Raw genomic sequence first — 68,433 nt, forward strand, 5'->3', positions numbered from 1 at the left:
GTGGAGGAGGATTTGAAGAAGTGTTTAGCGGAGGAAGACGCTAATGACAGAAAAAGGTGAAGTACATTGGGGCAACTGACCCCTTAGCAGTGGGGAAGAGGAAAAGGTGAAACTAACGGATTGAACATAGTCTGACACAAAGTTAGTTAGTCTGACACAAAGTTAGTTATATTAAATCGACGCACTCCCCATAACACCATTCGTTTTATTATTGACAAAAAAAAAAAAATCCTGCAGTAACGTTGAAGCCCAACAACGATAACAGAAGATAAAATACTGTTCCAGGTATTTCATACAGATAACAATAACGTGCAACATCAGATATACCGTGGGGCATACAATATGAGGTAAAGACACGCTTACAAAAGGCCCATTTATCACATCCAGCATCCCAAACATTTACAAATACAGGTGTAGAAGGATTAGGTCTCTAAAATCACAATATCACAATACTAATAAAGGAGCCGAGATAATAAACCCATGAAAAATAAGATAGCAATAATCAGTCATAAAACCAAAAATACTCATAAGCCATAGTACAAGTCACATGTCATACCTATTCCTGAGTCTCAATACCTAAGAATAACTGCAATAAGTAAAACCAACAATACTGATAACCATATACGCACAATACTAATGCTCGGTCAACCTGGAGATTTAATGATGAGTAAACTAAGAAAAATTTTAGATCTCCATGAAAACCTAACTAACACAAGACCTCAGAGATTTATTGGACACTTGTTGCAATAAGACTCTCCTTTTAAATACCCTATTAATAGTTCACAAGAAGACGTAGTGTATCTAAGAGTCCATTAATGTCGAAAAATGGTTTCTATAAAATCAGCCACAAATATGTGGACTTCACTCGTGACCATCTTCACCTAAGAAGACCACGTCAACTGCAATAGTTGACACACTGACTTGTTAAAAAACTGAAGAGAGCTCAGAAGTGCGTAAAATTTTGGAGAAAGATGCGAAGGACCACCAGAAAAAGTGCTCAAACATTACAGCATATTTTATCACAATATTAAAGTAGTTTCTGCTGACTGGCTGTAGTTGCCCCGAGTGTCGGCGTCAATTTCATTTTTCTTCAAGAGACGGTCACTGAATGAATTATGTTATAAATCTCAGCTGAAATAATAATTTCTTTATTCCCACAGTCGTTCGTATGATTGTTACCAAGGGTTAATTTCAATATTCTTCATTCAAACGACAAAAAATACTAATGTGTTGGAAAGTCGTATGAAACTAAAGTTTTCATTCAGTTTCAAATCTTTGCTAGTGTTGAGTATGCTTTTGTACACTTTGGCAACGGAGCTTCTCTTCTTCCACGATTAACTGTACCCCGTATATCTAAAAATATTATGTAAGATACACAACTGATAATGAGCGTTATTCAACTACCAGGTTATAGCAACAGGTTTGTTGTATCGCCATCACTCAAAAATTCTTTTATCTTATATTGTTACACGGTTTTAGTTATGTGAAGATTAATCAGCAACATTTTAAAAAGATACAAAATTATCATTCATATTTTAGCTTGACAGATTGATTGATTTAGTCTGTTTTTCTACTAATAAGAAAATTATAAGTTAAGAAAAGGCGTTTACTTTAAAGAAATTGGGGTATGTACTTCAGTCGTGTGACCTGATAATGCTTATCCGTCGCTATGGAGACACTATCTTGGAATCTTCCATTATCAGATTAACTGTTTTCCAACAGTAACACGTATTCAAAAATCTTCAGTATTCTAGGTAAAGTGTGTTAAACAACGAATACTAAACGCTCGGTTTCTCGATATAAAAACAAACATTTGTGAATAACAAATGTTGATAACTGTTTGAAGCCTATCAAAATATGTGACGTGAAGACAGTGGTGAGCAGAGGTGATTTTTAGAGAGCTACCCTTTCTTCGTGGCTACGTTATTTGTATCCATCACATGCAATGAAGCATGAGGACAACAGGATTGAGAGTTGCTCCTTCAACTCGTGCACTGGAATCTTTGGATGGCGAGGTTACCCCAAGTTTGTCCCAAACGATTCACTTGACTATTGACCATTCTGCTAATATAACAAATGGGGAACATCCAAATGCTACATTTGCAGTGATTTCTCAGAGTTTACCTCCAAGAGAAGGTCTTGCTAACGAATTAGCAAGGCTAACACACCGTTTCTCACTGTGTGATTTGGAAAGTATCAAGACGCCGGTAAACACCCCTCCGCCTAAACCACCCAGAACCTTCAAGCACGGGGATACTGTGCAGGCAGAGAAGGAAACAAAGAAGCGCTCTGTATCCCATCCTGGACCACCAATTACGCCAACGGCTTTATATGAGCTGAAAAAGCTCGACCGCAAGGCTTCCATCAGAAGTGATCCGGGTGAGGTAAGCCCACCAAGACCGATAAGCTGCCCGCCCAACCATCATACCGATCACTCCAAATCTTGTGTAACCAAACCACGCTCATCGACCTTATCTTCAACCCAGTCTTCACCTCCTGCCTTGGATAGAACCAGGTCAGTCTCAACAGCTATAGGCAAATCGCAAATGGCGTGGCAATCTCTGAGAAGACGTATTTTTTCAGAGGACGTCCCTCCTGTGCCATCCACGCCCCCGCAGCCTATACCCAATTCGAATAGCATTTTCTATCCTCCTCTGCCCTCGCCTCCAGACTCTGGGCCTTCTACGCACGCAAGTTCTCCATCAACACCTACAGCAGTTCGTCCAAAGGTCACTCAACCTTCTACTCAACTCAACTTCAACGCCAGGCAATCAGGGCAAACTAAGAGGCCGCAGTCGAATGCCACTCCACCAATACCAACACGCCCAAGACAGCCTACCACAAATCCTTCGCCCGTAGCTGGGGCATCTGGAATAACGACCTCACAAAATGGATCTCATGCAAGGGCAATATCTGCTCCCGAAACATCGAGAAACAGCTCTGTGTCTGATAGGGGACCAATAACTACTATTTCCGAGTTTGAAAATACTTGCAAGCAGGTGTTCCACTTTCAAAGAAATGCTCGAGATCTGATGGAACAGAACCAATACAACAAGGTAAGACCACTGTACTTTTTGTTATTTTTTTCAAAAAGTTTTAAATTTACATACAATACAATAAGTCCGCTACTGCAATAATTGGAAAGGTAGTTCGGGTACCGCAAACATACTAATAAAAAATTATTAATCATTTCATTAGTTAGACTGCCTTTGCGAAGAACGGAATATCTGCTACAGTGAACAATTATGGGAGTAATGGGATCTATCATCCTAGAAAAGTGATTCTTAAACCGGGGGGAGAGCCCCCTAGGGGGCCGCCAGAAGCTTCCAAGGGGGCGCAAGCAGAGTTGCCAGATGGTGTTTATTTTTTTAATGTGATGTTACTACAAAATCGCCAAAACGTTATCACCAAGCTTCCATATATTTTTTCTAAATATCTCAAAACATGCCAAAAATTCAAAATATTAGTCAATTTTAATTTCAAATCTTATTTATGAATTGTCTTTTATTGTTATGACAAGTTTAATAGCATACAAATAGACAACATATTGTTTATAGATTATAGCTGGCAAAAATTTCAGGGGTAGGGGGTAAAAAAAATATAGTTTAGTTTAACCAGACCACTGAGCTGATTAACAGCTCTCCTAGGGCTGGCCTGAAGGATTAGACTTATTTACGTGGCTAAGAACCAATTGGTTACTTAGCAAATGGGACTTACAGCTTATTGTGGAATCCGAACCACATTATAGCGAGAAATGAATTTCTATCACCAGAAATAAATTCCTCTAACTCTTCATCAGCCGGCCGGGGGAATTGAACTCCGGCCCATCGAGTGACAGTCCGAACTCAGCCGACTCGGCCAAAGAAGGGCTCAGGAGTAGGGGGGCGTGGGATCTATACATAATGCAGAGGGGGGCGCTAGGTAAAAAAGTTTAAGAACCACTGTCCTAGAGACAGGTGTCACTGAACTTGGAAATGCCGAAAATTGTCTTTGGTTTGTCCAAATCATCAGAACAGCTCAATGGCGAACGTGGATCCAGCAACAATTCTTCGTATCGTTTTGACAAAAGTTCATTGAAAAAGAAAAGTCTCAGAATGTCATCACTTTACACACAGGAAACCTTTACTAATATTGCTCCATATCATATTAACTGCAAGAACACCATGTAACGAGCATCTGTATATAAAATTATTTGTTACCATTTTCGTCTCACATATAAATTTAAGGTTTTTGTGACCTCACCCCTGACCTTTAAAGGTCAAACTGGGTTAACTATTTGAAAATTACTTAACAGTTACCTTACAATCTATCCTGCATACAGGAAGCATTACAATTACCAAAAATATGTCCTTAACTTTTGACCTTTAAAAATCAAACTTGATGAACTTATGATGATAATGCTACAATTTATCATTATAAAAAAGGCACCACAGTTATGTAACAGGTTTTGAAACATTACCTCCTGAAATCCGTGACCTTGTCTTTTGAACTTTAACATTCGACAAATTTTTCACAGAATTTAAATATCTCGAGAAGTTGCTTACATTGACTGAATGTGTTCACGGTTTCGTAAAAAAATCAGCTGTTTTCACGTCATCAACTAACGGGCATTTGGCTCCGACCTTTGACCAATCACTGTTTTTATGGTTTTACCAAGATCAGTTTATTAGATTCCCCATCATCCTGATAAAATATAGGCAAACAAATCAACAGAACTAAAACCAAACATTTCCTGGGCAATGGCAGTATATAAGAAAGCCTTTGCACATTTTACTGCGGGTGGTCGTCATCATCTCTGACAACACGAATACTTAATTTCAAAAGAAAATAATAATGTACTTTATAAACAGTACTTAACGTTTAGCGTCAGCGTTGGTCATGCGTACCACGAACCATTTTGTATTATTTTCAGTTGAGTCCGACCCTGAATGCAATGCTGTTAACATGCAAGGTCTAACAAATACAAATGTTATACCTATAAGGTTGGTTGTTTGGCGAATTGCGAGATCCAAAGTTAAGAAGCAATAGAAAAAAAAACAGCCTTCTCCATGCTGATCTCATCCAAAAGAAAAATGGCATGTTACTTGAACTTCATTTTTCGAGGCCTTCTTATCTGGCCTCAGCTGGTCGTCAGAGCAGATAGCAGTGTCTATCACGTAAACTCCAGCTGTTCATTTGCTTTCGATATCGAAGATAATCTATTGTCTGCCATACTCCCACAAATCATACAGAATTTTATTAATTTGCCTGCATCAAACTCCGATACTACAAAACATGTTTCAGTAACATTAATAACTACAAATGTGCCACTTTGACAATTGTTCCGGAAAGATTTCGTTACTTTATGTCCAACTCAAACTACAATGCACCTCATTTACTAATTTGCAAATCCAGAATGTCACTTGAGGAAATTTGAGCAATATCAATAACTAAAAACATGAGGCTCGGTCGTATATCATACTTGAAATATTAAAACTATGAATAAATATATCTTAAATATAAATTTAACCTTCCTCGAACAAGAGTTAAACACTGTGGCGATCAACCTCTAAAAATATAGCAAATACGATCGTTGGGGAATCCAACAAAATATGATAACAAATATTAACAAAGCACTTACCTTTCTGGTTGATATGAAGTAGTTTGCAATCTTCAGTAAATGTCTAAAACGTCGACCCATCGTTACAACTGTTGCCGGCAAAATGGTGAAACTGTTGCCGGCAAAATGGTGAAAGGCTCCTCAGAAAGTATCACACTAGCGTACAACACAGCACTGACGGAAAAAGGAGCAGCTTGATCATCCATGACAATGAAGCGCTGTGTTCGGCTGCTCTACTCAAACAGATTGTTTACATAGAAAGAACAAGGTTCCTAAAGGAAATGGGACTATTAGACATTGCTAGCTTTATATTGAAACAGGATAATAAAAGAAGGGAGATAACGTTTTGAAATGAAGTAATAATACGTATTAGCTAAGTAAAATTTACTGGTGTGAAGGTAGGCTATTTACAAGTAACACTGAATTTGATGCACATCATGACAAACTGAGGAGACATAAGGCACTTCCACTATGTTGTTACTTAAAATTGTTAGTTAATAACACATCATGTTTCCATTTGACAATCATACTGTACACGTAACTTCTTTGTATCTGAGACAGCATAGCCCACAGCTTCTCGTTTGCCAAATACGCGGATGTTAACGGCTACATTGCGCAGTTCACAGATATCTGTCATAATATTCATCGAAATTCATGAAGTCATCTCTACTATAGGCATATAATACATTATGTATATACGCACATACATACATATACACATATATGTATATTTTTATTGGTTTGAACTTTCTTATCTACGATAAAATGCCAGCAATGCGCGAAGTTCATTATACAGAGAATATTTGTTATACATACATAAATGAATATATGAACACTGCATTTTAAATAGAATGATATGTGTGTGTGTGTGTGTGTGTAAAGCCTATTTCCCTAAGAGCGTGACTCCTGAGAAAAAAAAAAAAACAGTACAATGGATACTGCCACATTCATACTGCTGGACTGCGGACAAATCCACGGTCAATGGAAACATCCACAACATTTCCACTGTATATTGAAAGCTCCCAGATCATCGAAAATTCCCCACGTAAACAATGAGCTATTCACCTCTATCTCTTAAGTAACTTTGACTTCCTGGATATTTATTAAGAAGGCCCTTGCCTTCCTCCATTCCTTCCACATAAACAAAGCATCTTAAAAGCACTAACCCATTCTTTCACTAATGTTAACGATTTTACCACTTTTGTATATCCCTGCATTTGTTTCCCTTCCAGTCTTATTACACCGGATATGCTAACTCGCAATTTATCTCAATAGTTTCGACCTTTTTCTTTTCAGTTGTAGCAATGTCCACATTTTACTTGAATGAAAGTGAGCTGGCTCCACAATCACACGGCTACCAGACGAAGTTGCACTATGCATGCTCTTTATAACCTTCCAGACTTCTTCCTCTTCTATATTTTCTTTTAATATATCCCCTGTTATCGTCATCCAAATGAAAACAACATTAAGTTAATAAGTCATTTTCAAAATCCTCATGAATAGGCCTATCTACCGAACTGAAGAGCATCTCAAAATACTTCCTAAAGACAACACACCCGTAAATGTTAATCACTGAACCATCTTCTTTACAAAGTTTTTGTTAGGTAAACTACTTTTTTTTTCGAGCAAAGATTTTGACCAACTTTGGTCAAGTCGCCTATTGTAACCGTAACTTTTGTTCTTCCACATAACTCGTTTTGAATTTCCAAGTTTCCTACTTAATATTATAATCCTGTTTTGAAGTATGTTTAACAGTCCATATTTCTTTTGAGATGATTACCTTGACAATTTCATAACAAAGAGCAGTCTGCTCTGAAATTTTATGCACTCTCACCACGTAAACATGATATAAACGTTTAATTGAAAGTATCCCGTCGAGTGCCAACAATTTGCTTTTCAGTATCCATATTTGAGTCAAAACGGGGTAAAATCGTAACCCAATGGAGTCTTTCCTCTTGGTAGGGACTGCTGAAGAAAACGTAATTTTCACTAATCACAGAAAACGTCACGTTCCTTGTCTATTGTTGCCACTATATGGCAGTGTGTTGAGGCATAACCTAGGCTAAGTAAGGAATTTGGCCAGTGTTCTTTGTATAATGTTGACGATTAAACATAAAAAAAAAATCAGTATCAAAACCAAAAATGCACAGATAGTCTTGTGAGGTTCAAGAAAGGTCAGAAGTGAGACTGATTCCCCATTGTGTTGTTGTTTTAGATTTAGCTGGCCTTGTGCCAGCACGGGCTCTTGCTCCTAGAGCAGCCCGTTTCCCTATTGTTCACGACAGGTACTTATAATGCGAAAAGCGGACGGAAAGGTAGAGGCGACCCAGCACCACTCTGCTGCGTCCGTACAGAATTGTGTTGTTGAAAGACATAAATGACATACAGAGCATTATGGAGAACATACAAGGCAGATATATATAACATGAACAAGGTAGATATATATATCGGCGAACAGGCTGTAAATGATAAGAAGTAATGGAATACATAAAGAATCTGAGACAATAACAAGTGACAAATACGACATGATAAATGTACAAATGTAGAGCGAAACACAAGGAACGGGGAGGCGGTTTGACGCCTTTACAGCCTTACCTTCAAACCTGCACATCTTATAATGGTATTGGAAAGAAATGTTGCACTAAAAGAGGAAAATTTTGCTAGAAAATCCACAGAAATAAGACGGCGTGAACCTGGCTCGTCAAGTTTCGCTTCCCTTCTTAATTTGTTATTAAAATTACACGACAGAAAACTGTTGTAGAATACTGGTACACGTTTCCTTAGAGAACTTTCAAGCAATTGTAAAATTAGAGGGGTAAGGCAAAAATCACAGTCTCTGGATACCACAGCTACTAACATAAAAGTAGCAGCAGTAGTAGTAATAGCAGCCAAAGGAATATTTGTTTAGCAGCATTAACCAGAAAAAAATGGCAGGTTAAACGGTAAAGTTCCTTATGACACCTTTGCTACACCAGTCGTCTTCTAATCTGAAAAGCCGAAGTAAGACGCTATAAGCACTCAGATAAGATCTAATGACCATCTTTAGGAGCATGAGCACAGCTGGAAACTACATACCAGAAAATTTGCAACTTTCCGCTAGCTTTCGGTGTAAGTAGCAGGCTGCAAAACAGCACAGTGTCGCCTGAGACTCCAAGGGTATGTATGATTTGGACTGCAATCTAAACCCATATTCATGGGGTGGCTTGAGGACCATCTGATTGTTGTGGGGAGGGGGGAGTTATAAAGACAATTCTGACCAACTTAGTACTGACCAAGTCGAACTAGATACATATATCTTATTGGTAATGTTATACATAAAAACCCAATTTTTTATGGTTATTTTTCTATTGTTTATAAAACTACAATAGTTTTCCCCGAGAGTATTTTATAAGGCAAAGAAAATAAGATTATAGTTTATTAATCTGAATATGCCTATTTTTACCAAATCCATATAGTTAAGTTGGTATAGATCTATGTATGTGTTTGTGTGTATGTGCGCGTGTGTCATATATATATAGATTCTTAATTTCTTACATATATATGTACATACATATATACACACACTATACATGTTCGTATTTAAACAACAAATCCTGTCCATTTTTGACCAACTCAAAATCAACATTGAGGGCGGGTAACCGTCCCCCACCCACCCCCAGTCGGGCCATTCCCTGCCTATATTCATTTATAGCGACTCTGCATACTTTAAGAACAAACACATGCTGTATAGAGCTTAGCTGTTACAAGTATTGGTTATAATTAACCTTTCGTAGGTTTAATGATTCCTTTCATGTGCGTTATGTGTACGTCTACTTGGAGTTTTCTTTTTGGTTCTCATGTCTTGATTTATCTGTTCTTGATTTATTTATTTATCTATCTTGAATTCGTAATTTTTCTTAGTTTTTTTGGCATCATTGCCGAAAGTTACATGTAAACTAAAAAAAAGTTGTTGGAGAAACATCATCGTTATCGATCTGCCCCTCATTCATTTTTTAATCTAGGGAAATTTAATGAACAGCAATTTGACAGTTAGACACCACTCGTAAAAATTAATGAAAAACTAATTCCGGAAATGATACAGTTTTGCGAAAACCAGGAACAGATAAATAATGTAAATAATCATAGCTATGTGATAGTGATTATTACAACGATGATAATTATAAGCCTATTGGTCATAATAATGACCCAGCAGGCACTTATGTTATAATGACTGATGATATCCCCATTAATACACCAAATTGTTGTTTAAAATAACATTAAAATTTGTTGAATTTTTAAAATTCCTGTAAAATCAGAGAAGGACAGAAAGGGCAGAAATCGTTCAGTGGATTAACATTATTTCTTTGATATGACATATATAACTTTTCAGGACGCTGGTGAAAGAACGGCTCAGCCTTCGTTCACAAAACCTCAGTTTCAACTCAGCTTGTAAGCCAGTGAGAAATGGCAATGTGAAGCCAAGGTTTCACAGTAGATTTTTTTCTTATTTTAACAACTTTAACTGTCAGAAACCGCAAGTTTTTTATATATATTCATTCAGGCAGCGTTGAAGTACCAAATGGCGCTGGGTCTCATTGACAAAGTGCTGAAGACTCGGGTCCTGTCCATCACACCTCATGAACCAACCAGGCAAAGGTTATTTCATTTACAAGAGGCAGTTTTCTCTAGCAGGTAAATATTAATGTTTTCTTCTAGTAATTAACGCGTCCTTGTTATTAAGAGAGACAAAACCACGCACTGGCTATTTTTCATGAGAAACATTCACAATATATTCTATGAAGCCTCCGCAAACTTTGTTTTGCTTTGATTATTGAAGAAAGCGTCAACTGTAAAGAATCTAAAGGTTACGCATTCCTTTCTTCCCTTTGACCTCGTGAGGTTTATCTACTTTTCAGGTTTAATACCTTTCTATTGTTACGCGTGTTGCGATTTTTCGATTATCAGTGGGCTAAATTTAGTGCCTAGCAATTAAATCGCCTTGCAGAGTTAAAGGACAGATACATTTGTAATCCCCCTCTAAGAAGACAATCCTTTGTGGATAAATACATTTGTAATCCCCCTCTAAGAAGATCATTCTTCTGTGTGTTACTAAAACCACTTATAAGCAAGTTGCAAAGTAGAAAGCACCTACATGAGATTATCTTCGAATAATCGTTCGTGATAAAAGAGTTCTACAGATATTAATCAAACAATTAATTAAACAATTAATGTGTTGCCTGACACTCAATGTCAAGTAACACATTAGAAATTTAAAGAAGGCTAAGGTCCTCGCTATTCACCTCACAACATTTGTAGAATAATGCGTTTTTATTATGTGACGTCTTCTCGAGTTCAAGTGCTAAACTTATCAACTTTTGATATGTTATTATGTAATCGATTTGTAATAATGAATCTGCCTAAGTGACATTTGCAAAGTTCTTGGCAGCATGATTTCATGCCTCCTGGAAAAACTGACTCAGATATGGAAGGATATTTCTGTTAATTTAATCAGCATCTGAATTGTTTGATACCTTTTTACAATGCAATTACAGTTTTAATCGACATTGTCCTATATTTTTCTTAATTATGATTCTATTTTAGTTTTTATTACCAAATTCTGTTAATTTTTCTTCGTTGGATGACAATCCTTCGCGCAATTGTGGAATAAACTTTCCAGTGTTTTGATGATAACAACAGCCAGTCAGAACGCCTATCTTTGTTTGCATATTCTTATTTAAGGCTGATGAAACGGGTAGCCAATTTCCTTAACTAGCCAAACGTAAATGTGAAAAAGGAGGGTGTGAACGGATGTATTTATTTCTTGAAACGTGGGAGATTACAAGACTCAAATGAACGCAAGGAGGTATTTCAAAGTTTGACAGAAAGCCGGAAAAAATATCACCGAACGGAGCAATTTGAAGTTTGCTGATTACCACAAAGTAAATGTAAGAGGTCGAGGCCTTGCGGATGTTACGATACCAAGTAAGTCTGATTGAATATACGTTTATTTTTACTAAATTAACCTCATTTTGTGCTGGCTTGTCGATTAATTCAGGTTTCCCTGAACTAATTCCACAGAAAGGAAAGTCTAAACGGTTTCACTGACGCTCAGGCAGCCGTGGACTTACCCCAAGAGCTATCCACGACCGCCCCTCCACCAGGGGCTCCGCCCTCTTACCAGGACGTCCTTCGGGAAGATAGACGACGTGTCAGAGGTGAGACCTCCAGCCTGTATTTTCATTTACCAAATCTAGAAACTAGCTTGAAGTCCTGGGGAATATTCCTGTTTTTGTGCGAACGGAGGAAAAAGTAAGACCGTTGGTAGCTTGAACGATTGTCGAACTTCCAGTGTTATTCGGATGTCATATATTTATACTTCACATCAATATAAAATAACTAACAGAAAGTGCTCAAAATTTTGTCACACGCAAATGAGCTCTACCTGTATGACACTTTGAAACTTGTCATATAACAATGTTAGAAAAAATAGAAATGTTAAGATGTATCATGGAAGCAAAGAGGTGATTAACTAGCAAAGAGGTGATTAACTATCATAGTTTAAAAATAACACGTATACGCTTGAGGGGCCATTCATTCGAAACGTAGTCAGTTTTAAAATTTTCTGTTGGTTGTTATGAATGAAGCATAATATACACCTTTCATAAGCAGGATACTACTCTGAACTTTTACGCATACTTTTCATCATTTAACAATATCATTTGTACATTAAAGGTACACCACCCCCAGTACCTGTAAGGCCTCCGACATTAAATGCATCTACACCCGGAAGTGGAGTATTACCAAGACCTTCTCAGTCTCAGCCTCAGCACCGAAGCCAACAGCAGCCACAACAACAAAGAGGCCATCCTAAGCCCCACCAATCACGGGTGCAGTTACCTCCTCGCCCACGGCCTGCAACTCTGTCTCAGCCACCTGCTCCGTCACATAGTCAACCGTCAACACAGCCCCGAAAGATGCTTGCAACCCAAAGTCTGCAACCGCAAACGAAGCCTCAGATGTGTAGTCCTAGCAATAATCAATCACAACCACAGTGTCAGCCTGAGGAGCACTCTCGTGGGCATACGCCTGCTAGCAGTCAACCTCAAAAACCATCTCAGACTGGGATGCCGCCACATGGATATGCATCCCTTAACAATCAGCCTGAGACACAGCCTTCAGCTCAGTCACAGCCTGGTTCCCACTTAAGACATCTTCCTCATCCTAAGACACCCCCAAAACCAAAGCCTCGTACTTCTTTGCCAAAACCCCAACAGCAACGAACGTGTCAGGTGCCTCAAGCAACCTCACCAGTCACCTCTCAACCTATACCTGAAAACCCTCACAAGAACGGTGCAGAAGTCAATGTATCTTCTAGAAGTGAAGACGATAATAATGAAGTAAAATTATCACAGCAATCTTCTGAAGACTATTCTTATGAAACTCCAGCTAATAATCAGTCAGAGGTCAAAGAGCAACCTAAACAACCAGCTTATTTACGAAATCAAGCACAACCCATTGGTGATCTAATACGCCAGGCGTCCGTAAGAGGTATCAATCCACTTGTCAGAAACCAAAGACGTATATCCTTGATAAGTGATGGAATTCAGATGAACACACAAACCCCAGGAGGAGCATCACAAGAGGATGACAAAATAAATGGAGAATCAAGCATTACAGAGATCAAACCAAGAGTACCAGTGCAAATGTCCTTGCAAGGCCAAAATCGCATTATCATCAGAATAAGAACACAGAGTTTTCGCCTCATATCTCTGAAGAAGGACTGTATGATATTCCACGCCATCAGCCAAAATTTGAAGCCACCCACCACCAAGCTTTTGGACGTGATTGTTTCAGTTCAGATAGTAGCACTTTTGCAAAAACGGAGAACCAAGACCGCATTATAGAGAAGCTGGGCACCCGGCCCAGGCCTCCAAAGCCGGCAAGGCGTAAGGCACAAGTAAAGCAGGTACCTCAAGATAAAATGAATGACTTACACTCTGGTGAAGGGCCAAGCTCATCGTCTGCATTTGTCACCAATGAAAATTGTAATATCACTTCCAAATTAGGTGGTTCATTAGAATCAAGGGAAGAGCTCTCTAAGGCAGACATTTCACACTCTAGAGATACATTGCAACAACCAAGAAGAGTTCAAAACACGACAGGAACAACCATACTCGATCCTTTTAGAGATTTAGATCCATTTCCTCCTTTGATTCCAGGCAGTGTTCAAAGTGATATATCATTCACAGACAACAATACAATTACAACATCATTCCTAAATACAAATGATGACTGCGTGACCACCTCACAAACCAACACCCAGTCTCAGGAAAGGGAGGAGGGACACCTCCAAACTCCTATCAAACCTGTTCATGCCACCCATGTTTTACTGCAACCAGTAAAATCACGTGTCCCAAGTACTACTGAGGCCACACCTACCAAGAATCAGAGTAGTTCTACCAATGTTGACTTAGGAAATTCAATTTTAGATGCCCTTGATTTTGCTGTTTCTCCGCAATTACCACAACTACCAAAAGACCGCAATTACTCTCGATGCCACTCAGAAGAAACACTTCTTGATTATTCATACAACACCCTTGGAAGATACCTTGAGTCTACAGGCAGTCAATTTGATGTTATCACTGAATTCGATCCTCTTTCATCACAAAAATCTTCGGGAAGCACACTTAATGAAAATGATATTGTCTGTCCTAACGTTTTAGAGGAAAGTGGAAGCAACATTACTCTCATTGCCAATGAAGAGGAAACGAAAATAGATGAATCATATTATGCAGTTCCAAGAAAACTGAAATGGAAATCTCCCAATACAAGTGATGAAAAACAGAACCCACCTCAAGAGGAGGTGAAAGACAGAAGGATTATTGAAAATCCAGACATTTTTTACGAAAACACAAAAACTGACACTCTTGACGACATTTATGATAAAGACGGTTATGTTGCATCGCCTTACCATATCTATGCCGAGGTAGGAACCCGCTCTTCTGTCGCATCTTCTTCAGGGTCTGTTACCTCCTGGCCTTCTGAAGCTAGTAGGCATCCCTCCTCTCCTTGTCCGACCACCCCTTCAACAGCTGGAGTATCAAGCCAAGATTCTTGTGGACCTTGGGGCTCCAGCTACGAAGAGAGTGAAGATGAAGTTGCTGATGATATTGGTAGATCATCTTTCTACCGCAACAACTATAGTAATCAGGTAACACTGAGATGTAATTGGTTTTCATTAAGACGGTAATATCTTTCCAAGATCACATTCGAGTAAGTAATCAAACAAAATCTTAGTCGTTTGGCAATAGTCTGCTACTTACAAGTTGTTTTTACTATTAACCGTACGAATAAATACTCATGCTCCTAAGGATTATACAGTCAGCACTTTTCACACTTGGGTTTTCCAAACACACACACACACACACATTTATAATATATATATATATATATATATATATATATATATATATATATATATATATATATATATATATATATATATATATATATATATATATATATATTATATATATATATATATATATATATATATATATATATATATATATATATATATATATATATATATATATATATATATATATATATATATATATATATATATATATATATGTCTGTGTGTGCGTACGTGTGTGTATGTCTGTCTGTCTATTTTTGTACATCTGTCTGTAAGTGAACAACACTTATACAATTTATATACTATACGACATAAGTTCGGTCATTCCTCTCTCTCTCTCTCTCTCTTCAAAGGTAATGGCATGAAATCGGAACTGATACAGTGAATCGGAATGATTTGCAGAGCAATGTCAAGCCAAGACGAGATTAGTAACTGACATTCCAAAGTCTAGAATCTGGCCAATATATTAGGAATAAACGCGAAAAGGAAATATAGCAGGAAATTTAGCTGCGGCGTTTCTAGGAATATCAGAACTCGTAGCCAAGTTCTTCGTCAAGTTATCAAAAAACTTAAAATTTACTAAAGTATGCAGATTTGTGTTGGTATTACTTAAAACTGGAGGTGATCCGACACTTGTGCAGCAAAGACAGCTAACTGCTTCACTTTGACATGTCTGTTGACAAATGTCGATCTAGCTGTAGCATTTGTTTAGACTGGTTCACATGTCAAATCGCTTTCTGTAGAGAGATAGAAAAACAGAGCTGAACTCAGTTAATGTTACTTAACTCAGTTCACCTTGGGTAGCTCTGCTCCTCTGAGTTAATTCAAGTATAATTCACATAAGACTTTAAATACGCAGAAACGAAAAGAAGTTCTACAACACGAATGAAAACCAAATTCCTGGTGATGTGTGTCTGATGTACATGAACATCCACTCTACCTAATAAGAGACCGCAGCTGTTCTCCTGAAAACTGTTATATATATATATATATATATATATATATATATATATATATATATATATATATATATATATATATATATATATATATATATATATATATATCAACAACGAGGCACTTCCGTTGATAGGAGATGACCCGGTAGTAAAACAAGACGATTTTCCCAAGGCACTTTCACCGTTTCTCCGATGAATTAAGGATGAGATATTTGTGTAGAATAACAAAAAAGACTTAATATATATGTATATACTGTATATACACACATGTGTGCGTGTATGTTGCATTACATATATCTATATATGAACACATAAATATGAATGCTAACAAATAAGTATACATATCAGTAAACATATGAATGCTAACAAATAAGTATACATATCAGTAAACATATGAATGCTAACAAATAAGTACACATATCAGTAAACATATGCGAAAACGCACACGTCAAACAACGTCTTTCGGCTCAGGTGTGGGTAGGGCTTTATCATAATCTGATAAGCCAGATTAACGTGGACTAGGGTGAATCGATACATGTGAATAAAGGGGAAAACCTACTACTACTACTACTACTACTACTACTAATAATAATAATAATAATAATAATAATAATAATAATAATAATAATAATAATAATAATAATAATATTCTCTGTGCTCCTGATAAAGGGAACTGAGTAAAAAGAAACCAAGTCGAAGAAGATGCTGAATTGCTGATACTTCTTTAACAGTGCCTAGTTATATTTGTCTTTTCCTTTCTCATAGTATTTATGTGTTGCTTGTAAAATACAAATTCCTTTGTTAGGGAAGTGTTTTGGAAAGTGTTCATGTTTGAAAGACTGAATAGCTGGATAGCATTATAACATGATCATGATTGGGGGTCGGGATTTTGGGTATCAAAAATTCGTATTTATGCAATTGTAGATCTGTCCTGTGGAATGACCGTGAAAATCTATTGTGAAATAGAAGTATTCAAACAATAGTTAACACTTGGTCCTTATTCTCTGTAGGGATAGTTCAACGGCAAGCACTTTATTTCATTTTGTATGTGCTGTATGTCCATAACGTTTATTTACTGTTTCCTTTTCAAGAATGTATTGATTGGCAGAAGCTTGTCTCAAAGGATATAATATTTTTTCCACTGGCAGCCGAAATTTCCTCTGTTTTCATAGTCCTGAACTTCACTCATAAGATGATTTTTTATACGTTTCTCCACTGATGCTTAAAACAAAGTTTAGCCATTAATGTTTTTGATAAATTGGCTTACAATAGTGCTTTGATCTTTTCCCTTATTTCGAAGGTCTTTAAAGTAATGTTTACCCTTCCTTGTGTTGTGTTTGTTTACTGCCCATAGATGTATGTTCTCTCTCTCTCGCTCTCTCTCTCTCGCTCTCTCAGTGTTGTGTTTAAAAAGAAAGAAGTGTTAAAGTGTTGACTGATCATGTGGGGGTAATACCGTCAGGGCAAAAGCAAAAACCCGTGTTATCTAATCTGTCAAAGGTTTAAGTTTATCAGACCCCTAGTACAGCAAATGAGACTATCTTGTCAGGCATGGGCTAAAAATGTGGCGTTCATTTTGAAAGATTATTCGATGAAAAACTGGCCTCCAAGACATTACCCAAGACCACGTAGTAAAAATTTCTCCCGAGATTTAAAAGCGAGGAATTGTGCTATTAGAATATGCGCCTCATTTTTCAAATATATTACATCAAATTAGGCAGCCCATGATACAGCGCCATTTTACCAGATCTAAAAACGAACAAAGCCTCTTCTAAAGAGAAAATTCAGAAAGCTCCTGTTGCAAAAGAAACCCAACCCGTTTGAGTATTTATGTCTTCATATGTAGCTCGTCAATCGACCATATTATACGCGTCAAAAAATCGGCACGTAAAAAAAGTGTAAGTTGAAATTAAAGCGTAAAGTTATGGTCTTTTCGTACGTTATGCATTGCGGGAAAGGAGATTTATCTAGATGGAGTCTATTATATATATATATATATATATATATATATATATATATATATATATATATATATATATATATATATAATTTAACGCTAAATAAATTTCCTGTTTCTAGTTTCAGAGAATGAATTATTCGTAAACAGGAGGAGACAAAAGTAAATAACATCAAAACTGATCTTGAATAAGTAAAAGTAAAGTTAATTCCTCAAAAGAATTTAGGAATGATTCTCGTAAGCTTCAAGCCCACGGTCATAACTTTCTCAAATCACAGGTAACTTAATGATAAGGAATAACGAAAGTAGATTTATTAAAGGAATCTCTATATTCAGATTGTGTTTGCACACACGAATAGCAGAGTTCAGTTTTCAGAAATTCGACTTCTTGAAAGACAATTTATCTTACGACGAAACGGCCCGCTCTTATCTCTACCCGGATAAGTGATAAGATTTTCTTATCACAGTACTTGTAAAAAGCTATAAGTCAGCATATGTTCTGTCAAGGAGAAAAATCTTGTCGAAAGAAAAACACGGATTTTGGCCTCTCAAAAAAGAATGAGTGGGTCTGTTCTGCTCTTTGCCACGTGTTTCTATAAAGTTCCTCTCTATGTTTCACTCACTTCTTTCACTGCATCCACTAAGTCTCTGACATGGTGACTGCCTCCTTTGTGTTTCACTGCTGCTAAGTATGTACATGAGACTGGGTAAACAGATCAATTAATAAACGGTTGCATGATGTACGTAACAGGAAATGTACCTTCAGTAGTTATCTGTTGAAGCATCTTATCTTATCTGAATATTGAAGGAACCCATGAAAACCGCTGGACTTTAATAAACGTGAAAACTGAAAAACAACGAAAGTATTGAAAGTGCTATGTATTTCTTTCACTTTGACTCATTTAAAGTCTACCTAGTACACCTTACTACTTCTTGAAGTGTTAAGCAAGTTGTTCTGGTAAGATCAGTTAATTGTCTAATTTGCTTAGCATCAAATCTATTATTGTTATTCGCTCAGTAGGTTGCACGTACTTAAAAAATCAAACAATATTCGGATTGGTAATCACAAAGTGAAAATAAGCAATGATTATTATGACCTTAATCTCAATCTCAGTACATTGTCAAAAAAAAATACACTCGCTGAAAACTTTTAGTCTTATTATTTTTGCTCTTTTTGGACTGGCTTGGCTCAAATTATTATTATGCATCAGTTTATTTTCCAAAATTGTTTAGTTAAGTCGAAAACAAATACTTTTCATGAGTATATTCCATCCTTGTTGAGAATATTATGATTTTAGTATAAAACGTAATGAGCTCGTATTGCTGGATAACTATTTCATCTGATATAGTCTGGGGAAGAATGAATTGCTCCTTCTTTCGCCACAGGGAAGCATCAACAGCCTGTCCTCCTCTCCCCTTCCTCATCCCGTACCAGAAGGATTCCCCGGCGCAAGTTCTTCCACTGACAGCACTAGAGAGTTACTCAGGATCAGAGAAGGAGTCAAAATATTTTTCATCTATGCTGATGGTGTTATCACGTCTCCCTGGAACAGACCTTTTCTCTCGGTTTCTAAAGGTGTGTTAATTATCTATCTGTCTCTCTAACACCACTCCTTCCATAGGGGAAAACGTTAGTTGTCAAATATATATATATATATATATATATATATATATATATATATATATATATATATATATATATATATGTATGTATATTCACTCACACGACTTAATCATGTACCTTTTCTCCTTTATAGAAGGTTGTGGCGCTAGAGAATTTTACCTCTCGACTAAAAATCTCAATTAGGAGGCTCCAGAAAGACCAAAGATTACAGTCACTCTCTCCCACCTATACTTTCCTGAATCAAAAATGAACCATTCGTGGAGCAGGCATGTTGTATGCTATAACATAAACAGAAGACCACTAAATCTTTCATCTATCTTCTGTTGTCTGCTAAGTTATCGGTAATTAGACGAAAGATTTGCGAGTCTGTTTTCCTATACAAATAATCTACTCGCTCTACTGAATTTCCACTTTTATTTCAATATCAGGGCATGAGAGAGTGCGTGTATATTTTGTATGATAAAATGTTAATCAGTTTCTTTTATTTAAGCACCGATATACAGCATGTGAATACAGATAACTTATATAAGAATCTATCTGGTTTTGCTGCAGTTGCCTCAGTCATTCGTACTCATTTGTTCATTTCTATGTTAACCAGACGCCAGTAATCCCACTCACGGCTCGGGCGTGTTGCTTCGCGTGGGAAGGAGCCTCTGGTCGTGTGAACTGATATCCAAATCTACTCTGGTGTTCAAGTCGGACGCCAGCACTTACGTTTTCAAGGAAACCAACAACAAGCCTGAGTGTAAGTCAAGTAATTGTGCCCGTCGCACTTACGACCTGTTTATTTGTTAATATTAATTTATTCACGTTTTCTATTTCGTGTCACTGTTCATTCTTCGACAGAAGCGGTTTTGGAATCTATGTGATGTAGCTTTTACTTTTCATTTTATTTATTTTACTCTATATGTTTATTCATTAAATATGAACGTAAGTCATGTGTTTGTGCTGATTTCAGTTCTATAAGAAGAAGTTTGTTTATTGATTTATTATTTTATCTTTTATGTAATATATAAACAAAATTTCCAAATTTTGTGCAATTGCCCCAAATATCCGATTACAATATAAATCGGTAATATTTCGTATTACTTGCAATTTTCCCTTATATTTCTATTAACGTCACCTCATCTCAGAAAAACAAAACTGTCAGTGCACTAATAAACAGCATTTTTCGCTGTGGAGGGAAGAAACGGAGCACATGGTTGAATATTATTCATCCATGTCATTCAACCTTCTGTACCCAAAGGTTGTCGTCGTCGTCAACCTTATGATATATTACACCGTATCTGACAGTGCAAACGAAGCTTTGCTTTACCTGGCATTCTCTTAACGTAACCAACTGGTGCGTCTGAGAGGTAATCAGATAATAATGTCGTCTATATTTCAGGTATCGCAGTGGCTGTACGAGTCCCCAGTACAGTGAGAAAGGTGCAGCATGAGCTACTGTCAAAAATTATGAAGGACTGCACACGACTCGAGGAAGAACGACCTTCAGGAATCACGAAAAGTTCGTTATATGCTAAAACTTTCAATTATTACCATTTAAGAATTTTACTTTTCATGTTTTTAATCAACAAATTGCCGACTTGAGAAACTGATTGAGTACTCTAGTTGAAGAACGGAAAAATCGTACAAACGTCATTAGACACTGAGAGTATGATAGTTTAGAAGGTAAGAAGGAAAGAGAAAAGAGTGGGGAAGACACACACTCAATGTTTTATCATTTACTATTGTAAACTAGACGTTTCTGAACACTACTAAGATATCGTAAGTGAAAAAGTCATGATTTTTGTACAAGACTAATCTGACATGTTCCACTTCCCTCGCACAGTAATTTCATTCAAGAATTTCATCTTGCCCAGAAAATGCCGTTATAAAGTAACATTATCACTACAGAGCAATTTAAGCCGGTTAAATTATCATACTCCCTTAAATCTTAACCTCTCCCGCTGCCAAGGTTTGACTTTGCTTTTGTTTTCCAACGGTCAAACTAATCCCCCGCCATTTATTAGCCAGATTATAATTTCCTGTGGATTACGACCAACTTTTATCTTAATGTTATTAATTCTTTATTTATTCTTGCTTCTCCGTCTTCTTACCCTCTTTTCCTTTAAGCAGGGATTACATAAGGACATCAAGTTGCCCGTCTTATTCGCCTATGTATAAAAACTATACGCCGTCATGTAACTTTTGAGCTAATGTTGAACATTTCGAATCATGTCAGGATTAGCGAACCCAACATCTCCATGTCAAGAACAGCGAACCCAATGATTCCCATGTAAAGAATAGCCAACCCTTTCCGGTCCGAACTACAATTCCACATGAGGGTTAGAACTAACCATGTCGTGTTTAGTACTAGCCCCTGGGGGCGTCAGATGTATTTCGTCTTGTTTAGTACTAGCCCCTGGGGGAATCAAATGTCTGGTACCGAAGTGTTCATGTCTAGAACAGCGAACCCGATTATTCCCATGTAAAGAATAACGAACCCAATAATCTTCTTGTAAAGAAATGCGAACCCTGCTGTGAGTGGGTTCGCTAATTTTGACATGATCCAACATTTCAAATACTAACACATGAAAAAAGCTGTTACTAATATCACTACCACTAATGATACTAATAATTCTAATAAAAAATAGTAGCATTAGTATTAGTTTACCTATTAAATATACCCTAGTTCCCGCTTTTTATTTTTATCACTCTCTTAATCCCACCTGAGCAGGCGTTTCCAAAGGGGCAGCATCGGCAGCAGAAAAAGTCAACAAAATCGTGGAGAACAAAGAGGCTGATTTCAATCAAGCCTTCGTCAGAAGGAATTCTATAAGAGCCCGTAAGTTATATTGTATAGTTTATCTTAGTTACCGATTGGTTTGTGACCGAAGTGGGCTATGAGATTTGGTGCTTTAACATAGGCATTGCAGGGAATTATGTTCTCTTTGCAGCAAGATTAGGAACAAGGCTCTTTATAGTTGTAGACTATATATATATATATATATATATATATATATATATATATATATATATATATATATATATATATATATATATATATATATATATATATATATATATATGTATGTGTGTGTGTGTGTATGTGTGTGTGTGTGTGTGTGTGTGTGGATACTTAGCTATCAGAGTGACTATATATATATATATATATATATATATATATATATATATATATATATATATATATAATTATATGGTAATAACACAATTTATGCAATATTTTGGGAAATGAAAGAAAAGTAATTTTGAGCAGAAAATGTTCTATAAACATATGCATTTTAAGGCTTCGTTTGTCGGTTACGGGATTTTAAAATATAACCGTTATCATCAGCGATGCTTTCAAGCGATGGAGGGTGGTTACGGGAAGTCGCAGTGTCCTGGGATGTGAGGGGAGCGGTAGAGAAAGAGGATGAAGCGATTAGGCCGATGTGAATACCTCTCAATCAAATGTATTATTAAGTTTTGAACAAAAAAAATGTATGCATCATTGAATCCCTCTCCCTCCCTGTCAGTGGTATTCACTGGACACCGATAAAAGAAAAGTAAGGCTGATTGAATCTCCCCTCCATCAAAGGTAGGCTTATTCATTAGACACCTATCAAGGATTTAAAATGTATTTTTGAAAATCTCTCCCTGTCCATCAAAAGTATTCATCAGACACCAGTCATTGATGTAGGCCTAGTCATGACTCCTGATTCAACAATTCCATGACGGGTCGGCCTGCCAGGAGAGAGCGCCCTAGAATTCAACGATTGCAAATAAATGTTGCCCAGCAACATTTACACTACTTACTTGATACATAAAGCCATACGGTAGTAAGCTAATAGTTGTAATTAAATTACTTGCAAGGAAAAGAATCATAATTAAAAGACTAGCAATCCATTTGCCTTATTCACTTTAACCGCTCCCCCCCCCCCAAACAACACAAGATCCCAGGCTACTGCGACTTCCCGGCCGTTACCAAACCTCCATCGCATGAAAGCAGCGCTAATGATAACGGTTATTTTAAAATTTCCCACACCGACAAACGAAGCCTTAAAATGCCTATGTTTATAGAACATTTTCTGCCCAAAATTACTTTTTCTTTCATTTCCCAAAATATTTGCGTAAACAAGTGTTACACCCTGTATATACTTAGCTATTAGAGTGGATAATGTCACTGTCATCCTAATTCCTTATCCAAAAGGCAAATGGGTTCGAATCATGATCTGGGTAGGAGCACTTGTCATCTAACTTCTGCTAATCTGTTTGAGCATATTTTGAAACAGTTTGGTGCTCTTTTAAGATTTTTTCATTATACTTTCAATAATTATATGAAGTAGCCTTTTACGAAGATTTTTAAGAAAACAGTTAAATACAAAACATACAAAAATAATATAAAATCTCTTTAAATAGCTATAAATCACTCTCAGAGTTTGACATACTTTACAATAAAGAAAAAATTAGCACTATTTCATTTTTTGCTAATTCAGTATATCACCATAAAACGCATACCTTAAGAAATACTGTATACAAAAATGACGCAATGCCTACAGTTGCAGGAGTTGTAATATAATACTGCCAAATTTTGATCACAATTTTTGTCAAACTATTTTTGCCGCTTAGCCGCATTTTGCTGCAAGACTTCAGAGCAAGTTGTAAGATTGGGTGACATCGCTTCTAGAAACAATGTAAAATGTTTAGGCAGATTATAGAGACGAGATTATTATAATATAATGGGTGTACAAGTATTCTAGGAAGATGGGTTGTATTTTGAAACATGAATTAATTCACTGATGAATAAACAAATAAGTCAGAAAAACTTCCAATTATGAATCATGTAAGAAACAAACATCAACTAAATTTCAAATCCTTAAAGGAAGCATCCAAAAATATTTAAATTCAGTGTGTGAGTTTATTAAAGCGATTTAAAAAATAATAATTTTATTAACGTTACAGTTAGTGTAATTGTTTGTATGCAAATATACAACTGTACAAACACAACTATAGAATGAATTAAGCAACGTATACCTCCTAATATTTTGCTAAATGATTTCGCTTCTCATTGACAGTTAAAGGAATGTCGAAGCGTCTTAATTCATTGGCCGAAAAGACTGGAAGCACCTTGCCGGTAAGTTGGTGGGTGGAAAATGTGAAAGGATATTAGCTCTGCCGAAAAATTAAATCATTCTATCCAGCAACCATGAATCAAAGATGTTTGTATATATTAAGCAGTTAATAAAAACAATACATTTCTTCTTTTATTCGAGCAGGAACTCCCTGAAGAGTACGCAAGCCTCCGGGATGCTGCCAGCACCTTAAAGATAAGCCGATCTGCAAGGACTGTTCAGTACATTTAAGTTGCAAGACAGAATGCGTGGCAAATGTAATCAAGTGAGAATTTGGTGATTACCGTGTGAGGCGCGGTGGCCTTTAGGAGTATATCGAGCATTTCACGAGTGTGGGATGAATAAATTCCTTATACAATCAAGTTACAAGACAAATGTACTACAGACGTAATCATGAGTTTGTGGTTACGTGTGCTATGCTGTGGCCTTAAGAAGGATATCAATCGGTATCCGGTGTTGTAGCTTGAAGAATAGTTAAAGAAAAAAAATAAAGAAAAATAGATTAGTAACGTATTATTCAGTATTGGCAGAACCCATATATTCATCATTCCGGATGATTCTAGTTTAAAGTCTTCACTTATGGGTGTATTGTTCTTCATACCATGCTCCGTCGATCTTACTAATGTTCTTTTGGCCAAAATAACTTAATTTTACGTAAGTTGAAATCGGACAGATATTTTAGCATAATCAAAAGTGTTTTATGATCATTAATGAATCACCATCCCTTGATTTTTTACTTAAATAGATATAACCTGATAAAAAACAAATTCTTGTCTGTATAATGAAACAGTCGTATTAGACTATGCAAGCTTGAAAGTTATGATAATATAAGTTACTTAGAAAAATGGGGGAATTTAAATTTGTTCATATGGTGGAGTGTAAATTAGCAATAAAATAATTTTCTAACTTTACTGAAGTGTATATTTCCTTTAGCAACAGCTTTAATTTTTACTAAACTGTTATCACTAGGTAGGTGAGCGTAAGAGATGACCGTTGATGAGCGGCAACAAGTAATTAGTTTCGAACCCTTGAACAACGGGACTTCGTCTTAAAGAATTGGAACTGGAATAAAATTTAGGCCAAAAGCCATGCGCTGGGAACTGTAAGGTCATTCAGCGCTGAAAATAATGTTGAAACAATTGTTAGGAAAGGGTGGGAAGTAAGATGGAGGAAAGCAGAAATGAACGGAGGTTTAGTAAAAGGTATAAAAGAGGTTGCAGCTAGGGGCCGAAGGCAGCGAAGGGACGCTGCAGCGAGGTATGCTTCCCTTTTGTATTCAAACAGATGTTCAGTTAAATGTATTACATTTTTTTAATTGCCGTAGAATATATATCTTGAAGAGAAAGAGACGAGGGTTTGAGAATAAACCAAGCCATCCTCTGCTAAAATAACAAAGCACCACCTATCTTAAAACAAAAAAATAACAACTAAAATAAGTCAGTGAGCCTTCATCTTATGCCATCCTTCAGTTTCACTTCGAGCCTTAATCTTATTCCCTGTACTTTTAATTTTACTTCCTAAAAATGTCTTACACAGAACGCAGCTTTTTCAAGGCTACTTATAAGTATATCATTATATGTTACTTTAATTCCTTCTCTTACATTTTAAATCATGTTATTTTCCACTGGAGACATTTGAAGTTTCTGTTGCATGTATGCATCAAGCACTCATGTGATCGAAGCGGTATACTAGAAATGACGTTCTTACCCTATCTGAGCTATCAGAGTTTCTGTTGTTGTAATTGTATCTACAATTCATAATGTTCAGATGTCCTTATGAAACAAGTCAAAGACTATCTTAACCAACAGGCAAATTTACTCAAAAGAATTACGATATCTGAAAATAAAAAATCTGAGCTAAGAGAAGCGTAAGAGTTAATAAAAGTAAAACTGATAACAAATGAGCATTGAGACAACTAACAAACGGAATAAGTTTAATAAAATGATAATGATACAATCGGGGGTGGGGAGGAGTGTGTCTGTGTGTACACACGCAGCCAGAGGACTTAAGATTGAAAGAACATGCCATGGTCCAGTCCTTGAACACATTCTTTATATGTAGCACCGTGGTGTATAAGGAAAGGCGAGCAAATCTGACAAGTGAGATTGCACAACCTTCGCAAAGAGCGGCACGCACTCCAATCAATAACGCAAAATGTCATAAATAATGGGATGCTTATCAATTACCATAGAACAAATATTATGAAGGGTCTTACCAGATGACGCAATAGCAGCTTATATTAAAGTTTCTCTTCGACTCTCTTCAAACATTTGTTAATCAGTTAACCAAAATGATCCACAATAAAGTTACCAGTACAAAACACAAGGTCAATCAAAGACGCTTGTATCACCGTTACTGCTGATATGCAAAATGAAGTGAAACTGTGTAACAACTGATACAAAATCCAGCCAATAGATGGCGACACCAGAAAGTGTCCTAACGTTTATGACATAAGACAGATACTAAGAAGCGTCTCATGATAATGATTTCATCTTAGATTTATTACTTGCGTTAATTAAAAGTCTCGCATATTTATTATATTGAAATGCAGACAGCTCATAAATACTCTTGGGTATACACTGGCAAACCTAGCACGTCATGAGAAAAAGTAACTGTACTATAGTCTCGATTTTGTTCCACTACAACTTGTTGATAAGGCAACTCGCCTCTTGCATACAGTAGTTCGTTTACAAAACAGAAAGATAGGCACATATACTACTGAATTGTTGGTTGAACGTTCTTTTGTTACTGTAATGGGCTACGGGAAATAAAGCGAGTGATTCTGTTTTTGCGATCTTGAAAGGCTTGTAATATAATCTTACTAAATAGAAGTATTCAACTTACTGTACATGTTACTCAGGTAGGAAGATTATCAAACGGTACGCTCCTGTCTCGTAAGTTTTTCGTTCACTTTAAATTCCTGAAACCTGACAGCGTTTCCTCCTGCTGAGGTTTGTCTTACTCCATTTACTTTTTTAATAAATATTCAGGACCTTAGAAGTGAAACTTACCTGAGGAACCCTTCATGAACTTTATACCGTTAGCATTCACGAGTTTATAAGCAGAAGTTTCCCGCCTCTTGATCTATGAAAAGACATTCAACAAAATGTGAAATTTAGCTTCCCCTGAGAGTTCCATATAGCTTTATTTTTTTATTAGGAGAATAAAACGATGGAAGAAGTCGATCATAATCTTTCTTTTTAGTATCTGATAACCGTCATTTGTTTATTAATGATAAAAACACTCTTCACAGTCACATTTAAACTAAGGCACAAAGTACTTGCAATTATAATTTGTTCTAAAAGAAATTCGATATTGCCAATCGAGTCCAAGAACTCCAATAAAATCCCTTATAGGTCTTATCACAACAGCTTTCATAGAAAGGGGCGTTGCGTGCTACTGAAGACGCTGTGATCAGAGACAGGACTCAACTGACCAGGTCATTCTGATCTGAATAGCGTCCAGCGGTGTCATTTAAGCGAAGGCCTTGCTACAGATTAACATTACCTTTTCTTCTGTCGGGTATTGTAATGTTTTCCGGTGCTCAAAAAAACCTTGTCTGAACATATTGATCTTTAAATTTCAAATATGTTATGTCAATACTTGAGTCAAATATAGCAATGTGCATATGAAATCTTCTGGTCATTACTGATATTTTCACTCGCATTACAAGGCTTATCGTATATTCTATTAGAAAGGTAATAACCATTGTTTTTTTTCTAAATATCTTTGTTTATTTATCCATAAAAAAATTTTGTCATATATGTGTGTATATATATATATATATGTATATATATATATATATATATATATATATATATATATAGAGAGAGAGAGAGAGAGAGAGAGAGAGAGAGAGAGAGAGAGAGAGAGAGAGAGAGAGAGAGAGAGAGCAGGAAATGACTTCGTTTAACAGGTTATCTTGTTATCTTACAAAAAGAATGAAGAATCGAATTCCGAAGAAAATAGTGGGTGGAGAAACATAAATTGGAAGGAAAAGGGCGAATGACATCCTTTGCACTTCTGTTTCTGTGACATGTGAACTGCACAAATTCAAATGAAAAAAAAAAAGTGAAACAACGGAGTGGCATAGCAAAAGTGATGTAACTTTCCGACCTCTGAAACTTAAGGCAAGCAACATGCTAAGGTTAAGAGGGGATTCACATCTTTTGGGTAAGTTTGGCTGTATCCCTGTAAGTAATACCGACCCAATTCTTGGACAGGGTTAATGGGATTTGAGTCGGGTAGAGGCCTCTCCCTTAGGCAGAAAGGATGCAGTGTCATATAGTAGTTTAGGTTAGGATGTATCCCTGCAAGGACTACTGACACGATCTTTAAGAAAACTAACAGGTCAGTTAAGGTGCCGTCTTAGTTAAGGTTAGGTTAGGTTATGTATCCCTGCAAGCACTACTGGCGTAATATTCGTGTCATTCCACTAAATTTCATTCGTGAATCATCACTTGCCTGTTGTGTTACTCCTTCGGTCTGTCATACCTTAGAGCTAACCTACAAAAATTACTGATATGGAGACAGTGCCCAGTACCGAAATCAGGCGGTCAGAGAAATCTGCAACCTTGAGCAGTATATATATATATATATATATATATATATATATATATATATATATATATATATATATATATATATATATATATATATATATATAATATATATATATATATATATATATATATATATAAACTATGACTGCACTGAACCAAACTGCTCATGGAGTACATGCAATTTCAGCCGTCATTGTGATACACCCCTCCACTTCACAACTCTGCCACCTCTCTTCACCCACAGCACAGATCTCTCTGTACCCCTTTCTTCACAAACTTGTGTCCTGGGCTCTTGTTTACCAAGGTTATTTTGTATTAAAACAGATCACACTTCACAGAGTTAGAGTAGCGTTGAAGAAGAGATCCTCCAACCTTTCTCTTCCTCTTTGTAATTCCCTTCTCAGTATTTTCTTCAAAATTCAACTCCCCCCGACTTTACTTACAAGGGTATATATGAAGTAAGAATTTCTCCTATTCAAGACCTCCACTTATCATCGTGTAGCACCTGCGCATCACAAGGATATATCTCAAGCAACAACAGTGACAGCTACTGAGACACTTGAGCAGGTGTGTAGAGTTGGACCATCATTCCACACTCAGAATAACACACAGGTACTATCAACACTATCCTTTGTTTTTATTGTGAGTAGTCTGTTGAACCAAATTCTTCTTGACAATGAGACTAAAACAACAGATAGCTTATCAATATCTGGTAGATGTTTCCTCCTTAGAAAGGTGTGCATTTAAAAAAATATCTTGGAATTTTAAAACATTTTGCATTCATTATCAAAATATCACTTATTCCTCTTCAGGAGTTTCCTCTGGAGTATCCACTGGAGTATCCACTGGAGTATCCACTGGAGGATTCATTGGAATACAAACGCCACAGTCCTTTATCACAGTTTTCGAAACTAAGTCAAGTTTAGCCACAGCCTTAAGTAATTTTAGACCTACCGTCACATAGCCGATCGTATATGGGAGCTCTTCATCTGCCACTTTGAAATTAAAGTGAAACTTTGTTGAAGTCGTCTCTCCGAGGAGGGCGCCAATCTTCATCTTATCGAAGTAGGTCGTGCAAGGTTCTTCTTCGGCATCATTAGCTAATCCACTGATGATGGGCGTTCCCCCCGTCCCGTCATTGTTTTCATAATCCCCTCCACTCAGACGCCCATTTTCCTTGTCATATTTGAAAAAACGAGTATTCTTCAAAGAAATCCCCTTTTCACCAGAGCACAATAGTAACATTTGTCTCACCAATGGATAGTTCCACGTAAGCCCCACGCACACTCTCCCAGTTAAGTTCTCCTCCGCTACTTCTATTTCCAAGAAGATTGTTGGTTCTGAGGAAGGGATGAGTTTCTTCGCATATTCATACTGGAAAGAGATAAAAGGAGAGGAAGAGGAGTGAGGTGATTAGCAAATCCTAGACGCACTAACATGTCAGATATTTTGAGACAAATATCGCATATAATATTATCAACAGTAAATTTCATGGTGAAATATATCGATTGACTGAAATAAATGGCAGAATTACCGAAGGGACTGTCACCTTCGCATGCACATTTCGGTTTTAGCTGTAACCAGACCGTATTTAAACCACCTCACGTAAATTGGCCATACAACATATCACCAATGACGAGCAATGAAAACAGTCATTGATTACTGAAATGTGTGAATGGGCCAGGTATTTTCTGCAATGCTTTTTGGTTACTGCCAGCCACTTTGTTGAAGTGACCAACACTGGCTAAGACCATAAAAGCACAGGTAAGATGTTTGGTCGAAATGATGGCATTTGATTTTCAAATACGGTAAAGTCTATAATAAGTAAATATCGAGAAGATTCTCAAGTCAAAACGTACACGCTTCGGGAAATTATATCGAATATTATGTTCTATACTACATGCTGAGGCGGGGCGGGGGAGAGATTAACCTTATTGATTACTAGCTGAAAAGTACCAAGGAACACATTCATTTGAATCGTAAATTTCATCATCCAGCGATCCTAGAAACAAAACAAAACAGCAGATAGATAGGCACAAGAGGGATATTCCAAAAAAAAAAAAAAGTAGAATATAAATTTCTCAGTTTAAATGAAGAATTTTGATTTCTAAATTTTATATCTACACGGTTATCGGTAATACACACACCAAACATTTACGATGATTCTAGAAAATCTTACTCCTTGCTTTGGAACTGATGTAGTGATAAACATTTGTTGCGTTAGTCTTATAACTTAATGTTAAAAGAAATAACATTAACACATTTCCATACCGGTACTATGATTCCGTCACTAGGCGGTGTTCCTTCATTCAGGGAGTACAACAAGAGTCGATTGTTTCTAACCGCTACATCAGCCCATTTGCAATCCTTGTTCTCTCCAAATATTGCGTACACTGGTTGTATTCCCTCAGCCAACTTTTTCAGGTCCTGTGGAATAAAATAAGATTTCGTGTAACAGTTTGCTTTCTTTACGTTATTTCAAGTAGAAACAATTATTATTGCAGCTATAATTTATTGACGTCCTAGACAATTCCCTCGGTTATCTAAAAATCTTTCATGTGTTCAGACGTTACTCTCCTTACCATTCTCCAGTGCGAGAGTATGGGTTGCATGGGTGCCGATAATCTTTCCTTTTCAGTGTCAATAAACGCCTTTAAATCCTCCCGGAAGCTAAGCAGATCCTGGCAACACTGGGTTAATACATCTGGAGTAGTCGCATTTGCTGAATCAGTCAACTTCTTCAATCGCTCCTTCACCTGATTCACCTCCAACTCATTTTCTTCTCTTTTCCCGTCGAGGAGAGGTTCCGCCTCTTTAATTAGACGTATGTGACTTCTCACTTTCACGCAGTGCTTGAGACAGAAATCATGTAGTGTTATGTCAACGTCAAATTGCACTTTCACTGCCTCTATTTCTTTCAGGATGTCACTGCCAGTTTCTCCGTACTTCTCTTTAATTCTTTCCATTGCCTCTGCAATTCCAATGATCTTGCAGACCCCACGTGGAGGAATAAGATGGTCTAATACTAAACAGTCTTCGCAAATCCAAACATTACAGGTACAACAGAACAATGCCAAAGGAGTGTCATGGATGTTACATTTCCCCTCTTCTAGAAGAGGATTTGATGGCTGGATTTTGGCAGCTAACGATGACGTCATATCGCTAGAAATGTGCATTTCTTCAATCTTGGTAGATCGACTAACCCTTAATAGTTGATAATTTACAGGAAAACTGGATATCTTATCTGCTTTTTGTTCTTCATTACATTCTAAGCAAATCAACTTATCTGGAAGGTTCTTCTCTATACAACCTGTGCATAACGAATGACCGCAAGATAAGTTTCTCGGCAGTCTGACATCGCCGTAAGTTCCCGAACAACTTGTACATTTCAGCAAAGGTACTGCTATCTGGAAAGAGGTTTTGAAAATTACACTTTGTATATCATCAAAGACTGAAAATTGATGAATACGATAACTACTCAACAATCACACTTTCACTTTTAATTTAGAACTCGTTTCTAAGGAGTAACTATTGAGGAATGGCTGTTATTTTGGCAATTGACGTTTTCACATTCAACTAAGCTGTCATTGACCTGTATTGTTTACCTAACGTGGGGTATAAACAATCAACGAGATGACAGTTTATATACCAAGGTTAAATAAGGATAATGATAGACTGAACATTCCCCCCGTGTTATGAATAGACTTCATATGACTTTAAATTCTTGTAGCCCCAATTACCATTATTTAGAGAAAAAAGAACAACTATTGAATTAAACATAGAAAATGTGAATAGTTTCATCCTGTAACTAACTATTCAGATGGCGAATGTATGACCCTGACTATATTTGGATCTTTATAAAATATTCACATAAAACTGTAAGTTTTCGGGTACTTCAGTTTTCCTGCTCCATTAACAAAACGAAATTTAGTCGATCTGATCTTACACACGAAATATATTCCTTAAAACCGCCACGAAGTACCTTCCTGATGTTTGCAGAATGGTGTTCGTCACAAACAATCGAAGAGGCGGACATAGCCTAAATGAAAACTAGCGTCCCAACGATGGTACACAAGATAAATAAAACAACCGCAAGTAGTATGGTTGCCTTACTCGCAGTCTTTATAGTGAAAGTATATTAGCCGGTCGATGAATGTCGAGTCCGTGAAGGGATACATAAACATACCTGGTTCGCCTAACTCTGTAAATCGATACTTATACAGTATAAAGGGCAAGAGAAATCAGCAGAAAGATTCCGATTCACGCTGTCCTTGGTAGAATGCAGGACAATGAAACATTTGGAATATATGCACACTATTACAGAAATGCACATATGATATGATTCAACCTTACCTCTCTACGCGTAGTCTCAGGTGGATTTGGTTTGGCTCCTGGATACGATTCAACGTTGTCTTTCGCATTATAAGCAACAATTATTGCAACCGCAGAGTCCCTTCGCTTCCTTTTCCTCTTGCTGCCTCTTGATGAGCTAATGCGACACATTAAAGCCCCCATGCATGGAATGTTTGGATGAAGTCCACCTTCACGACCACAATGTTTCTGTTGTTACCCCAAAGCATTTGCCGATAACTTCCAGGGCACTGAACATTCAGCTGTCATGTTACACCTCACTGGACCATGCCACGTCATTGACTGACCGTGAGTTACTTCACGTTTCTACGGTGATGTTAGCGCCAAATAAAGAACTGGTCAAGTTTTCTATTCCCAATCATGACGTATGGATACAGAGATCGTACTTTATTTTTTGCAACCAGACGCCATAGACGGTAAAAGGCAGAACAGAAGGTAATGTGAAAGAACTTGGCATTGTCTTAACAGTACGTTATAACATTTGAGTAGTTGCTGATGTGGTAAAACAGAATCCTCATGTTGCTACAGCTCTCTTTCTCTCTCTCGCTATACCTAGATCCTAGAAAACTGCCCGGGGCCAGAAACTTCAAGGATTTCAGAGTGAGACTCACTACACTCATTTACTTTGCTCTGTCAAAACTGGTCAGTGTAGTCAGTAATATTATTTAGCTGTCTAGTGCCAGGTTGTGACCGCATAACCAGTCTACTCATGCACCGAGGTGTTACAGCCTCTATCATTACCTGTCAAACAGTCAATGGCACCAGACATTCTCACAAAAAGGGTAAAAATTCCCTTTCATTAAAAATGTAACTGGTCAATTCTTGATTTGCAAAATTCAACCTCCTTTGATATTTTCAAATCTAGTTTATTTCTAAAGATGTGATGAATGTGATTACTGTACTTTCATTTTCTGACTATCTAAACTCTTAACAAGAGTTCCATGCATCTGCAACTACAAAGTGAAATACTGTGTACATATCTTTCACAGGGAGATGGGTGTTATTTTTCTTGGTGTCAAAGTCTCTTTAGATAGGGCATCTTGCTCTTACAGTTCCTACGACACCAAGAACAGAACCCAGCAAAACTTTGTTCCTCAAGCCCTATTTCTAATCTTATATAACCACTCTAATACTTCTAGCATTATTTGAGGAGAGAACTGAATTCTCCAATAGCTAGTAAAACACACATTCAAGATGATTACATACTTTATATTGGAGTGTAACAGAATTTTCTGTAATGCTGTTAGAATTGCATGGCATTCTGCTCTAAAAATTCTTAACTGATCAGACAAATTTCCATTTGAGTGGATTTAGCCTGTTTTGCAATATTTATTTGCATTACTCCACACCACCTACTATTTACTAACAGGTATATTTGTAGTATTAAAAATAGCACCTTTGGCTGTTTAATAGGGATTCTAATTTCTTTAATACATCATACTGCATTTAATGACAAAGTTCTATTGGTTCTCTCTAACCAAAAAGTCACGTGATAAACAAGTCACTTGCTTGAGTCACTGAGGTTTGGTACCAAGGTAAAGTTACAGGTTAAAGAGATGTATTGCCCACTCACCGGGCTGTAGACCCACACATTTCTTTCGGCAATGGGGATAAATGTGGGATTGGTTAAAAGTTGAGTTAAATAAATAGACTTAACATTTGTGCATCTAAGAAAAATCAAATTTACTCTAAAAATGATAGTTTGTTCCTTCAAGGTAAGCAAACCGTTGTCTTGACAGAGGAGGAACTTTTAAGTAGGAGGTTTTATCTGGAAGGAATTGACTGGTTTGGTACAATAGCACCCAGAACCTACAAGTTCATAGACTTTTGACAAGTAGTAAGACTATGATAGAACGCTCCATCACTACCTAAATATGCCATCTTCCCAGCCATGTGGATGAGCAGGGGAAAAATAATTCCTACAACCTCCTACATAGCCTGGCTTATACTGTGAAAGGTCAAACTTAACTTTAAGAAGAACTGCAGTAACCCTGTTTCTCTTGTCTATAAACTGGAAACAGCTTAAAAAGTAGCAATTATTGCTGTTCCAGAACATAAAAAATAATGCTTTATGTATGGGCCCCTCCTCCTTTTTTAGAGGGTGGAGGGAAAAATATATTCTGGGGCTGTAATCCTTGAACAGGTGCTAAACAGTATAGCACACTGCATCTGGCGGGACATGCCCAAAAAAGGGTTGGACAGTCAAACAGTCAGGACAAGTGCAAAGCAGGAAAAGGAACCATACAACAATCACAGCCACTTGACTGACCCAAGACCAATCAAGAACCTTGGACAAGATGTTTTCCTTGTTCATAAGGGGCTTAAATAGCAATGCAATATCCTGGTCAACCACCACAGGGTTTGGGGAGAGAAACCAAAGGGGCTGAGTGCCCTTTAGTGGAAGGTGGAAGGTGGTCTAAACACCAATGCCACCTAAACAATAAGGAAAGGGCAAATCTTGATCTTCGTGGGTTATGAGGAAACGAAATTGTTCCCCTTACTAGATAGAACTGGAATATATAATTTAGGCCAAATGCTGAGACCTGTGAGGTCATTTACCACTACCACTGACAGAGTGATTGAGAGTGAAGGTTTCACTGGAAACTTAGAGGACACCTGAGAGAATCTGTAGGCTACAAGATTCTTACCATCTCGAGAATGATTCCAAAGAAGGAAAGCCAGCCTGAGAACTCCCAGAGGAGAATCCTCACCTCCAGTAGAAACGAACACACTTAATATCTCCCAGTTCAGCAATTATTAAGGTTCCCACCAAAGGGAAGAAGAGAACTCGGGCATGGGACAGGTTGCAAAATGATATAGAAAGGCACAAATTCTTCACCACATGGAATAAGCTAAACCTGAGATGTGTCTCCTGAAAAGCAAGAAACCTCTAACAAGGGGTAAGAGGGAATACAGGAGGGAAACCCAACAAATCCCTACCGAGAAACTTGCAGTCCAGTCACTGGGAATATATTTTGGTTCCCTACTTTCTTACTGTACAATCAGAGAAATGTAAGAGCAGGCACAATATCATTATTGATGGCACCACTAGATGGATGAGGGCCATGGGGCACAAGACTTTCCATGGACAACAAGAGAATGGACAACATAGTCAATCTCATGCAAGCAGTCATGAGCAAATATGAGCACCCGAGAGTGATCATGCTCATGAACAGTGCCTGTCTAGGCCAGTCTCGGATCAGATTGAACTTCTGAAAGGTACCCAAGAAAAATAGCTCCTAGATGCTATGGTCAGGTACCAGCCATGTTTTGTTACATGAGAACAATAGTTCCACAGGACATCATCATCCTGGAAACCTACAACAGAATTGAAACATCAAACTTCTGTAGTGGGGAATGTTCATGCCTAGGACACTACCAGACAGGGAAAAATCATGACTAATACTAGGCACCAATCATCATACTGGGCATCCTGGGATTGGTATCTGGGACTGATCATACTTGTGGCTAGTACCTGGGAATGTTTGCCAATGGATGTCATCATACTGGGCATTCCTGGGTTCCCAGACATCTGGGACTGATCAGAAACTTGTGGCTGAAGTACCGTTTGTGCCCAATGATACAGTTTGAGCTTGTGGATGGTATGGAAAGATCTGGTACCAAAATGTGCTAGTGGTACCAGAATGATCATTCTCAGTACAGGTCGAACCATCCCAGACAACTGGTGACAGGCACAGGATGGAACAATTCGTGTGCCAGTAGAGTGCAGGTCTGAAATAAGACACGTTTGTGCCCTTTATGGATGGCACTTCCAAAGAAACAGGTTTGAAAAACAAAAGGTCTAGCCAGACCTACAAAATATGGGCACTGGAAAATGTGAAGAGATCCAATGGTGAACTTATGAACAATTCAGCACAACAGAAACCCAAGAAAAAAGGTGAACTTATTGGAGAGAGGACGTATTCCTATCCCTTCCACATTCAGGGGACCAGAAAGGATCAGAGAGAGGTGGGGAGGTAGAAGAGAGGCACAAGTGAAGAGCAGAGTCTCAGAAACAATGCCCACTAAGACATCATTCATCTCTCCCACAGTTAAAAGAGAACATTCCACAGCAAGCAACAGGAACATCAGAGGGGTCGGCTGCTGATACATGGATCCCACAAGTGGGAGGAACAACAGGAAGGCTATTAGCTGAAGCTAAAAATCCCAAGACAAGGGGCTCTCTAGGCTACATAAAGTTGGTCAAAGCCCCCAGTAACCCTAGGGACATTTAAAAACATGCACAGGTGTTACAGAAGTGTGAGCACCAGGGGAATGGAATTATCAGTATGTGAATGTCCTCCAAAATCAGTTTGGACCTTCACCCAAGAAGAGCAGGAACGTAAAGGTCTTGAGAGCAACCAAAATCCCTACCATCAGCCAGGTAAAAGGGGAGAATGGCAAGGGAAGACTAAACAAGGGAAATCATAAATAACCATCTGACAGTGCTGACAAAGAGAACACTGCCAGAAGTGCACTACACAGGAAAACAGAATATATAAGAAAACATAACAGTAACACCTCAACTAGACAGATGGTTCGGGGTCTAACCTCCTGATAAGTAAGAAAATACGATACCCCACAGCCGGGGTAGCAATCATGCAAGAATTCTTTCCTCTCATTTTGCAGCATTATTTCATTGTAACTTTTGATAAAGGTAATAATAATCATCAATAACGTAGTGTAAATCCCCACATTTACACGTAAATATCTCAGTTTAGTTGTGGATTACTTGTGAATTGTCACTTTCATATCCAATCATATGTCTGCATGTCTGCTTACTCTTTCTCTCTTGCATTGTGTACCAGTATTTTATTTTAGTTTTTATAAAGTTAATATCCTTTAATAAAATGTAATTACAGTAATATAACTGTGTTAATGAAATATACTGCATTACATAATTATGCAGAGTTTCAGCTAATAATATACAAATGCCTAAGCTCAATAGCTTCACCATGTTGCAGATGGTGAAAGGATTTTGTAAATTTTTGTATGCCATACAAAATGAAAATATTGCTGCAATAAGCACTGCATTTTTCATCTAAATTAGGATGAGTGTTCATTTTATTATTAATATGGAGACACCAAAGTGAAAGTGCAAAAATGTAGTTACTCTTTTGTCAGAAAATCAGCGAACAAATGCACATACACACTTCTTATATGCCTGCATATACTGTTGCATTCACTGATGTACTAAACAGCTTGCAAGACCTTCCTCAAATATTGTCATTTTGGTACCTAAATAGAAAAAGAATCATCATAAAAATTAATGGTGTGAAACAGTGGCTATTATGCTCATGGCTAGACTAACAAAACTCAGAAACATTCCAACTTCACACTTCCTCCCAACAATCATAACCTTCAAAAGATGGTACAGTATACACAATTTGTATAACACCCCACTCCTCATTTAAAAAATATTTGTTTCACAATATTTCTCACATAAGAAAATTGTAAAAAATCTACAGTCCAATATTGTGGGACAAAAAACATGTCTAGCAGCAGCAAATGCAACAATGACAGGCAAAGTAATCCTCTAAAAACATAAGATATTGTGTAAAAGCTTTGCGTTTGATTGTGCTGACAAATGCACTGAATTATGGTAAAATTTTATATTCTAATCTTCAATATATATTTCTGTCCGAATTAACTGGCATTTTATTACATTCAGTTCCACTGAACACTGAAATGGATATTATGCTTATGTCAGAGTTAGTCAGGAATTGTACGATTAAAAGGACTTCGTATAATTTTTATATTGTCATTTTTGCATTCTTCTTGTAGATGCACTGTGTGTATTTATAAATCTATCCCCTACGGTGAATATAGTAGCACTAATAAAGAACATGTCATTCAGAAAAACTCCTTGGAAACTAAATAAATTAGATCAGTGGTCTGGTTATGACTTAATATGTTATGAATTATACTTTACAGCATGTGTGCGTCATTCTTTGAAGAAAAAAATTAAACTTTGTATGGCTGCATAGTCAATTAATTTGCCCTGATGCACATCCTTGAAAATTAACCATCTACATAAAACCTAGGAATAAAATAATTAATTTTTTACACTATAAGAATATGATAATCATTATTAAAAAAATTAACTTGGCAATACTGTAAGTGGAACACTGATTCATTCATACAAAAGAGAGAAAGTAGCAGAGCAAAAACACAACCAAGGATTGGCACAGAAAAAAATACAAGTTACATGTGTTCATTATTCAAGGTTTTAGCATATTTGCATATGCAGACATAAATGATCACATACTGGTAAGAACAGCAATTTCTTTATAAGGCAGGCAAACACATGATGGATCAGTTACCCTGAAAACAATGAACCCATGCTTTCACGTTTAAACAGGGAAGTATTGGTTGTGTTTATTTCAGCATCTGATATGTCCAATATGATTACTGTGTTATTTCACTAAGTAAGAAATAGGAATTTCATCTTTCCAGACTCAGATATACCCCATAAGTAACGAAATCCAATAATATGAAGTCGGTTTAGTTGAGGTGACAACACACACAGAATTGTTTTTATCCGAGATACAAACCTAAGTCTTCACAAGAGTTTCACTTATGTAAAGTCCACAGGCTTGCAGAAGAATAATTACTGTTCCAATCAACACATATGCTCACCCAGAAAACTTTGTTGATCTTGTATCCCTGACGCACACAAAAACCAGTAACTGAAATATAAAGCTTCTCAACTAAAGCCACAGACCCACCAACAGAGCAGTGATCACAAGTGTATGGGCAATCCAATCAAGACATACAATCAAGGAAACTGGATATGAATGTATTCTTGAATACAAAATTTTTCAATTTTAATTAGTATAGCCCAAATCAGAACAAGAATCTTTAGGATAAATAGTACCCTTTACTTAAACCAGTTTTTACTTTACTTTGTGCATAGACAATACTGTCAGGGCATCAACTTAAAACTATATTTACATATCAACTGTCAAGAAAATAGACACAGTTCATAAATGTAAGGCTGTTAGAACTATCTATAATGAAAGAATATATTATGTAAAACTTCATTTATATACCACAGCATATACAACTCAAATACAGTATATTAAAACATCACTGTTGATACGAAACATAAAATTCTTGCATCTGAAAAACTTCAAATTTACATAAAAATAACAACATCCAAGGAATTTACTGTTTTTTAACAATATACACATGCACATTTCTAATGTGAATCAACAGTTAATACATCGTATGATTATGCTGAGGACCAGTATAAGTTACACCTACACCACCTTGCAGAAGGTGAGGCTGACCTGAAGGTGCAGGTCCACTTTGAGCTACAGAATGAGCTGGTATAATGGTACCAGGCTGAAATTGCTGCATGTTATGCTGAGCTGGGAAATTGCCTCCCTGTGTGTTGGCAGTCTGAACTCCCCCGCCCGGAGAGACCGGAAGAGAAATCAAATTAGACATGTGACCAAGGGATAGGTAATAGGAAGGCATATGTCCTCCCACAGAGTGAAGATTTAGAGGAATTGGTTGCGGCTGCTCACTCCCACCCCCACCCTGGCCTGTTCCACCACCACCTGTCTGGAGATTAAGTGGCTGTTGCTGAGGTTGCTGTCCAGCAGCTGGATTGAAAGCTGCTCCTGTATGAGCATTGTTACCCAAGTGCTGCAGACCAAGGACACTTAATTGTAGGTTTGCTGGAAGAGGATGTGGATGAGGCTGTTGGCCTCCCATATAACCACCACCCATTTGAGCTGCATGACCTGTTGAAACTGCAACACCCACAGAAGATGCTGAAGCTTCATTTGGTGTTGTGGTTCTACCTGCTGAATTCTCTTGGACGCGAGGTCGGGGCCGAGATTGCTTGGTGGCTTTCTTTTTAGTAACCTGAAGAGCACCTGATGCTTCCAAACTTTTCCGAAGATCTGATAATTTTCTTTTCACAGTATTGAAGTCCATCGACTTGAATTCCTCATGGAATACTTTGAAATATAACCACGACTTGACTTTTGCATCATAGTCTTTTATCACTTTATCTGAAAAATAACATAATAATATTACTGAAAATTACATCAATGTAATTACAGACTACAGTAAACCCCCCGTATTTGCATTCTCACGTATTCACGGATTTCTCTGTGGAACGTATCTACCCATTATTTGCGGAAAATTCGCCCATTCGCGGTATTTTTCACTGGGAAATATTCACTAATTACTGTATTTTCATATCATTTTCATGACTAAATGCACTTTTTGTGATAAAACTATTAAAATACTCATGTATAAGGATTTTTAGAGAGTTTTTCTTGTGTTTAAACTATCAAAATAGGCAATTCTAAGTGTTTTTAGAGGGGTTTTAAGTATTCACGGATTTTAGCTATTCGCAGGGGGTGCGGTACGCATCCCCTGCGAATACCGGGGGTTTACTGTAATGTGCTTTTCTATTCTTTATTTCACAAAGCATATCGGAACAACCTCACTGTCCTGGTGCTGGACACTATGAACCATACCATATTCCAAACATAAATCCAAATCAACAAAAAGCAACATTCTAAAGGAATGTCTCCTTTGGGATATTACAGAGGCAATGTAATATGGGATTTTTATCTTCATTTAATATTAAATATCAACAATACTAAACTAAATTCACATGCAAGACACTGTAGTCAAGATTATATTTGTAATAGCATTATCCAGTGAATATGAAGTTTTGTTCAATAAATCAAAGCCTTCATTTCACTACAGCTAAAATGCCTGGCAACAGAAATCAAAGGATTAGTAAAATAACAAGTCTGTATATTCAAATAATAACCTCATGTGTATAATCACACAAAGGAATATGTCTCTACTTACCACTTTCTTGATCAATGGCCTCTGGCTCATATTGCTGGAGGAAACTTTTATGAAGCTTTGATATGTTAACATCTGGTCCCTGATTTTTATCAGTCTTAATAAAATCGCTACCATTTGGACCCGACAACATTTTCAAAATATGATGTTTAATTAATGTTATCAACTCTGGTGTTACCTGTGAAAATGTAACAATTAGTTTTAATTCCTGTATCACACCAAGTAGCAAACAAAGTTCATAAATTACTCAAAACTTCAAACAGCATTCATCAAAATAGGATGTGTTTAAATCCTACAGTTCCATATGACGTAGCTTCATTTTTCATGTTCTTACCTATCTGTGTTTAGTTTTATTTATACAGTATACACACATAATCTGATGTTTGACAGGACCTTGGCTGAATTAATCTGGTCATAAGAGGCTGTAATTCAATATAGAAAAAATATACAAATGTGAACTATACATAAGATTCCAGGAAAATGGATATAAAACACTAACACAAATTATGAAATACTTACCACTGTACTTAAACTACACCTTACCTTTTTGGGACGATTCTGATGGCGGCCTCTATTGTCTTTAGGAAAGAGTATATTCTGTTCATGCTTTATGCAAAGCGTTCGGATTTTCTTATCCGATATTCCATGGATATTGGCGAAAGCTTTTTTACACACCTGAAAAAAGGTACCATTATTATATTCCGTGAATATTGGCAATAGCTTTTTTACACACCTGAAAAAAGGAACCATTATGACAAAGAGTCAAGACACACAATCACTGTAAACCATCAGCAAATGTTATGTCCATAGTGTATACAGTAAAGAGTTTTACCAATACTGTTCTATTTTTCTACTTACCACATTTACTTAATCACATGTGCAACGCAAATAGCCTCTGTGAAATTCCACCGCTCATATCTTTCCTTAGCACCACCTTCCATAAACTTCCATTCACTCACAGCCTCTCATCTCACAGCTCTCATTCAAATAGGTCTAAGTTCTTCAAACTCTTCTAGTGCCCACAGGGCCTGCTGACACTATTATGAACCATTCTCTCAGGTGGAGGTGGGATGGGTGGGCAGAGAGGGGGAGGGTGGCATGTTCAAGTCATCTCCATCTCTTCATCATTACACATCATTTATATAATGTATACAAACTTCACAATATTGCTCAAAATATCATTTCTCACCGTATCCTGCCATCTCACTATTAATAGTCTTCTTTCAACTTTATTCTCAAAGAATTTCATGAAAGCTCTTTGCATCACAAAGCACTGGGAGACAGCAATGATGATGGAGATAATGCCTATCAATCACCTGCTTTGGGTACCATATTGGCTGGCAGCCATTACAAGTGATGGGGACCAGTACCAGACACAGGTGAAAGGTCACCAAACAGGTCAGCCCTCTTACCTCCAGAATTCCTGGCATGTGAACAATCACAATCATGCTCAATAACCACTTTATAACTCTCATGGGGAGAAGACTTTCAAGACAATCAGCATACAGAAAACAAGAGCAAGAGGAACAACTATACCTATGACCACATCTTTCTCAGTGTGAACAAATACTTTTTCTATGCTGCACTAAATGGTATACAAGCAAATAAAATCATACACGTGAAAATTGATGTGCAGAGCTAAGATCAAACTGTCTGGTTGGTTTCACAAAAATTACCCATGTTCAGCCATGCAAGCCACCTGAACAGTGTGCATACACTGCTTGGTTTAATGAGAATGCCAAGTGGCAACTGGCTTACTGATTAGGTGGAATAGGGGGGATGAAAGGGGTAACCAAGTCTACTGGGTATAGGTAGATAGAAAACCATGCACTGAACTGACCTCAGTCATGTGGCTTGTTCTCTCAACTGTGATCAGTTTCTTGTACTATAGAGCAGAGATGTGTTCACTCAATAGCAATTAAAGAAAGTGAGTGTTCAATGAAATGAGTGGCTAGGACTTCACTCCAATACTCACCCCACACACACACACACACACACACACACACACACACACCTGTGACTAACAGCCTTCTCTTGGGTTTTGTATTATTACAGCTTTCTCTTGTGCTATTACAGCTTTCTCTTGTACTATTACAGCTTTCTCTTGGATTTTTATTACAGCTTTATCTTGGATTCTGTATCATTACAGCTCTCTCTTGGATTTTGTAGTATTACAACTCTCATTTGGATTTTGTATTATTAAGCTTTCTCTTGGATTTTGTATTATTAAGCTTTCTCTTGGATTTTGTATTATTACAGCTCTCCTGGATTTTGTTTCATTAAGCTTTCTCTTGGAGTTTGTATTGTTACAGCTTTCTCACTGATTTTGTAGTATTACAGCTCTCTTTTTGGATTTTGTTTTACTAAGGTTTCTCTTAGATTTTATATTATTACAGTTCTCTCTCAGATTTTGTATTACAGCTCTCTTTTGGATTTTGTATTATTACAGCTTTCTCTTGGATTTTGTATTATTACTTCATTATTCATACCAATATTACTGTACAGTACTGTTAATTATTTTACGTAATTTAATAAGTTTCTTAAATTTTTACAAGAGAGAGAGAGAGAGAGAGAGAGAGAGAGAGAGAGAGAGAGAGAGAGAGAGAGAGAGAGAGAGAGAGAGAGAGAGAGAGGTATTATTGATAATATATTTAAGGAAGAGAATACTAAAACGTAATCTCTGAAGCTTTGTTGCACTTTAAAAATACATGAGCCCCTCAACTCGGTCACAACTTGTTTTAAATTATATAACAGTTGTATGCCTTCTAGTACTTTCAGAACAATTAAATTTTAGATGTCAAATTTCTGAACTTGAGATGTTAAGGAAAGTAAGTGAGAAAAAAAAAGACTTGAACATTCCTTTTACTAACCTGAATCTCTTTTCCTTTTATTCTCACATAATATTTATAAGAACAAGTCCTACGTTCTGAGACTGGTTGTCGCTTTCGTTGAATGTCATGCCTTCTAATCAAACCATAAAGGTAGGCATTTTGTTCATCATAACTGAAAAAGAATAGATAGCTAAATTATATATGTGAAGATAAATTTTACAAAATACATTGCATAATCTTATTTCCACAAATGGACTTTATATCTCGCTACACAGTTACACAGTCCTGTTTTCTAATTTCAATTTCATCAACTAATCATGTAAAATTCAACACAGACAAAAAATGGTATTTTTCAATGAACACACAATACACTGATGATTGACAAAGTATACAGATCTCTACTAAAACTATATATACATAGATATCATTAAAAGTCTGAAATGCAAAACACTGTAATGAGACCTCTTTAAAATGTACCATGAATTCACACATTCTCAACATTTTAAACATGATTTCCTTATCTTCTAGTGATTCTTGCCCACCATATGTCAGGAAATTAGCTATTTTTATTGCTGTTTTCAATAAACACTACAATATTAATTTAGAAAACACTATAGTCTATAATCAACATATTTTTTAATTACTTCTGGAGATCATGGGGTAAGATGTGGTACTGCAAAATTGGACAGGTTGTGTTAACAACTTATAAAATAATATAAAACTGAATTCAACAATACCTGAGAAATTTAAGTCTCAAAAACCTCATGCTTACTTTTTCTCAAATATTTCCTAACAGCAGAGTAGGAGAGTTATAAGTACTGTATGGAAATTTAGCAAAACGTGGCAATTCTAAAGATAAATTGCATTTTTTCATAGATATAAAACTTCAAGACTTTTATAGGCTACATGATTATTCTTGGTAGGTACTGGTTTAGTCACTGAAGCCTGTTAACCCATTGAAAGATTTTTACAAGTACAGGTACATTATACCCACTTTTTCCTTTTATATTTTCAGAAAGGCACAAATTAACTCAATACATCAATTATGGGCAAACGAGGTTATTTGAGCACGTTTCATTCTAGAGCATGAACAAGGTAACTGTACTATATTTACTACTATAGGCTATATTTACAACTAAAGTCATGTAACACCAATTTCACTAAGTACCTGGCATCAGTAGCCATGGTCATCATCATCTTTACAGGGTTAACAGTCTCCAAGTATTAGTGATTTTCTTCCTAAATAAAAGTTATTTTTTGCTAAGTATGAAGCTGCTCTCCCTATACAGTGGCAATTCTAGGACATATAATCATATATATATAGTGTATTGTGTTCATATGTAATAGCAACCTCATTCTATAATGCATGCAGACCATTATAGAGGCATGAACTGCAGTTTGAGAAACATCATCATAATCATTATTATTATTATTATTATTTTATTATTATTATTTTTATTAGTACATGCTATAAACTCTTAATAACATTGTGTGTTTGCATGTGCAAACTCACTCTCTCTGCCTGATTGGAGCTAAAGCCTGTTGTTTGCAGGTTAATTTCATCACTTAGAAGCAATAACTATGTTTAACACTAATGTAAGCCATTTTTGTTGCTGAATGCTGGTGCTACCTAAATCATTAGCCACCCAAATCCAAAAGGTCAAGGTTTGAGACTAGCCTTTCAATTTCAAACATCTAAACAAAGTCTGCACTTTGGCTAACAGTCTGAAATTATTTTTCTTCGCCACTAACGAGATAACCATCTAGAACTGTTTCTTCAACCACAAACTAGATACCCACCTGGAATTACCTTTCTTCAACCACAAAATAGATAACCATCTGTAATTATTTTTCTTCTACCAAAACATGATGAGTGCAAGTTATTAATACTACATACAAAATAGTTATTACATGTTGAAATTTTTTAATTATGCCATTATAAGGTGATTAATCAAACGAGCTCCATTAGAGAAACGAAGTTGTAGCCTCACAGTAAAACAAGAGGTACAGCTTTATGCCAGTTAGATACTGTGGTTTTACCAGACAGGCACTCCTGCTTCAACTGTCTCTCAAGGAGGAACATTTTTATTTCCTCTGGAGATGGAGCATAGGAAATTAATAGTTATTTTTATACAATAATTAATTCTCTATGCATTCCCTCTTTCTCAAGACTTCCTCTCTACACTATGGCCTATAGGCTACATGAGTATACTTTTAATTTTGTCATGACTCCATATCTGCTCAATTATTTCTAAGATAATGTACTTTTAATTTAAACTTTTCACTGCATAATTTTTGTTAGGCCTAAATGGTCTGTAATACTTCATACTTGGTTATATTTATATTTATAGTTGCATAAACACTTGCAAGTGATTTGCCTATTTAAACTCCAGGCCTTTAGCCTATGTTGCACATGAAATGAGAATATGTTTAATATGGACCTTAATCTTTAGTTATTTTTTCCATTTTCAGATTAATGGGCTAAAACAAAGAGGACTCAGCCAAATGGTCTGGGATTTGTGCTGAGAATTTATAGTAGTACTTTTTGCCATACTGTCTATTTCTAAAAGTGTCTAAACTGAAATTTTATAACATAAGAGTTCATCTAGAATTTCCATAAAGTGCTCAGCCTTCAAGGTAGCAAGTGTCCCCTCCCATACCACAAAGAGTTTCATACTTTTGTTGAAGACTTTGCTGTCGCTAGCACCCTCAACAAAGTACGGTTCTAAAAGTTAAAGGTGAACAACAGAGTACAGTTCTAAAAGTTAAAAGTGAACCAGTTGCAGTCAAATGCTGGGACATATGAAGTCATTCAGTGCTGAAACTGAAACTGACATTAAATTGGTTTGAAAGGTGTAACAGGAGGAGAACCTAACAGTTACACTATGACACAATTGTTAGATGGTGGAGGAGAGGGTTCAAAGTAAGATGGAAGAAAGAATATGAATGAAGGTACAGTAAAAGGGATGAAAGGAATTGCAGCTAGGGGGCGAAGGGACACTGCAAAAAAATCTCAAGTAATGCCTACAGTGCCCCGCATGAGGTGCACTGATAGCACTACCCCCTACGGAGAACTGTGGGGTCAAGGACCCTTCCTGGGTTAGGACTCAACACCCTCATTTATGTCAAATTAGGCTGCATCCCTGCATTCTACTTTAAACAAGGGCAAAGCAATCCCACCCCCACCCAAGTAAGAACCTAATTTTCTGGGTTAGGTTAGGTTAGGATGTATCCCTGTACTTTACTTTAGCACTTGTGGCATTCTAGGGTATCATTTCAGGCAGACAGGGGTCTCAGGGAAGCTTCAGCCAGGTAAACACCCAGCATCCAACGTTTGGGTACATCATTGTATTTCTCTCATATCTGATCCCACTAACCAAACACTCTGGTTTTCACCGGGAAGCTCCTGTTACAGTTACAAAATGGGGGATGCCAGGGGATGAATTATGGGTGAAAATGTATTTCGTACAAGAATTAATGTCAAATTCATCAGAGTTACATGAAAACTAATGGAAAACACCCAGGCTAGTCATATTTAACGTTGAACTTGATTAGGCAACAGGGCAGCCTAAACACAGTAGTTTGTCTATGCTCAAGCCTAAACGTTCTATTCAAAACATCTGGGCAATGCCTGTAACAGTCAGCAGGGCACGGCTACAATTAGGGTACGGTAGGCCTGAGGCCTACTATGCGGTGGTATACCTATTAAACAACGCGCCAAAATTGAAATCACACAAACTGTTTATTACCTGTTAAGAGAATAATATCCTCTAAAAATCATATTCCTATTTTCGTCTGACACTTGATTGTAACACTTATTTTTACAATTGCAATTCGGTCCAATAGCTCGAGGGCCTACAAGTTCACCCTTGGTATTGACATAGGCCTGGCCTGACAAAATGGCCCTTTTTCTTTTCTCTTTTTTCCAATTTTCTGGGTTTCTCGTACGTTTCTTTTTTTCTTTGGGTGATTCTTGGTGCACTGTGTTTTGTGTGGGGGGCACAAAAGTGGGTTGAGGCACCATGGAGTGGTAGAAGCTGGAAGCCATGTTGATATTTACAAATACTGAACAACGTTCGAAAGAGGTTTTTCTGAATAACATAAAAAAATTCCATAATTATATTTTGATATGATTTGATGACCTTGCTTTTTATTTATAGTAATAAAATAAATCTATACAAAATCACGATAATGTAACAGATTACTCTGTATAGGTGAAAAACATAAATTTTTAAAGGAAATTCAAATCGTCTCAAGCGAACGCATTCATCGTTCCGCCCAAAATGTGACGTCACTCGTAAAGCGAACTGTTATTGGTTGAAGGTCTGCGATCTAGAAAGTCCTTTGTTAGAGGCTGTAGGTCAATACTTGTGTTTCCCTGCTTCCCTCAAATGCGACTCGCGAGGAGAAGCTGAAAGAATAAAAAGGACATATGTTCGCTTACGATATAAACAAGACCACGTGCTTTACGCTCAGCAGCGGTTTGAAACGTTTTCTTCATTGTTATTTGCAAGAAGCATTTGCGACGAAAATCTCTGCAAAATCGCAGTACAATATCGAGAAAACTGAAAGTTGAGAATTGAGATATCTCAGGGGAAAAGGTTGATAACGAAATAAATCGTGAATCTTGCTTGAGTACAGTGGTTACTATGCTACTGTAGTTATTTGCAATTTAAGAGAGTAGTCTATTCACAAATTAGGAGTATTTCTCGGAGGCCTCGCTACGTAACCCAGACTCCTCGTTGTAGTCCTTAAATTCTTATTGAGATGAAGGGATCACAATCGGCATACACAACTCTTGGCAGAAATCCTCCAAGAATTTCGGACCCTGAAATTATATAATTTCCACACAGGAAAACAGAATAGCTTTATGGCCTTTGCAACGTCAAAATACGAAATGAAAGAAAAAATAGATGTCGGTGTACACACGGCCTGGGTATATAGTAGCTACAGCGACAAAAATACGCCAGCGACAGCTTCTGAAATAAAATGTTTCATCTGTTTATCGCGGATAGGAAAAAAATTGCTCGCCTGATAATTTTCATTTGAAATATGTGTTGTGTTCTCTGCCCCATCAAGAAGCTGCAACTAAAATACGAAACGTCATTCATTTGATAGGGCCCTTAGGAGGAACCTGGTGTTATATCTCGACTCTTAAGTGACCTAATTATTACCAAGCAATAGGAACCATGCAGGCCTGTAAGCACTGGTCATTTTCGACGAGAATTTCTAATTGTTCAACTCTGACACCCAAATTTTACTGGTTACTTAGTAAGAAATACGAATAACCATATATACACAGAAATAATACTTATGACTTGAAAAGAGCTTGTTCGTATAGGGAGAAAATAAAATAATTATATATCAAACAGCAATTTCTTGAAAATAAAATAATGATATATCAACCAGTAACCTCTTAAAAACTAAAGCATGCGTAATCTAAACAATATAAAGATAGTATCAAAAATTTATATGACTGACTCGCATCCAGGATTTGTGATTTGTTGTTGGTTTAAATTAAGATTGACAGATGTAGGTTAGGTACTTGAAGTCAGAGCACTGGATCCATAAGGCCCTCAGTGTCATGATGAAAGACTGGAAGATGATGGCCTGTGAAAAGACATGGTGAGAACTGAAAATGGAATAAGTTAAAGCTAAGGAGTTTGACACCTGTGTAAAAATAAGCCTGAGGAAAAAGATGAAAGACAATAGGCACCAGTAAGAAATCTGAGACTATCTCCATATAAAGTGTGGCAGTGTACGGATTCTTCATTGTACTTGTATACCATGCCCCAATGCATCTTGTTTATGGTGTTTTGGGGTGCGCATCTAATTTATCAATATATAATATAGATCGGTATAGGTATTGTCACGAAGTGTTCCAGTTACCTGGTTATTACACAACTAATCATAGTTCAAAAATTTACCTCACTTCAGCCAGATAACTGAACTCTCATAACAATAAAATTACGACTGAGTACTCTGAAGGCAACAGTTTTCCCTTAAAAAACTTACTAATCATGTGCGAAATCAGACTTATCAAAACAAGTGTGAGGTATCAACATTTAACCCAATAACCGTTTTCTAAGGGAAGCAGCTTTGTTGCCCCCAACTGCCAGCTAAGAGTGCGGTCAGCGAAAATTTACTTTACCCAGACTGTCAGCAAAAAGTAAAAACACAACATGGCAACCACCCTCCCTGGCGGTTATCTTTTGAGTGCTGGGGGCTACGTTAGCTTGTTTTTTTATCAGTTACTGTATCTTATTCCATATATTTTAACCCATATAAGACCGTTAACATATATACGGTCGTTCCCTTTCACCACTGTCACGTATTTATACGTCTGCTCTTTCCAGCCATGATAATAATAACAATTTATCCCTTGGCTATAGGATTATCAGCTTGGCGACATTTGGAAAATAACATTCTTAGGACCGACACGACACGTATATAGTATATATTTCACGTATGGAGTATATATATATATATATATATATATATATATATATATATATATATATATATATATATATATATATATATATATATATATATATATATATATATATATATATATATATATATATATATATGTATATATATATATGAACTCTTCCTATTTGACGTTCTAGAATCTATAAATCATAGGTTACAACAATTAGACGTTTGAATTATAGTTGTTACTGATCATCAGATTTTTATTTGACAGGCCATATAATGGTATATTCGAGCTGTTTCCAAAAGATCTTGCATTTTGTAGTCTGTGTAATCCAATCTTTGCGCTAAACCGAGGTTCCTGTTATGAATTCTTCAGTACATCATCCAGGATGCGTGTCCGTTTTCTAAATAAAAAAAAATATTAAATAAAAGTAAACTGTATGGAATTTCTAAGTCGTGTATATATATATATATATATATATATATATATATATATATATATATATATATATATATATATATATATATATATATATATTATATATATATATATATATATATATATATATATATATATATATATATATATATATATATATATATATATATATATATATATATATATGAAAGACATATTCAGGTATCCTTGGAAGGTAATGATCAGTTGTTGATTTCATATCTCCTTTCCTTCCTTCCTTCCACCTGCATCGAGTTTGGTGGGTTTGGAGGTTTAATAGGGAGGCGATGCCCTATCCCCAGATTAGTGAAGCCGACCCGGTCAGCGCGTGTCGGGCAAAAGGCTCATTCACCTTACCCGCCGCGTGACCTGCCAAAAAAAAAAAAAAACGTTAGCTCAGTTCAGCTAGGATATCCGTTTCAGATGTACATAAGCTCTCATTTTATTGTTTTAAAAGATGCCTAGTTCGTGTGCTGCATATGGATGAACTCAAAGACTCAGCAAAACCTGAAACCCATTGGTTACATTTCATCGGTAAGCATTGTGTAGGGTAAAGTATTGCACATTTGTTTTAAACCCTGGAGACATGAATAATTAAACAAACCCTATGTGAAAATTTACCTTTCATCTTTTTTTTTCGTATTCATTACAAAGACAGCGAAGACAATATGTAAATTGTGCTAGAAAACAAGCAGCACACGTCTTCATTTAATAATTAACGTAAGGAACCACGAGCATTAGTTTGAGAATGGTGCCCAAGGAGGTCCTGATTAAACCTTGATGGTGCCCCGGATTATCCCCTGTCCTTTTGACCGATTCCAATTCCTTGTTTCATAGACAATGGCGGATCTCCCTTTTGTACAGGCAACTTAAACGACTTTTACTTTCCCCATGACTTTTGACCGTCGACATGGGAATTCCGAAGTGACCATCATCAATGAAAGAAGGAACTGGAATCTTTCAAAAGGATTCGTTATGATTCCAGGCCCTAATATCAAGCCCATCAAATTCGCCGCGGGTGGGAGTACAACAACCGATCATTTCAGTCAATACCGCCTACGTAGCTACCCTACAAATTTCTATATTCGCCAGTTATCAATATCATAGTCAGACCAAAATGACCACGAACATGTTGTACGTTTTAGACGTTGCCACTTTTCCCAGATTTGATTAATAAAACCTTGACCTAAAATTGGATACCGTGTAGATGTGGCTGACACGTCGCCACACCTTTCCATGCAAGGTCTGAAACGGTAAACAGCTCGACACTTGCTCTGCGTATCTAACCGTGAAGACGCAAAATGAACTGAAATCTGAAGAACTGAAATCATACATTGAACTGCTTTGATCAAAAGGTAGGGTGAGAACGATCTAGTTTCTAATCACCTAAATAAATTATACTAATGCCCAATGTCTAGCCCAGACTCACTGAAGAAAATAAATGATACAATAAAAAAATATACTATTATTGACTCCTCAAGTGATGGCAGATTTGTAAATTAACTCGACTTTGTCCCGGAACGGTCTCTTTCTTCTGAAGAACCCGGGGGAGGGATAATTAAGATTTTATGACTGGATTAAAGAACCCCGAATTGAGGAATGCAGGCTATAACTGTAGTCAGGATTGTAAGTCAGGAAGAAGTTTGGAAACGTAGCTAATGACACCCATATTGTGTGTGCAGTGTTTCTATGTGCAACATGATTCTATATGTATAAATACACATCACATACATACACAGATATATATATATATATATATTATATATATATATATATATATATATATATATATATATATATATATATATATATATATATATATATATATATATATACTGTGTATATATATATATATATAACGTCATGTTGTTTCTGTTCATTGATCCGTATGCTAATTGTTCTTTTATAGTGTTGTCAGAATTCTCGAACGTTATGAATTATCAGTGCCAAAATTGTTAGGTTTAATTACTGTATATGACATCCAGTGTTCAAAGAAGGGTAAAGAATAATACGAAGAAAACAGTTATCTCTCTCTCTCTCTCTCTCTACAACTAAAGGGTAATTTGATTAAGAAAATGGTGATACCAATACATTTCATTATCTGTTTTTAAAGATTTCCCTTTATCGACGTAATGAAACTGCCACTGTTGTCAATTACGAAATCTTAGGCCCGGAAATTACTGGCAACTCGTTCACAATCATCATATATAGACCTCACTTTACTGTCTTTACCTTGTTAGCCCTGTTTTCGCTTTCATCATTTTCACTGTCGGATGAATTTTCAGCATTGTCTCTTCTGCAAGAATTTTGTACATAACTTTCGTTTAGATTATGGTATTTGTGTATTGTTTCATGTATAAAGGTTTGTTCATTCTAGATCTAACCCCGTGGTCTGTGACGTTCCAGAATTTATTCATATGTAACAACAATTAATTATTCGAATGCTATATATATATAAATATATATATATATATATATATATATATATATATATATATATATATATATATATATATATATGCGTGTGTGTATAGCGACATAAAGATAATATACACAGCTTCTTAAGTAATTTTATGAAATGCTAAAAGCTTATACTGATGAAATGAATTACAATTATTGCCAACTTTAGCAATTTAGAATAAATAAACAAAAAAGTTTTCGGTCGTTATTCAAAACGAAGCACATCTAGAGTTCAGTCACATGCACTGAACATAGCGTAAAGTAATAAAACAGTCAAGTGAGCACATTTTTCATATTTCAGTTGGAATAATGTCAGTAAACTACAATTACTTATCGTTTTTCATTTGCGCTAGAGCTGGAAAAGAAAAACAAAGAAGAAGGAAGCAACTCACGACCGATACTAAGTTGGATTAGATAAGATTATAGCCCTTCTACCTTCTGCGTCGAAAGACCAAAATTCCGTGTAAGAGAACGAACCAGCCCAGCTTCATGTTGTCTCACTACATAGTGATGTCACCAAGTGACTAGCGAATTTCTGCATTAGATATAGAAAATCAGGAAAATTATAATAAAAGGGGGTTCGGAGAGGAAGTGCTTTTGTTTGGATATAGTCAACAACACTTCCTCGGACCTAGAGAAAATACATTATAGAGGAGTAACCTTGAAAGGGGGGCGGGGAAAATCAATCATATGTATACGTACTAAACGCCACGGTCAAAAGATCTGCTCCCTGTATATATACGTACTAAACGGCTCAGGTAGTGTTGGTACGCTACGTATATATACTGTACATACTAAATGGTTAAAGGGTTAAACAAGAAATATACTAAAATAAAAGGGCATCACTCCATCAAACAACTAACCATCTCCCCATGTTAGGGTCACAAAAGCAGAACTGAAGGAACAAAACATGTTTATCACTATGCCTTATGCACACAATTAATCCTACCACTGGTGTTAGTAATGAAACACTATTGTAAAAACTTTAAATACAAAAATTTATTTTTAATTCAAAATTAATAAATCAAAATTCACAGTCTGAAAGGATTTACTATCACTTGAAATCAAAATTCACAACTTTACTTGAAAACACAAATTTTAACTAATTCTTTAATCAAATCACACACACTAATTTATCAAGAAATTAAATAAATCAAACAAAATTTAAACTTCAGAAATGCTTAAGGTTTGGAAAGAAAGTCTAAGTAAATTAAAATTAAATCAAGTATACAATGTTAAACCATTAAGAAACACTTAAGATGCTAAGTAAATAAATGTTAAATCACCACTAGATAAAATGTGAAAAACTAAGAGACCGCACGTTATAAAATAGGGCAGTGTTAAATTCACAAAGAACTAAACAGATAATTCAAAAAGGGTCAAACAATTCAAGTGACATTAAGAACACACTATTACTCAAGACATAAAATGAAAATGGAGTATAAATTCACTAAAGCAAAGATCCCTTAATATATTGACCTTATTATACCATGGTCATAATAAGGAAAAGTGACTTTACCTTACACAAGCTTGTGAAAACTTTCACAAAAGTACCCCAGATGCAGCTGCTCAAGATTCACCAAACAATTTTTTTGATAGGTGCCGTTGCACAATGAACACGCTGTTGTAATGTCTGTATAGATTTCACAAGAAATTTTAACAAACACTAAGGAGAGACCAGTACAAAAACCTTTACTTTTAGATGTTACAAGTTTAAAACTGCTGATATATATATATATACCAAACAATATATTTTTGATAGTATGTGCCGTGCATATATATATATATATATATATATATATATATATATATATATATATATATATATAACACGGACTGTTGTAATGTCTGTCCTCATTATCAATGATAATTGGACTGTTTGTCCAAGAAATTTGTAACTTTTGAATAAAAACTATTAGAGACCATCCAGTTTGAATGACCTTTAGTAACTTACTAATGCACAGAACAATTGTTTGTGATAAACTTAATATATATATATATATATATATATATATATATATATATATATATATATATATATATATATATATGTATGTATGTATGTATATATGCATATATATATATATATATATATATATATATATATATATATATATATATATATATATATATATATATATATATATATACATATATATATATATATATATATATATATATATATATATATATATATATATATATATATATATAGAGAGAGAGAGAGAGAGAGAGAGAGAGAGAGAGAGAGAGAGATTACAATTAATGTAACAAGCACAGTCTGGTCTTACAATGAAATGAATCTTATCTCCAATCAAAGAGCAAAACTTTCATGGAACATTCTAGAAAAGAAATATGACGTCACTTCCTGTGACATGAGACCTGATCAGAACAATACTGACTTGAACAGAAAATTGTATTGGACAAAGAAATAAAGGCGGACGATACGCGACCAATGCAGCACACAGCTGGATAGTCATAATTGGCATGTTATGAAACTCAAAGAGCTCGCAAGCCTTTCCTTATCATAACTGATGAAATCCGAATCAAAACACAACATTCGAAGTCACAAGTACAGAACACGTGTTGCTGGGAGATAAAATGCGTGAATACATATTATGCTATTATTAAAGGCGTACTATTAATTCCTGTGAAATCTTACATACTCTATATACGATATTTCAAAAATTATCATCACTTCATGTACCCAAAGAGGAAGATCTGTTATTAGAGAGATGGTTACGCTTACATTTATGAAATCAATACATCAATTAAATTCAACCGGAAGTGGCTGCTCGATTGATTTATTAACTTGAGGCTGTCGACGCTAGCACTTGGGGACCTATGGTCATTAAGAGCCTAAGACAGCAGTTGGGCAGCAAGAAGAATAGATCCAGAAAATAAAGGAGATTAAATACCAAGATCTAAAGGTGGAACTGGGAGAAAACCCACAGTTGCACTAAGAAGTAATAGTTAGAGGTGTTGAACAGCATGACTGAAGAAAGGAAGTCGGAATGGAAGTAAAGTAAAAGGCTAAAAAGTTGGTGTAGCTAGGGGTTGAAGGGGAGCTACATACATCCTTCAGTAGTGCTTACAGTGCATCAGTTGGGCCGCACTGGCAGCGCTACTCCCTTACGGGGAACTGGAAATGGTGGTGAATTATTTGCAAAATTAAAAATTTACTTGATCAATTACTTTCTGGCAGGCGATTCACTTGTTTGAATCTTAATGCACTCGGAGCATGTAAAAGTCCAACAGGGAATTATATGTCCAGCCTTAACAGATGACTTCCTGAAGATTTAAAATTCCCAGAACACATCCTAAGTTCTTTGTCTAGAAAAGAATCTGCTGATCATAGAGAAACACGAGATAGAATCATACACTTAACTCTAGTAATCTATAACTGATAGCCTACAGTAATTGTTGTATATATTATCGTTGGTCTGTCCGGAATCCATGTTGCAGAACAAATTTTTTCAATACATTTAAAGCATTTTTACTTTGAGTTTTTATATGGGTAATACTGCGAACACTTTCTACCCGAGATATACATGAAAGGTTCTTGAAATGTTGCAGTTTAGCATAGCCTATATCTATGGGGAGGTCTGCTATCCTAATTCATTTCATGACCATTCTTCCGATTCTTGTTTTTTTTAACAAAATATAATGGATTTTGTTTTTTTCTCAATGAACTGAAATCCTGTTTATGAAGAACAGGTATCCACTTTCATTACCCGGTTAATGAGGTCACATAAGTTATTTGCTGTCATCAGCATTACCTTTGTGGGTTCTGAATTTAAAAATTATAATTTGAGTTGTATTTTGATTGTTCTCTAGATATTTCATTTATTTTGTATTTGGCTTGGGATTCCGAAACGACTTGTTTCTAATTCCCTTTCTAGGGATTTTTCTATAAATTTATTTAAAATGTGACATATGTTTCCTTTTTCGAGAAATTCTTTAGTTCTATGCTGTAAAAAATGTCTGATCATCTTTATTAGGCAATCTTACTTGGTCTCAGAAAAACAGATGGTGTTGGTGCTCTGCCATTTCTTTCTTTTGCAAGTGAACGTCAGGGTTTAATCTTCTGTCGCTGGATTTCCATTTAGTCTTTCACATGGACAGTGTCCACTGTCATTATCAGTACTTTGTTCCTTAATTTCCGTTTTCTAGTATGCTTTTGTTCTATTTTCTTTGAAATGGTTCACATCAATCTTTAAAGAATATTATGGTGAATATCTTTTATAATAGCAGTGCGCTCGAACGGATTTTCTTTTGCCTCTTATTTTCATTAACTTTTGTTTCCTTATGCTACTGCAGTTCAGGAGGCAGGACTGTTTTTTTCTGGTCACTATTCATTAGCAGTTTCAGCCTTAGATTTGCCATGGTGGAATGAAATGCATATAAAACTTTAGGCCAACCGCTGGGACCTATGATGTCATTCAGCTCTGAAAGAAATTGAGAGGAAAAAGGTTCAAACAGTGTAACAGGTACTACACCTCGCTGTTACACTGCGAAACAGTACTTAGGAGATAGATACAGTAGATAGATTTATAGATTTTAGGCATACAAGCCAAGCACTGGGGCAACCAAGGCCATTCAGCGCTGAAACGGAAACTGACAGTGAAAAGGTTTGAAAGGTGCAACAGGAGGAAAACCTCGCAATTGCACTATGAATCAATTGTTAAGAAGGGTGGACAATAAGATGGTACAAAGAGGAATATGAACAGAAAGTTACAGCAAAAGGAGATACAGAAGCAGCCGCAGCTAGGGGCCGAAGGACGCTGCAAAGAACCTTGGTAATGCCTACACTGAACTGCACGAGTTGGGTTGACAGCACTATCTTCCTACAGAGTAGTTAGGAGAGTTGAAAGTAAGATGAAGAATGAGACTAAGAAATTTTCTTTGGTTGTTTCTTGTCAATCAATCTTTTGTTCCCATTTGAAAAAAACAACAAACGATGTTTCTTAAACCAATCATTGTCAATTACTCACAAATTCATTTTCTAAGTTGGCTAAAGATATCACTTCATCTGCCTTCAGTACTGAAACTGTTAATCACCTGTCAGGACCAAATGTTTTCAGAATGTATAAGAGGGTTTGATTTAAAATCCTCTCTTCCTTCCTTTTTTGTTAATTTGTCTTTTTCACTGGGTATGACTCAACAGTAATGAAACTAGAAGATCATTTTATATTTACTTATAATGCAAAGTATACCTGTTCACCCAGGCTAGACTGCCCTTAACAGAGGCCCTACGAGGGAAAGTTAGTTAGTTATAAATGATTTGTTTAACCAGACGAGGGAAAGGAGCAGTATTATTACTTTCGTATAATTAGTTGCCCCAGGAGATTTTGTGAATATACACCTTTCCCTCAGTGTTTTAAGGGTTGCCAGTCTGTTGAAATTGGACTCAGCAGAGGGCAAGGCTTGACAAGATTAGCTTCTACTTATTCAACCACATTGAGGTACTACACCTGATGAAGGCTTGCCATCCAAATTCGTAAACTACATAAAACAGCGTGCTATTAAAGTCTCATAATTTTCATTCTATCAAGTTTAGTAGTTAACCCTTATAAGACAAGTCAGTACAAGTCAGGAGACAAAAAGCACAAGTAACTGAATACAATTGCAATAGATGGATATCTAAACTGTTCCTAACATGGACATATAAATTGAGTCAACTTTCAATATGGTGACTTAAACTTACCCAAGGCAAAAAAATTTACCATCAATATTAATTCAGTGGAGGTGAACTTATAGTGAGCAATGTCACCAAAATTAACAATAATAACTATAAAATACAATCAATCTCTAGCAACTAAAACACAATTTTGTAACACATCACGACCACCACTTCTAGTAGTTATTGGAAAGAAAGCTTTCTACTGAAGGGTGGTGGAATTATCCATTTTTCCTGTGTATAACTTTTCATCTTTCAAACAGCAAGCTACCACCTTCTTGTATTAGAACCAATCAGCTTTTGCACCAAATAGAGTGAGTTGTAAAGCCAAACCAGTCCTACACAGGCAAAAATGTGGGTTTAAATAAAAAACACTTCAAGTTCAATATTTACATTAATATACAGTACAGTATACAAATAATTTGTTATAATTATTGGTTGATCTATCATAATTCCTTAAAAAAGGTCACATACCCCTCAAAATGTCCAAAAGTGCATCAGTTCACACAAAAATAACCTGTTAACTAAAGATGGCTCACGTCACACCCTACAACAAATTGTACTCTTGATCATATCTCTTGACGAGTAATGTTTACAGACTTCATAATTTCAGTCTTGGCCTTACATAAAAATAATTACTGTAGCTTAATAATGTTAAAATTACTTTGTGAATCCAATTAACTCTATTTTTCTGGGACAATACAAATGAACCTAATTACGCCTTCAAAGTCTTCTCTATACTGCTTCTTTTGTGTTGGGGAAAGAAAGTACAAAAGACACCACTGAAGCAAGTAATATTTTCTTTCAGGCCATGTATTAATACAAAGGTGTCTTCAACAATTTACTGTGTGCACAAGAACCCTTCTTATTTAGGTTATGAAAAAATTACTACAATCCCTATTGCTTATTACCTGTCCACTCTCCAAATTCTCATAGGTCTTTCAAAGCACAACATATTTAAAACGAGCTTCCATACATTAATTGCTGCCAGCAGCTTATCTCTAGTAATTTCACAACCATAAGTAGATTCAGCAAACATGAAACTATCACATTAATAGTAAATAAAATAAAGATGACAAAATGGCTCAACAGCCATGAACAAAAGACAACTAAAAATACAAATCTTGGCCACGAATTGTGTTACCTGGAATGGAAAAAATATTTCCAAATGACACCTGCTGTATATATGACTATACTTAATCCTAGCAAATATTTTTCAATATCAAAATATATCTATATACATGTACAGTACATGTGAAGAACATTAATAAATGCTAAACAATTTTGAAAAAACGAAAATAGCAGTGACAAGAAAATAATGAAATTAGAACCACGTGATACTAGGCGTAAAGGACAGTTGAAGAATTTTGAGGAAGTACAATAGCCTACTAGAACCCATATGAATTTACCACAAAAAAAAGTATTCATTAAACTTCCAGTGCTACAGCCTGCAAAAGAATATGTACAGGAAAAGAAAAAATAAAAATTGCTAGTGGTGACACAAAGCAGTTTTCAGATCTGTTTGAGCAGATATAGCACCATTAAGCTTTTATACTTTGCATTTGCCTGATTATCCTGTTGTAAATGAATCAAAATTGGGCAGCAAAGGTAAATTAAATATGGCAAAAGAGAGCTACTACAAAATGGTAGGTTCTGTACCAGCAAAAATGCCCTTCCCAACAACATATTTTATTATTTTTCCCTTGTCTCACAGCATACTGCTCTTTTCTACTTACAATAAGTACCATATGCAATTCACTAGGAGGATGAAACAATAAAGAAAAAACTTAAGGGTGCTGACTTTGACTACAATTCAATGCTGTTGCCTTTAAAGATGACCCTACACAATACACTGGATCACTGTCAATCATTATTTTGTTTATCAGATAACCCAGTGTATTACACAGTAACCATAATTATGGCTGAGCTATGTCATGCTAATAATCTTTGAAGTGCATAGAAAGAGAGAGAGAGTACTTATCTAACAGCAGTTTGCGAGTTACCTGCATACATTTAACGTTTATGTAAACAATGCTCCCTAGTATATGCTGTCTTGTAATAAAAAACAACACAGGCTGTGCTGTGAAAAGTTCAAATAATAATTTGTCATTCAAGAGAAACGTGCTACAAATATTGAGCTATCTCGGCTGACTTACAAAAAAACTTATAAAAAACACAGGAGAAAATTCCAAACTACATATTGTATCTGACTGACCCGTACATGAATCCAAAGAGTAGCCATGAACTATCACTTTTCTCATTTCAATAATTCATAAGAAAAGCACTTTGAAAATCACAATCTTTATTAGTACATAACAAAATATTTATCCTCAACAATCCTTGGCAACTCCATTATAAGCAGAGGCTGACAGAGAAATTGAGGAAGAGACAACTGGAACAAAGGCATAGATCCTTCTAATGCCAAAAAACGTCTTGGAAATTAGTTGATAAATTTTAGTCTTCCCAGCAAAAAGGCAAGAATATCCCTTTTTATTACATAAAACAAATACAAAATTTATGAACAAATGATAGACAAAAATTATTAACATGATGAAGAATAAGTACACACTGAACTAAAACATAAATGGATGATCAGAGTGAGCTCAAATAAATTTCACCTTTCCTTGTGCTACTCTAAGTGTTACAATACTTGAAGTTTTTGATCAGTAATGACTCTCACAATGTGCTATATTTCTGCTACTCTAGTGCAAATGTACTGTCAGCAAAACAGTTCTATGTACAGAACTTATTTTCATCAGTAAGTAGATATGATCTTAATGGCAAACAATTCATTTGCTCCATGCTAATTCTTCTTGAATCTGGATACACTGCTAACAGATAACTAATTAAAAGGCAACCCAACAATAAAAATATAAAATATAGATGCTTGATTGCAACCATAGAATATTTCTAAAGTCAATTTCTGGTTTTTAGAGGAAGATTAGGAACTGTACTTCACGAATACAGTACAGTAATACAATCTTTTCCTTTGGAGTTCAATTTTAGATTCTGAGTTTCCTTCCAACAAAAAGATAACAAAGCTAAGAGCTCATCAATTAAATGCAATAAAGAAAATTTTTATAATAAACATCCTACACAGACCATATTTTCACAGTAAAAATCTGGACAATATTGAAAAGTTAGGAACTGTAATGATAACATTTCATTATCAGGAATGAGAAAAACATTCTAAACTCTTCAGTTCATCCCTACATTCTCATTAACCTTCAACTAAATGAGAATAAACAAACTGACAGGAGAATAATTAAAATGCAACCTGGCACAATGGATATTTCTGGACACTATACATTACATACAAAATCTATCACTGTATCTTACATCTTTTTTATTCACTATATGAAATAAGGCAAGAAAAGAAAGCATTTAAGTAAAAAAAAAAAAAAAATAATATACTGAATAACATGGGCATAAGAGCTTTGAATTATAACAACTATCAGAACCATCTAGGAAGAAGTAAAGATACAGTGAAATCAAAGTTAAAATAACGAAATTTTGTGTTTCTCTGTTCTTTCCATACTTTGTTTTCCTGTCTTCTGGAAAAACTTTGTAATTCAATATTAGTTAACATTTTATTTCAATTTTTTATTTTCACTTTAATTTCACTAATACATCTTTGTTATTATGTACAATAGCAGTGGTTTTCTTGAGCAACAAAATCATTGTAATAAGAAAGTAACCAAAGATGCTCTTCTTCATGTATCAAAATACATTAACAAAAAATCACCAGGATTTCATTAGGGTAACATACTATTTTGAAGATGAAGCAATGTGCAAAATAATGGATAAAGAACTTCAGCAAAAGAATACCATATTATGGGAAAAATAATGACCAATAATGATGAAAGATAACTGTTCATCCTTGACTAAAGGCATGGCAAAGGCATTTCAAAACAATGAGCAACTAAACCAAAGAAAAGTGATGCCTTCATATCCAACCCAAAAGGAAACTAATGTGACTTTCAACAAGTCAAAACAGTACATAATGAAGCCGGTTATGAAAAATTTAAATCTTCTTAATGCAACATTAACTTCTTCATACAACTTATTATTGTACTTATAATTAGCCATTTTTGTCGTCATAAAATCTTCCCAGACGCGTTAGTCCTTAATAAAATGTAAAGAAATAAATGGAAATCAGCTGGTAATATTACAAATGGATGGAAAATCCCACGGTCTCAGGTCACTATCAGTCTCATTATATCTGCATTTCAGTCTCTGGCAATGTGCCTACATCCAAGATTGGAAATTCCCAGATTCCTCATCACTGTTCTAATGGCTGTGCTGTCAGTCTTATCAGGTAGCTCTCTGTACATTCTCTCTAGGAATCAGTGGCCACAAAAACATACTTCTTTGCAAATTAAAGTAAGTTAACTTCTCGAAAGTTACGTCCCCCTTTTAAAGACAGTTATCAGGAGAGTGAGAAATAAGGGTTAACCACAGAAAGAACATTTTCTTTGCCTTGGAGGCATCTGCTGAAACTTTGGCACCCTTAAAAAGCACTGGTTTCACCCAAGGCAAACTCCTGTCAGTTCCAAAGCTGTGGAGGTTGCTGAAGGGAGATGAAAAGAATGTGCTGCTAACTACTTGGCCATGGCTTCAGTAACAAAAGGTGGACATCCAGTCACTTTGCAAGCAAATATCCACACAGAAAATGAGAACTGACCATTGAAATAGTATTCACTTAACCTTGGGGACATTCTCTGACACATTGGCACCCTTAAAGAGGCAGCCATTGTCTGGTCCAAGGTAAATTTCTGTCAGTTTGCTATGCCAAGGAACTTCCTTAAATGTCCCATCCTATCATCCACTATCCACTTCTGAAACTAAATGTCATGCCTTCATACTCAAAGGTGGACATAGGAACTGTGTAGAACATCCAGTCACTTGTAAAGTGTCTCAGCCACAAGTCTAAAAGCCAGAAAATTTAATGAAATGTCATGGGCTTCTTGTAGCCCTCCTAAATGCTCTTCCCTTCATAAGTTTCTAGATGTTCACAATTCTTGGTGTGATGGCACTGGCTGTAGGAGACAGCTCAAAGAACAGGAATAAATCTTCTTACCTGGTTGGATCCATCTTAAGTGCTCAGCCGTCTCTCCAGATTAAAGATGTCCTAACACAATGTTGAAGTGAATGACTAACAGGAAAAGCATTTGTGGTGTACATGGAAAAGAGAAAGGGAATAAAAAGCATGTCCACACCTGATCCACTGTACAAGTATGGTCATCACTACCTTCTGGAGTTCCTTTATCTGTAACAGCATGCTGAATCTACACTGAACATCTCAAAGAAGCACTGGGTGCTATGAAGACTTCTCTTTTCTGTGGCTCCTTCCAAAAAGTGCTTAGTTTACTGCTACTAAACTCTAGTCAAATTTCCCCTGGTCAAGGCTTGAGCAGTCATTGTAATGAAACTGGTCTTGTAAGTTCAATCACCTCTGTCAACTAGAGCTGCTTGGGTCACAGTCATCAGAAGCACTAATCATTAGAGTAGGAGTGGCTCTGGTCATTGAAGCAGCACTAGTCATGAAGGGAAAATGATGGTTCTGGTCATTGCAACAGCACTATTCATGAAGGAGGGAATGGCTCTGAACATCAGAGCAGCACTGATCATGAAAGGGGGGAGGGGACCAACTCTGGTTGTGGCTGTAGCCACACTCCCAGTATTTTGAGTAACACTGGTTATCAAAACAAAGCAAGTCTTGTCATGGTTCCTATCACCAGAATGGCACTTCATAAAAGCAAGTACTACAGTATTCTGTTGCATTTCATCTGACAACAATGAGCACCTTTGGAGTCTCCTTTAACAAGTAACATAAGTTCTGAGAGGCTATTCAATTACTGTTTAAATTGCTCTACTTCCACATTTGCTTCTGCAAGTTGCTAAATTGCTCTCCTTCCACATCTGCTTCTGCAAGTTGCTAAGGCAATGGGAGAGGCACTAGATATCAACCTGGTCACAGCAGGAGCACAGGCTTATACTACATACCTCAGCAGGAGCAGAGGAAAAGGAAAGGGGAGCAAGAGCAGTACTGGGTGACAACTCGGGCACAGAGGAGAATCCTAAAATAAATCACAGATAAAGGTGGTCTTGATGACAAGCTACAGACTGGGGCCAAATATTCACATGCTGGAGAGTAACAAAACTGTGTTGCATTGCTCTTTGGGCACCTTCACTTTGTATTGAAAACCTTACTACTTTACCAATAAATCTCTGCACAAAAGGATAGTGTATTTGGAAAAACACTATTGACCTTGATATCTATTACACACTTGATATGGTCTAATTCAATGCCTGACATATGGGCATTGCAAGCTTTACTTAGCAATGAAGGACACCCTCACTAAGGAATCCTATGCTGAGCAAGAAAAGATGAAAGTGAATAAATACAAGTACAATAATGCACAAAATATGCAGCACACCAAAAATGTAAATGTTTGAGAGACCATGTACTATAGAACAGCAAGAGACCATGTACTATAGAACAGCAAAAGGTACATAGTGCAGCAGTAATAAACTCATTAACAAACAAATATCAACGACATTGGTCATTAACCCCCAAAATAAAAATAAATACATCCAAGAGTGAGGGCTAAAAGAAAACAATGCAAACTTATGCCTAAGCAACTAATCTTATAAACTAAGCAAAAACTCTATCTATTAGAGAATCAAATAAGATACTAAATACCCTAACCATTAACTAACAAGCTCAAACTTACTTACACCAAAATGACTCAAATTTACCAAATATTTACATGGAATGCAATATGTGCAAACCTAACCCTACACCTGAAGCCAGTACTAAAAAATTCTTAGTAAACATCTACGCACATTGGTGGAAAAGACCAAATCCAGTTTTCTGCATTCCATTTACAGAAATCAAGGAAAAGTACTAATCACCTGATCACATGGCTGAAAAACATAAATCACAATTGAAATAAAGAAGGAAATCAAAGAATAATTTACTCTATTGCAGACATGTAGATAACACGACCGATGGCTACCTGAGACTGGGATCCTCTCATTCATGCACAGTACTACCATATCACTTCTATTTTTCTTGCTTTAGGAGGGACTATATCATCTGTGGCTATTTTATTATCATGTAAAGACTATTTATAAGTAATGCCCTTGTGGTGAAGCAAATGAATATTTGAAGAAAAATTCATATTAAAACTGCTTAAATATATATAAAATAACTAAAGGTAAAATATTCTAAATTGTGACATTACCATCTACATAGAAGCAACACATACAATTACAAATGTTCACAAGAATTCAGATACTTGATATCATTTCTGACCTTCAACAACATAGTAGAGAGATTATCTGAATGCTGAAAAGTGAAGGCTAATCCTCAGAGATCTTTTGAAAAACATTTATTTATTTTAAAGCTACAGAAATGTCACACTGAAATCTCAAAAAATTTCATGGCAAAGACATACTGATCTTTCGTATGAGTCTTGGATCCTTTTCAAGGTATATATAGGCAAAATGCATAAACAACCAAAGCAAAAAGTTGTCTTACATCCAACAAGATTTCCAGTTTACTTGGGCTTTGCTGAACTATCAGGCAGGTATGAAGTTAACTGTAGTTAACAGAACAGTCCCAAGAACATCAAGCTGCAAGGCTGATTGCAATAATTAATACTGTACTAATAATTACATAGAGTAGTGAAGTCATCAATCACTGACTTTACAGCTTTCGAACTTGTAGTCTTCTAATATTATGGTGTTTCTGTTATCAAAAACGTACATGATCCACTAATTAATGATCTATTTAAAGTATTATCTTTGGAGTCATAGCAGTCTTTCTAATAATGGCTTGATTTGTGGAGAAAACCACAAAAAGAAGAAGGCTCTTTAATGAATTAAAGAGAATTCATCAGTGAAAACATACGAATTTGCCTTTCATGCGAAACACACCATAAAATCCATTTTCCCTTAAAATATTTTTGAAGCACAAAAGGCTGTTAAATTTTAGAAAATGTTTTATGAAACAAGATCCTTGCCTGTCTGTAATTTCAAGATTTGTCATGATTCTGAAAAATTAATAAGAACCCTACTGCATTCCTCTCTAAAACTGAACATGTTCATGACAGACTAAAGCAACAGTATAACTTTG

The 68,433-nt window shown here is 36.1% G+C and overlaps 3 protein-coding genes across 3 annotated transcripts; 1 reads left to right on the forward strand and 2 right to left on the reverse strand.

Moving 5' to 3' along the window:
- Window positions 1-1,747: 1,747 nt before the first annotated feature.
- Window positions 1,748-25,035, forward strand: LOC136840944 (uncharacterized). Its single transcript, XM_067107914.1, is given in 11 exon segments — window positions 1,748-3,056; window positions 10,140-10,270; window positions 11,657-11,793; window positions 12,311-13,478; window positions 13,481-14,789; window positions 19,302-19,491; window positions 20,138-20,284; window positions 20,927-21,046; window positions 22,259-22,366; window positions 24,597-24,655; window positions 24,798-25,035. Coding segments are annotated over 11 exon segments (4,560 nt in total). The 5' UTR covers window positions 1,748-1,952; the 3' UTR covers window positions 24,885-25,035.
- Window positions 25,036-29,831: 4,796 nt separating this feature from the next.
- LOC136840945 (uncharacterized) lies at window positions 29,832-34,136 on the reverse strand. Its single transcript, XM_067107915.1, has 4 exons — window positions 33,569-34,136; window positions 31,798-32,622; window positions 31,487-31,642; window positions 29,832-30,589 (listed from the first exon to the last, which is right to left on the reverse strand). Exons 1-4 carry the CDS (start codon window positions 33,728-33,730, stop codon window positions 30,014-30,016), a joined length of 1,719 nt encoding a protein of 572 aa, XP_066964016.1. The 5' UTR covers window positions 33,731-34,136; the 3' UTR covers window positions 29,832-30,013.
- A 6,478-nt stretch (window positions 34,137-40,614) lies between these two features.
- LOC136840946 (uncharacterized) lies at window positions 40,615-49,347 on the reverse strand. Its single transcript, XM_067107916.1, has 5 exons — window positions 49,005-49,347; window positions 45,295-45,427; window positions 42,968-43,099; window positions 42,428-42,602; window positions 40,615-41,610 (listed from the first exon to the last, which is right to left on the reverse strand). The coding sequence occupies exons 1-5, from the start codon at window positions 49,301-49,303 to the stop codon at window positions 40,805-40,807; spliced, it is 1,545 nt and encodes a 514-aa protein (XP_066964017.1). The 5' UTR covers window positions 49,304-49,347; the 3' UTR covers window positions 40,615-40,804.
- Between the last annotated feature and the right edge of the window lie 19,086 nt (window positions 49,348-68,433).

This window comes from Macrobrachium rosenbergii, chromosome 8 (genome assembly GCF_040412425.1).
Source record: "Macrobrachium rosenbergii isolate ZJJX-2024 chromosome 8, ASM4041242v1, whole genome shotgun sequence".
NCBI classification, from domain to species: Eukaryota; Metazoa; Arthropoda; class Malacostraca; order Decapoda; family Palaemonidae; genus Macrobrachium; species Macrobrachium rosenbergii.

Excerpts from the sequence above, each read along its gene's own strand:
- LOC136840945 (XM_067107915.1), bottom strand. The coding sequence starts at position 33,730 with ATGGGGGCTTTAATGTGTCGCATTAGCTCATCAAGAGGCAGCAAGAGG. Across the intron at positions 32,623-33,568 it reads CTGAGACTACGCGTAGAGAG|ATAGCAGTACCTTTGCTGAA; the intron begins GTAAGGTTGAAT and ends ACCTCTTTCCAG. Across the intron at positions 31,643-31,797 it reads TACTCTCGCACTGGAGAATG|GACCTGAAAAAGTTGGCTGA; the intron begins GTAAGGAGAGTA and ends TTTATTCCACAG.
- LOC136840946 (XM_067107916.1), bottom strand. The coding sequence starts at position 49,303 with ATGGCTTCCAGCTTCTACCACTCCATGGTGCCTCAACCCACTTTTGTG. Across the intron at positions 42,603-42,967 it reads ATCAGAATCGTCCCAAAAAG|GTAACACCAGAGTTGATAAC; the intron begins GTAAGGTGTAGT and ends ACATTTTCACAG. Across the intron at positions 41,611-42,427 it reads GGCCATTGATCAAGAAAGTG|ATAAAGTGATAAAAGACTAT; the intron begins GTAAGTAGAGAC and ends GTTATTTTTCAG.